The following is a 71,364-nucleotide window of genomic DNA, read 5'->3' as shown; positions in this document are numbered from 1 at the left end:
TTCCCGCAGGCCGCGACCGGGCGGAAACGCGACCTTCAACTGATAGGGGAGACCTCTCGTTTACTTTGGGAAAAAAAGAACACGGAAACGAGCTTCTAGTGAAGCAGCGAACGCCGTCCAGGCTAACGACCACGATGCTGTCGCCGCGCAGCTCGTAGAGCGGCTTTTTCAGTCGTTATTACGGCGCCGGTTAAAATGGAAAGAGGCGATTGAATGGCGCCTACCTTACAAGCGCCTTGTGGGTTGCCGTCATTACGTCATGCCCGGGAACTCTAGGACTATAGTCTATAGTCGGATACAACTTAAGTCTGCAGTGAAGCTCCGCCCACACTGAGCCTCCGCGCGCAGAATTCTTCCACGACAAAAAAGTAGTCTGTGGCTGAAACGTTTCTTGTTACGTAAACAAGAAGCTTAGCACAAGAAAAAAGTTACGAGCTCTACAGTTTTGATACGTGGATTGTTTGATATAGTCAAGCATCAAAAAATTGATTTCGTTTACAGTTGCGATTCGCCAGCGGAGTAATACAAGACGCCGCGGACCGCGGCCCAGTGTTAGCAACTGCTGTTTTTATAAGTTGTATCCTACTATAGAACGCTGTACTATAGAACAAAAGCCCCTTGCCGCAATTTATCAGCACGGCCAGTAGCCAGCCGTAATTCGTTGTTTTGTAGCGATAGCTACACTACGCCAGCTCTTCGAGCCTTCAGCGTGGCACCCCATGAGCTCCGTGGCGGCGCCGTTAGTCACGTGGGTTGGTCACGTGGTGCGGAGCAGCTGCTGCTCCCGGTGGTGCGGTGCGCCGGCGAAACCGAGCTGCAACAGTTGTGCCCATGCGCCGTGTCGAGTGGGGGGGGAGTGGAGAGCGGGAGAGGGGACCACTCCAGCTCTCGCGTCACTTGCGGTTCAACCAGAGCTAAACCACGGCCAATATTTTCCGACGTGGTTATCGCCGGAGGTGGGGATGGCGTCGTCCTGCCGCGGCGATGATGGTGATGATATATACTTTATTTTCCACCAGATAAGGAGGTCCTCTACTCCCCGTTCCCGGCACGCAGACCTTGGTGACGGGGGCCGGGACCTCTGCGATTAGAAGCAGGCGAAGAGGTCTTGATTCCTCGCGGCTTCTTCAGCTAGGCGGATGGCTTGTTGCTGTGGAGCAGGGGCCTCGCTCCGCAGCAGTGCTTCCCAGGTTTCTCTACAATTTATGTTTTCCTTAGCTCCTGGGAAGCTAGCGCATTCCCAGATTATGTGGTCGAGGGTCCCTCTCGCCCCACAGTGCTTGCACTTATCGTTTTCTTTGTTATCTCTATGAACATGATATACCCAGACCGGGTTCACGAAGTTCCCAGCTTGGAGGCGGTGCCATGCAATTGCCTTCCTATTGGTTAGACTTTTATCCGGTGGTGGCACCAGTCTCCTCTGTAACCTATAATTTTGCAGACGCTCGTCCATGTTCCGGCAGTCGGGCGCCTTCACAGCTACCCCGAAGTAGAGAGCTCGGGCTAACTCGTGGGCCGCGTCGTTGCCAGGAATGGACGCGTGTGCGGGAGTCCAAATTAGGCCAATTTTTCTGTTTAGCCGTCTACTGGCAAGAATCCTGCCGCGGCGAATGTCCCAGTGATCTGTGCAGCACTGTGCTGGCGCCATCCCCCCTTCTTCGGCACGTGGCGAGCGCTGGTATTGCGGGGAAAGCGAACAGAAACGGCGAAGAATACCAGGTGCGGTGTAGCTGGTGAATGAAAGCTAAAGGAAAGAAAAGTGGCTGATGAGCGACGCTCCCCAAGACTAGCGTGCGGCTATCAACGTGTGTGATCCAGCCTTGTTTATGGTTCGAGTTTCCTGCACTGAATTCCATGCTTAAATTGCTCTAGCGACCGCATGCAAAGCTGAAGGTCAAATGGCGCTCGGATTTGACATCTAACTGGAGGCTCGCCGCAGACGTGGCTGTGACGTTATACCACTTGACTCGTCGCAGATGTCGCCGCTAGGTCCGCCGCTGCACCGACAGCTCGCCCTTGCCGGTTGTGTCACGTGACTAACCACGTGATTCCCTTTTGCGGAATAAAGGCCAGCGCCCACCGCCTAGACACCGCAGAGACATGGAGCCAGAAACGGTCACCTGGACGAGTTCTTCGACTGAGCATAGGAGGCTGCTTCTAGCGATCCCTACGACAGACAGCATCACGAAGCCCGTTGGCAAGAGATAAGTCGCGAAAGCGGGCTCGTACAGTTGATGAAACTGATGAAGAACGGGGGACAAAAGTCTCCGGACCACGTGTTACTCAAACGAACCTTATAGCTCTACTATGAGACAGCGGCTGGAGACCGCACTTGTGGAGATGAAAGAACAAAAATTTAACTCTTACCTCCACAAGTGTGGTCTCCAGCCGCCGACTAATAGCAGAGCTATCGGCTTCGTTAGAGGAACACGTGGTCCGGAGACTTTTGACCCCGACTGTACGTCTGGAGAAGCAGCGGGAAAGGGCAGCAGATGCTGCCAACGTCTCCGCGTGGACATCGGCCACTGGTTCGGTTACGTTTCGCTCCGTATAACCAGCCGTGCTGAGCCACAACCATTTGTTTTTTCGTCGTAATTGTTTCGGTAAGCACCTTGAAATGACGGCAGCAGAGATATGAGCCAACTAGGCTTCCGTTGCTATTTCAAGGAGTTGTCAGCTAGTTGAAGACATTCATTTTACGCCACTTGTTTGTCATATGTTTGTTTTTCACTGTACCTCGTCCCTTGCATCCTGGCAAGCTTTCGTAGACTGCTAAAAGGAACTTCGCTGAAAATGTTCATAGAATATGAATTGCACAAGAAAAAATTGCCTACAGTTACTTCACTTCCTAATGCCAAATTTGAGCGCAGCTCATCAGCTGTTCCACCTTTTCGATAGACTGAGGCAAAGAATTCGAGCAAGACTTGTATGTACAATTACAGACAACTTGTTATTTTTCACACATACTCCTTCTTCAGAAAACACTCCGCTAACAGAAACACTCCACTAACACGCAGTGGCGAGTGGCGGCGGCTAGGCATTTTGGTTTGGGCGTGCGGGAGAGGGCGCCAGGAGCGCGCGCAGCTAGAGGAGCGCGCTACCCCGGGTGCGGAGCTGGTTACGAGGGACAACGGCGATACCGCGAAACTCAGGAACGGCCACCAGAGAGCTGCACTCTAAAAAAAAAACGCATGAGCTAGCTCGCTTAACTCTTGTGCTTGCGGTGACTTCTTCCAAAGCAACATACTTTCGTTCACTACTACCCCAGCGAAAACTTCGCAATGCACCTACTAAGGTTTGAGAGGTGCGGTGGAGAACAAAGAGCCTCGTAATGAACAGCACTTGACAGCGCATCCTCTAGTAGCCATGAAGTACTCTAAACTAGTTGTCTTCATGCTATAGATTGTGACAATATGACTTGGCTGGTTAACTCGGAAGAAAATAAAAATGGCATCGCTCAAGACCCATGCATTGCGGCTGATTTTCTCCGAAGAAAACAATTGCATATGAAGCGGTGGAATCTAAACCGGTGTCTAAGTTCCTGCAACCGCCATTGAGGTCTCTGCTCACGGGGCGGTGAAGCTAGTTCTAGCAACGCTATGGCCATCTATACTCCGTTTCATACATAGCAGGCAACACCGTCAAAGCTAGCGCGCCTGTGCGCGCAGGCTAAGTCCGCACGCAAAAAGTAGTTCGCCACACAACCAAAGCGAACGCAAACATATTTCGTAGCGACAAATCTTAAGTGCCGTGACTGGCACCTCCTAGACTTCGTTTCACCTCTTGACACATTTTCGTCTTGCGACTCGTCGAGATTTCGAGAAGCAAAAAGTGCACGTGGCGGTATGATACGCGGCTGGTAGGTCGAATCGGCCCTACTCAATCCGCGCCCAAAAAGTAGTTCACACTACGTGAAAACTATGGCCACAGAGTCCGAACACTGAGCGCCTCACAGCTTCGGCCGTGATTTTCAATGCCACTACATCGTTTTGGTTTATGGTTTATGGGGGTTTAACGTCCCAAAGCGACTCAGGCTATGAGGGACGCCATAATGAAGGGCTCCTGAAATTTCTACCACCTGGGATTCTTTAACGTGCACAGACATCGCACAGCACACGGGCCTCTAGAATTTCGCCTTCATCGAAATTCAGCCTCTTCGGCCGGGATAGAACCCGCGTCTTTCGGGTCAGCAGCCGAGCGCCGTAACCACTGAGCCACCGCGGTGGGGCACTACATCGACTTATACCACTCTTTGTATTCGTCCAAACAATGACCGGAGTTTCGTGAAGAACGAATGATGCGTGGCGGAGTAATATGGTTTCGCGGACCCACTACTTCAGCAACCTCCGCAGCGTTGACTGCTATGTATGAAACGGAGTTTAGTGACGCATATGAGAGATATCCTCGCACTGCACGTACTGAGTGCATGTGCCTCTATCCTTATCCGTTCCGCGTTTCAGTGAAGTTGGAAAGTTGCTCAGTTTGTTTGGCGTGGAAAACAACACCTCGCCACCGAGCGTGTTCGCTATCAAAACGCACTCTGCGGTCTTTTTGCTCTACGTCACGCATACGCGCCTAGCAACAACTGCTGCTCTTCGAAAGGCAAAGGGACGTCCAGCTCCAACATGCTCCACTATATCACTAGCCGATAGCGTGCTCCGGGGGGCTGGCGGTGAACAAAGGTCCGTGAATGAGTTTCATAATCCTAGTGCTAGCCTGTCGCATGGCGTTCCTGTGATAACAATCTTCAGCACTTTGTACTTCACATCAGTTTGCACATGCCGATAGCGTATGCGTATGATATGAAGACGATCCCTAGATAGTGCAAGTAATGGGGCCCAATATCGGAAATGGATGGTTTCACTGTGGTCCTTGCTAGGATCGACCTCTGCCAATACATTTCCAGTGTTGGGCCAATATTCTGATATTCCAGTATTGGGCCAATTTCCAATATTGGATGTTTCACTATGGTAATTAGTAGGACCGGCTTTTGCGAATGCATTTACAGTATTGGGCCAATATTCTCATATCCCAATATTGAGCCAATTTCTAATATTGGAGGAGGGATTGCTCGCACGTAACTTCTCGAACGAACTCCTTAAGTTGTGAGGAAACGTACCGGCGGGCGTTAGGCCGAAAAATGGCTCTACCTGCGCTGTGTATTTTGTAGCGAAAGCTACATTGGCCACGGACTTCCGATTTTGCTGTGGCGGTGCTCCGAGGAGGCACAGCGACCGACCTTGAGCCGTTGCCTAGCAACCGCCGCAGCTGGCGGACGCCACGCGCTCGCCGCGCCATCTGGCATGACGTCACACCGCGCGCCTCGCCGCGGAGCCGCCGCCGCTGGTTGGTATGACGTCACACTGCTCGCCTCGTCGCTGAGCTCGCTTTCGCTACGTATATCCTGCCATAGCCGAGCTAAGACACTGCCAATTTTTTTTAGTCAGGACCCTCTTCTTGCTGAAATGTCCGTAGCTCTGAGAACGGGCGACAAATTGGGCAAATGTAACTTTATGCTGGTCGTGCACCAACTGAATCTGAAATCAGTTATCATCGATAGCTTTCAAAATATGTCAGATTCTGTCGGCTTCCGACATCTGCTCATTCACCCTCTTGGTCGACCACGTCCTCAATGCAACGGATGAAACTCTCTGTGACCCACGGCGACGTCGGGCGTAGGCGTTGCTGAACGCTTAAGGCCCATCTCCATGGACACATCCGAGGCGCACCAGCGCAGCGCTTACGCGCCCAGCGCCGCACCGCGACAAGCGTCAGAATACATATGCAACTCGATGGCCTGTCGCTGCTACCGCGCTCAGCTCGGCTCGGCGAAGCAAACGGCGCGAAGGGCCGTACCGGATGCCGAGAGAACTGCGTTCTCTGATTGGTTACACCGACTGCAAACCAGCGAGCCACTTCCGGCGCCGGCGCGAGCGAGGCGCGCGCGAGGCGCGAATATCTGACATGGACAGAAATTTGACAAGCGTCAGCGCCAGCTCGCGTCTGCGCGTCGCGCATGCGCAGACCGGCTTCGGCGTACGCTGGTACGCGTAGACGCTGCGCTGGTGCGCCTTGGATGTGTCCATGGAGATGGGCCTTTAACTTCCAGACGGCGTGACTACCGGAGCCATCGGCGAATATTGTCTTAAAGGGTCCCTAAAAAGGATGTTTGAGGTTGGCTATAATACGCTTGAATTATGTATACTGTATAGGCCACCGAGCATAATTCACGCTGATGCCCCGCCGCGGTGGCTCAGTGATTACTGCGCTCGGCTGCTGGCCCGAAAGACGTGGGTTCGATCCTGGCTGCGGCGGCTGAATTTCGATGAAGGCGAAATTCTAGAGGCCCGTGTACTGTGCGATGTCAGTGCACGTTAAAGAACCCCAGGTGGTCGAAATTTCCGGAGCCCTTCACTACGGCGTCCCTCATAGCCTGAGCTGCTTCAAGACGTTAAACCCCAATAAACCAAACCATAATTCATGCTGCGTACAAGGCCTCAAAAGCGAGTCGATCATTTACAATATATTTTAAAAAATTCGCGCTCCTACGCCTCGGAGCGACCAGCGGTGCCGGGCATTCTCCCGAATGCCCTGTGTGGTTGCTGTAACACAACTTTCCCTCGCCGCTTAGGTAAAATATGACGTTATCCAACTTCATCTCGTCTTCCCATTTATCAAAGGGGTGGACAGGCTCGAAAGACCAAGCGACCGCACTGCTGAAGTGGGCGGGGCACTGCTGTAGGCAACCGGCACAGGTAACCCCGGGTCGCCTCGACGGCTTGATGGCTAGTGCTCGCGGGCACTGCTGGCAACTATGGAGTGATGCGATGAGTAGATAGTGATCGGTAATGCTGCATTGTAATACTGGGCATTTCGGCAAACACGTTCGAAAATTTTCAAAAATGGGCTTTTTGGGGTCAACATATTATGGCTTTTACGGCATAGTGTAAGGAGTGTTGGCGGACAACGGAAAAACGGTGAAGCGTCTTAAGCAGTAAGCTGGTTAACTTGTTTCTAATAATCAACTTTTTAACTACTAGTTAGGCGCCGAGTTGCAATTACAGATATGTAGCTGGCCATTAGTAACAACCGTATTAGTTTTTAGAATTTCGATAACGCGATTACACTTGGCGCTGTGGATCGACAAAATTGAGCTTTTTCGGCTAGTTACGCGAACTGCAGGGGTTGCTTTGCCTGCATGCTTTCGACAGCCCATGTATTTTCGCTTGATGGAGCCAAATTTCGTCGAGCCACAGCGGCGAGGGTAATCGCGTTTTCGAAATTTTAAAAATTGATTTGGCTATTAGCAACGACCGGCTACAAATCTATTTGCAACCAATTTGCTATCTGTGATAAATAGAAAGTTAGTTATCAGAAATTAGTTAACCTACTAACTAAGATAATTCACTGGCCATCCGTTGTAGGCCAACGCTGGGAATAATATTCCGCAAAAAACCCTACATTACCCCAAATAAGCCTACTCTTGAAAATTTTTGAAAGCCTTGCCTAAAACACCTGGTATGTGTGACGGCTGTGTGTATGCATAACAATGCTGATCACAGTATTGCGAATGTGACAAAAATGAGAAAGAAAATTAATAAAAAGAGAAAAATAAAAGAAGGCGCTAGCACGTCCACTCTTTAGGCGAAGCTTAAGCGTCCTAATAATTTCGTTGTTTTTCCTAACTAGTGCATATGTATTTTCTCTCAGTGTATAAGCCCAGTTGATACTGCGCACAGTGATGAGTCTTCTTGTACTTTGTCTAAGCTTCAGCTTTTACTTTTACATTAGCTTTGAGCACTGAGATGTTGAACAATATTTGCATGGTATCAGGATTTTCGGTGGTATGAAGGTGTCTGTCGTGTGGTAGTAGCGTATGTTGTCTCTTACTCATTGCACTGGTCACATAAACTGCTGCACATCTACAGCAGGTCGTGTAATACAGGATCCTTCCGACTTCGGGTGCACATTTAAGATATACTTGAAGGAGATTCGACGCAGTTTGATGCAGAAAGAGTATCTCTTCGATGCTACATCTCAAAATACACGTAAACTGTGCAGCTCTGACACTGTTTCCCTCTGTAAGTCGCTAGCCTCGGAGTCAGAATTACTTCCAAGGATTTAACTGCAGCGCAGCTGGATATCGGCCCAGGGAAAAGCTTACACGCTTTTCATCACAGATGGGTACCCAGCGCACTGTGGATCGAACCCCGGGCCTTCTCCATTAAAGGCCACTAGGCCACCGCTGTGATAAAGACGCGCGATGTTAGTGTGTATGTTAAAATACTCCGAGTAGGCCAAGGTGTTCAGTGTTACAAACTTTTTATAAAGGCAGTAAAAAAGTAGGAGCGGAACAAACATTCTGGTGTCGACAGGAACTCACACATTCAGAGGTCAAAGAGAAATCAAACATTTATACTCATCAGACTCATGGTGACAAAGGGCAATGAAACACATCAGAGACTCTTCAAGGACAACATTAAGATAACAATTGAAAGCTTTATGACCGTAATGAGAAAACCACCACATTTAATTGCAAACCCATATAATTTTTGCAGTGCATGCAGGTTTCTTCACCTCACAGTGGCCACGGCGCCGCCACGCTGCAGGCTCGAAATGCTAGGGTAATGTAGGCGCGCGGCGAGCACCCCCGCTGCGTGCTCTTACATCCCTCCGCGCATGCGCACAACTGACGAGGCGGGCGGCATCTGCTCGGCCGTCGGCGCAGCAGCGAGGCGCAGCCACGCTGACCTCGCGAAGCGGCTGGCGTAGTGTAGCTATCGCTACGAAATTGGCGACGCTCAGTTTACGTATCACTGAAATCCAATATTTACGCGACAAACATAAGTATGACATTTCATTTCGATGCAAGCGGCCAGACTGGAATCACCCGGCCATACTAGAAAAGCGCGCCTCAGGCAATTCCAAAGTTTGGAATCAAACAAGAAGGACTTGGGTACAGTTCATGACACGCTGGAGGAGTTGAAGGAAACGAAAACATTGACAGAGTAGTTGCTGTGTCACGACTGAATTATGCGCCTTCGCACTCTGTGACGCACTCTCGGTTGTCCATTGAACCGGCGAGTCTTCAAGAGGTCCCGAGGCGCTTGTGTAGTATTTCCGCGATGAGGACGAAGACCGACGCGCTGCAACTGATAGCGTACAGCTCGATATATTCGAAGAAATGAATCTCCATGGAAACCTTGGAAGGCGGCGTCAGCGGGAACCGGAGGTACGTGTAGTTACGGAAGCCGACCTTGGTCTCCAGAATCCTTCGCGTAAGCCTTTTGTGGGCGAACCTGCAGATGAGGCACAACTCCATGTAAACCCTACGCTGTAAACACGAATACGCCTGCATGGGAAGAAAAAGGGGGTAAACTGTCACGCACTCCCTTTCACGAAAAGGACCTTTTATCGAAAGGAGTACGCTAGAGGGAAGCTTACTTCGTCTTTACTCCTTTCTGTTTATGTGTATCATCAGCTATTTTGTTCGCTGATATGAGAGCCCACTTCTAGAATACTCTGAATGCAATTTTGAATTTTGTTTTATTTATTTACATACTGAGAATAAAATTTCGGATGGTGGCAGAGGGCATAGTTAAAGTCAACAAGATAGCGGGCTAGTATTAAGCACAGCATTCAAATGGTAAGAATGATAAGAAAAACAAGAACTGGTAACAAGCAAATACAACAAAGTTGTCACGTAAACAATGAAATAGTACATGAAATAAAGCTATTGCCGGTAGCAATATGCAAAGAATAACAAAATGTGGAAAATAATGCTATTTAGAAGAACGTCAATTTGGGCTAGATGGTGCATTATTTGAGACAGAAATGGTAATAGCGCTGCAAAAAGACGTACACAAGAAAGACTGACACAGGACACAGGAATAGCGCGTGTCCTGTGTCAGTCTTTCTTGTGTACGTCTTTTTGCAGCGCTATTACCATTTCTGTCTAAAAAAAAATAATGCTAATTTTCAGAATATACAGACAATATAGTAAACAATAAATGTTCTGATCGTACACTGCAAAGGCATTAACATAGTACAGAGGGCAAAACGCTCGTTTAGAACGCGTTCTGGGCGTGTTTCGGGCTGGACACGCTATATCTAGCGATAACATTTGGTTAAAAATGGTCTGGATGTAAGCATGTGCAGTTAAAGACATCGGATTTCATCGTCATTTCTTGCCTTCCTGATCGCAGCGCCTTTGGGAGCTGCGGAACACACATTTCGGTCGTTCCAGACATGTGTTTTGCTTTCTGTACGTGTAGTTGTTTTTGGTAACACTGCATAAGTGCAATAAAAAGTTGAAAAAAAAACTACATAAGCATGGCCGGGTACAATAACAACAGAGCAGAATCATTTAGGAAGTGACTAGTAAATGCGGTTGCATTTTGTCAACAGCAGTAACAAATTTTGTCGGTGATGAGCTATCAGTAATGGACAGACTAAGGCTTTTCCATTCTGTAATTGCTAGTGGGAAAAAGGAGTATTTGTAGCAGTTGGCATGAAATGATACTCACTTAACGTATGAAATGTTTCTGACGCGTTGAACTTAGGAAGTATGTTTAGTGGTATGCTTAGTAGTGTCCCATTTTAGATGTGTATTAATTAGTTGAAGCATAAGTTTCAGCCGCGCCAGTTTAGCACGAGTCTGCAATGATTTGATTCCTTCTGCTCTCATTAATTCAGTACGCTTATCAGTTATTTTGTATTTGTTAAATATAAATGTGACTGCTTTTCTCTGAACTGCTTCAAGACTTGTTACATCTTGATTGATATAAGAAAGCCAAACAACGTTCACATATTCGAGAAGAGATCTAACCAAAACCTTGTAGGTTAGTCGCTTAGTTTGAAAAGGGGCTAAACTGAGGCGCCGTCTAACAAAAAGAGGTGTTGAGGTGATTCCATCCACTGAGCATTCCACCTGAGGTCATGGGTTATTAGCACGCCAAGATACTTGTGTTCAGCTACGGCGGTATGTGGTACCTCTTTCATAGTGCAGTGAAAGTCTCTGTTGTGCTTCTTCCTAGAAGCTGCTATGATAGCACATTTAGTAGCGTTAAGTGTTATCGGCCAGTCGGTGCGACATTTAGTTTCTAGTGTATTGTTAAGGGCTTCATGATCCTCTATTGCGTCAATTTCCCCAAAATTTGTGCAGAAACCTGCGAACAGTCGTATACTATGTTAAGATTAGTCGCTAGATAATTTATGAAGATATTAGGCAGAGAACAGGCACCGAGACGCAACTTTGAGGTGCACCAAGCACAGCATTACTATATGGGACGCTTGATGATTCATTTCGCAAATTGTGTTCTGTCTCATAAGTCGAAGCTAATCCAACCTAATTCAAGTGAATCCAATAGTTTAATCCCCATGATTATAGACGCGATTTTTTTTTCTGAGAGGTAATCATGCTGATGAGTACAGTTTTGTGCACTAATTTTTGGCTGCGAGGCTGACTGCAGCGATTCCTGGCCGCAGGAAGTGTACTTAAGGGGCAGTTGTGCTACGTGAAAGCACTTTCAATGTCGTAGAAAGTGTCCTGTATTGGCCTCAGTTAGTGTACGCTATTTAGGCCCGAGGTGTGCATGTCGAAGCGGTCTGTAGAAAGTCGCATTGGGGCCGATTAGTCCTGGTGGTGCCAGGTGCACCACCATGCACTGGGGTGCAGACCTGTTTGCGTCCGATACGTCTCAGATATACCTGCATTAAAGCATACTTGTCATTGAATTATAGCACGGCCACGAATATTGCACTGCAATTTGTTTTAGAAAATTGCTATGAAAAATGAAGAATTGGGATGTTGTCTAAACTAAGTTATCTACTTGGCTGTGATTCATGAATTACAAGAACTTTCGCGATATCACATAAAAAAGCCCATAAACGCAGTTCGCACAGATAAAATGTCTCACATTTGAGGTCTAACGAAAAGGTACACCAAAAAGAGCTGGTGGAGAGTTTTTTTGATTGATTGCCATGCTCAATAATATTTTAAAAAATGATTCGCAAATAACTGAGCTCCGGCAGGGGTGTTAAGCTTGTGAACAATTTCCACTATTCCTCCAAAGGTGTTGCATATCCTTGCCGTACATATTGCACAACGGTCCTCCTCCCTTCAAAGCAGTTTTTCTGAAAATGACTTCATGAATTATGTATTTTAAACAATACAAATTCATGTAGACTGTTATAAGAAAGAATATTTGGCCACGCTCCCATTTACTATCGTAACATTGAAGCGATGTTTCCTGTTCTTTAATTAAGGAAGAATGCATTTCTATAAAAAATTTATTAACCATCTTCAGCAAGGAAATTCGTCCAGGAATTCCTTAGACGGTATCTGTTCATTTGTGAAGTATTTCACAGCTACGGCTAAAGCTGCTTCAGTACTCCACAACGTAAAAAAGAGTCTCAACGAAGGCCTTGTAGTCATGTTCCTTTTGCTGTAAAGAGCTAGAGGATGATTGGTAGAAAACATGCTCAGCTGTATTTGGCATTATTGGTCAGCATGATCATGCGGCTTCAACCGTAACCCGTTGCCTCGATCAAAGTTATCAACATGTACATCCATAACGGCAAGGCCATCACACGTATAACAATGACCATGGATAACAATGACCATGCAAAGATTCACGTGTAGAAGAAAAATCACTGCATGAAAAAAAAAATGAATGACGCGACTTAGGTGGCACCACTACCTCTAATAAGCGACAGTTCATGGTTTTAAAAATGTGATGGCATCCACATCCAGCAGACCCGCGAGGCGACGGCGAGGCAACGCCTCGCCGCCTCCACGTGGGACACGTAAGGCCCCGTCGGCGAAAGCTCTGCAGGACTATAAATAAAGTTGGTACCAACCAACCAAATCCACAAGCAGTCGCGAATGCAACACTGATAACACTTTAATGAAATGCCTCACCTGAGGGGCCAGTTAATGTGGGTAAGGCAGGGCTGAAAGGCAAGTCCAAGAGATTCCTCCCCAGGTACAAGGCCGTAGGAAAAGGCCTGCGTAAATTCATTAGAGCAGCACACTCCAATATATACATGTGTACCTCTAGCAACTCTTTCGAAGCAGAGCTTCTCCCCGTGCCCTTGAGAACATCTGCGGCCACACCGCTTGAGGGTCTCGCCAAATAATTTGAAGTAATCAGTTACGGTATGATTCATGGTTTGCCTCATGGATCGCTGGGCGCAGGGTAGATACTTCCCGCTCCGTATTGCGCTGACGAGTTCCTTTACCGTCCCCAAGTTGGGCACTGACGCCGGTACATTCTTGGACGCAGTGATACTGCTCTGCAAGAATACGGCCAAAACCCGCCCTCCAGCCATCCAGAAGAAAATGGCAATGCGAACGGAGACGGAATCACCCAAGCGCACGGCACCGGATGACTTTCCGAAAAGCGTTGACACCAGATTCACCGCAAGTCCAGGAGGAAGAAGACCGTGACTAGATCGATAGACAAGACTATGACTGGCCACCACGGCCAACACTGAGGCTCCGGAAAGGGCTAGGCCAAAGAGGAGAACCCAGAGCGTGAGCCATGAGTCCACAAAATATGGTTGCGCGAGACCTTGCGGTCGGCTCATGAAACACACAGGACAGGGAGAGAATTGCGCGTCTCTGTAAAATAAAGTGAAACGAAGACTAATGTCCGGAGGCGGCGGAAGCAAGACGGTATCGTATTCTTTATCGTAAAGCATGTCGATGATGTCTTCGTGATCTGTGCGAAATGGAAGCAGCGTGTTGTTCAGGCATTCGTAAGCCTCCAGCAAACCTCTGATCTCGGGGTACGACATATTCATCACGAATTCGTCGTGGTTGAAAGACTCAGCGAAAACAACGGTGCTGTTTTTTGGGTATAAACTGTCCACCACCTCGTCTTTCAAGAAATCATCCAGAGTAGTGATTTTGCGAGAGTTGCACGAATAATATTTGTCGTGCGGAGCGTTGATCTCTGAATCCCTCATCGTAGCCACGTAGCACAAACCTTTAGAAGAAACTCTGGACAGTACGTCGTCATGTTCCTTTACGGGAAAAAGCCAAAGTACGCTACGACGATGCACCCAATACTCACTTAAGAATGACATAACAGGATCGAGGTTCACTTCCGGGGAAGGCAGAGTGACGATAGCCTTCTGTCCAGTCATTCTGTAAACGGTGGCAGCGCAGAATCTTTCTTTGTTAAAAGATGTCCACAACGCTATGGGAACTGGTAGGTTAGGCAAATGTTGCCTAATTTCATCAATTTGGTTTCGAGTGACGTACAAGGCGGTGAATATTTTCGTTTCATTCAGGAGTCTCATTGCGTCTACAATTAACGGCGCCTCTTGGCCACAGCACCGTTTAAACAGGACGAAAACAAGTGTTAATACGAAGACAAAACACCGTGTCATAGTAGTTTCCTCCGGGTATAAATCACGCCCGGCATAAACGAAAGAACTGGCGTTAAAGATTTCAACGGCAAAGGACAGAAATGCCACCGAGCTGCGCAGGGCCGTGTGTGTGAATCCGACTTGAGGGGCGATTTCTTTGAGATATAATGGATTTATTCTGAAATTATGGTTAAGACCTGGTTAGTGTGAGTGCATTAGCGCTCACGCTAATATTATGGTGTAAGTACCTTAACGCTTCAGAGTCTATAAGGTGGGATCTTCTCTCACTGTATTGATTTCCGAAAAGTGGCGGTTTCTGCTTTTTGTGGTGGCTCAGAATGCTAAGAGGCAATATGGGAGCCACAGCATATAAAAGAGGTTGTGGTCCGAAAAATGCATGCCTACACTTTGTTCGCTCAGTAAACACGATTTTTCTTCGTGGCCGTGCCGTGCTCGAGGATAACGATCCATGAATCGCGTGAACACTTGCGCAGCATGTGCGGATTTAATTTGGCCTGAGCGACAGAGATGGTTCGGCTAACAAAACCACCGCTCAGAGTTGGTTTCGGCAAGTGCGCACCAAGAAAAAATGTCCATGTTGGAGTACACATCAACGCAAGAAGTTATCGACGCGTCCTACGCTCCGACGCGTGACGCGGGGAGCGACTGTGCAAAGTTGCGCAAGGAACGCTATGTCATCTCGAGCATGAGCGATGATCTTGCCTCCATCGAGCGCTCCTGGGTGATCAGAGAGCGTACGCATGGACTGAAAGCAGAGGCTGTATGGACGCTCTTGTCGCGATTGTTTCTTGCTGTTAACAAAGCTTAAAAGAGAACACGGCGTCGCATTTGCGTCAAATCATGGCGAGAGACGCGTTGTCGCTAGGGGCGGTAAAATTTCGTCCGCCTGTAGCGCTGTGCAAGCTAAACAAGATGACAGATAAAAATTCTGTCACAAATACTTTGTTCATGTGCTTTGTGAGAGGTGCACTGAATTACACATGGCCATAATTGGCTATAGCGCTTGTTTCTGTCACTCGTTCGCTCTTCGTCTTTCCCGTTCTTGCTGCGCTGTGAACAAAATCATGAATACTTACTAACTCGCCCAAATTCCCTCCTTGCTGTTCATACAAAATGTTGTGCATTTATGCTCTGAGCGTTCTCAAGGATCGTTGGACAGGATACTGGGAAGCTATCTCAGGAGACTAAAGATCTGATTAAGAAACCGTAAGCATGAGGACATCTAACTCCATAGACAGAATAGAACTAGTAGAGCTGTCGCAGTTAATAAATAAGCACAAGGTAGCCGACATCAGGAAGTTTAACATGGAGAAAATCGAGCATGCTCTAAAGAGCGGAGGTAGCCTAAAAGCAGTGAAAAGAAAACTAGGCATAGGTAAAAACCAGATGTATGCGATAAGAGGGCAATGCCGTTAGCAATATGGATAAGATAGTTAAAGTAGCCGAAGAGTTTTACATAAATCTATACTGTAGCGATTGTAATCAGAATGTTACTGAGAGAGGCAGCAGAGCACAGCAATGAGACATCCCGCCGCTAACGAAGGAGGAAGTAAACAAAGATTTAGGAGCAATGCAAAGGGGGAAAGCAGCTGGTGAGGATAAGATAACAACAGATTTGTTGAAGGATGGAGGAGAGATTGTTCTCTAAAAACTAGCCACCCTGTATACGCAATGCCTTGTGACCTCATGCGCACCAAGAGCTTGAAAAAACGCTAACATTATCTTAATTAATAAGAAAGGAGACGCCAAGGACTTCAAGAATTACAGACCGATCAGCTTATTGTCTATTATCTACAAGGTATTTACCAAGGTAATCGCTAATGGGGTCAGGACAACCTTAGCCTTCAATCAACCAAATCATCAGGCAGGCTCTGGTAAAGGATACTCGACAATAGACCATATTCACGGTATCAATCAGGTGACAGAGAAATGCGCAGAATAAAGCGAGCCCCTATGTATAGCGTTCATTTATTATGATAGAGCATTAGGTTCAGTAGAAACTTCAGCAGTCATGCAGACAATGCGGAATCAGGGTGTAGAAGAGTGTTATGTGAAAATACTGGAAGATATTTATAACGATTGCACAGCTACCATACTTCTCCATAAAGCCAGCAATAAAATTCCAATAAAGAAAGGTGCTAGGCAGGGAGACACAATCTCGCCTATGCTGCGATTCGCTTATGACATTGCCTTGCTAAGTCACTCAAGACATGAACTGCAAAGCATGATCAATGAGCTAGACAGGCAGATCAGAACGGTGGGGCTAAAAGTTAACATGCAGAAAACCAAAGTAATATTCAACAGTGTAGCAAGAGAACAGCAGTTCGCAATTGGTGTCGAGATGCTGTAAGTAGTAAGAGAATAATCTCTATTTAGGGCAGGTGGTGGCAGCTGTTCCGAATCATTAGAGTGAAATGACTATAAAAATAAGAATGGGGTGGAGCGTATATGGCAGGTTCTCTCAGATCATGAATGGCAGTTTACCAATATCCCTAAAGAGAAGAGTATACAACAGCTGTATCTTACCAGTACTCACCTATGGGACAGAAACGTGGAGGCTAACGAAGAGGGTTCAGCTTAAGTTAAAGGTGCACTGCAGAGGAATCGGAACTCGTATTTTTACCGCTGAAACTCGATCTACACATTCCGAGCGTTCCAGGGAACTTCGAATTATTGCCCTGTGCGGCCGATTTCCCAATTAAGATTAACGTCGGGCTCCCGCCTTTTTTTTTTTTTTTTGAATTCCCCGCAAACGGTGGGAAGAGTCGATTAACCTTTCACCCAGTCTGTGGCGGTTTGCCGCTTTGCCATCGGCGGAGTGATACGTAGGCATCGGCAAAAACATAGAGTCCACGCGTATTTTTATTTCCATGGGCCTAATTTACAGCGATGTAGTCTCTGACTAGGCCTATTTATTCACGTAAACCTAAAAGAAACAAAATAAAATCGAAAGCAAAGTCGGCACGCGACTGCCTGAAATGCACTCCATGCATTGGTCGATTCCTCCCACCGTACGCGGGGAATTAAAAAAAAAGGCGGGAGCCGGACATTAATCCGATTTAATTAGGAAAATTAGTAGCACAGGGTAATAAATCGAAATTTCTAAGAATGCTGGGAACGTGTAGATCGAGTTCCCGCGGCAAAAAGACGGGTTCAGGTTCCTCTTCAGTGTACCATTAAGGAGAGCACAGTGAGTTATGGAAAGAAAAATGGCAGGTGTAACGTTAAGAGATAGGAAGCGGACGGAGTGGGTGAGGGAACAAACGCGGGTTAATGACGTCCTAGTCGAAATCAAGAGGAAGAAGTGGGCTTCGGCAGGGCATGTAATGCAAAGGCAAGATAACAGCTGGTCCTTAAGGGTAACGGAGCGGATTCCAAGAGAAGGCAAGCGTAGCAGGGGGCGGCAGAAAGTTAGGTGGGCGGATGAGATTAAGAAGTTCGCGGGGATACGGTGGCTGCAACTGGCGAAGGACTTTGTTAATTGCCTTTGCCCAGCAGTGGGTGTAGTCAGGCTGATGATGATGATGATGATGATGATAATGAAGCGTTTTCAAGGTTAAAATACCTCTATACTTGTCTACAAAGCACGCCATGTTGAAGATTACACACCTTCGAAACAATTTTTCAGCCTGTCTTCCCTGCGGTACAGCCACAAAACTGTCGGCAAACGTAAACAAAAATAATTCAGTATGCTTGCGTTGAAGTGAATCGCGACTATCAGCGAGAGCAAGCTTAAACATTGCCTCTTGTTTTATGTCTCTTCTCCTTTCATCTCTTCTTCAATCGCTTCATTCAGTGGCATTGTCCAGCTGACCACCTTCTATAGAAGCCTCTGCTATTGCGCCTTTGTTAGATACATTTAACTCTTTCGCTACCGCGGAAAAATGGACGATTTGGAGTGTACTGAAAGAAAAATTTTTTTCACAAGAACTAATACACCCAGCACATATTGCAATGCATGAAATTGTAGCTTATTAGTTACACTTCTGAATGAAACAGACAGAAGAGTTGTGTGTGCGAAAGTAAATGAACATTTATTTGTCAAATTTGCTAAAAACACAAAAAAAGTATATGGCAAAAACAAAAATTACCAGCTGCACTAAGCCAGAACTTGATTAGAGGAAAACTGGAATATACAAACTGTTGTTTATGTTTATAGCTGTCATTATTCACAGTTTCAGCTATGAGAAAAATTTACTGCACTTTCCATGGCCTGTCAAGTCAGGGGTCATGACTGTGGTGCCACTGTGAAGAGCAATCAGGGGTGAAGGTGTGAAGCAGAGGTAGACTAACAGGTGCTTCACATAAGGTTTTATCTTTGTTCCTCCCTTTTTCTCTGATAGCCGAGCTTGTAGTTTCTCCTTTTTTTCATTTTTTTCGGTTGGTGTTGAATGGATTCTGTGGGAGGATTGGGGGCGTGGACTTCTTTTCCCTCATCATACACGAAGATTTCTCGAATGAGCTGCTCCCTGAAAGCCAGCTGATAAAATTTGGCATTTTAAGCAAGCTCTAAAACATCAGGATCGATGAAATAAGTTTTAGCGATGTGGTTCAAAAGCCAGGACACTTTACAAGTCTTGCCAATACATGCTGCCGCCACTGAATCATCCGGGTCCGTTACGTGCAAAAAAACAAACAAAAAAGCGAAAAACCAATTTTGAGAAATTATTTTTGATGGCAGAGGGCCAGAATAGATTATTCTGGTATTTCAGTAGCGATACAGTCGTGGCAGGTCAACAATTCCAATGTATATGATGATTCCAATGAACATCAGCATCTGCAACAGATTCACATCTTCCCATGAGCCGTCACGCCAAACTTGCTGAAAATCTTCATCAATGCATACTTATCAGCGTTTCCGCACACGGTCTTCATCATTTCCGCCGTGAAGAGCATAAAAAAAAAAGTCGAGAAGTCGAGCGAACCTCCGAGCGCCGCTCCGCAGCGATGTGCCGATATGGACACCTAGCTGTCGTCTTGGTTGAAAAACGCGGCGCGACCTTGAGCATTTGGCAAACTGCCTTTGCCTTACGTTGTCAAGACCTTGAAGCATAAAAATAAACCACTGTCATCAATTACAAACCGTATGCACTGCAGAAAACTCACAGCAAACGAAAACGGAACTTACATGCAAGTACGCACTGACGTTCCAGGCTCCCGAGGCGAAGTCTCGTTGTCGAAACCGAAATCCGACGTTTGTACATTGTTGCCCGACTAATAACCACTGCTTTCGTCGCAAAAAACGAAACCGAAACCGGCCGACGTGCTCGGCGTCAGCTTTCGCTTGCGAGGAGCGCGCGGCGACGCGGACGCCATTTTCTTCGGCTGACGCTGCTGCGGCCGTTCAAAGTTTTATTTTTCACGGCGCCCCCTCATGTCAAAACACTGAAACCAAGGCTGCAATCGAAAGATCAGTTGTTGAGCTCGCTAGCTAGATGGCGGAGCACGTCCACGACTCTCCAAAATAAGCTTTTTTGCACGGGCGATTTGAATCGATCATATGCAAACGATGGCCTATGGCGCGGTAGCGAAAGAGTTAACCCCTTTACAGACCAGCACAGTGCGTTCAAGAGGCATGCGAGACTGATGCGAACAACCCAAAAACCAACAACCACCTTTAACCTAGCAGAGCAGCGCAGCACCGAAACACGTAATGCTAGAGCATATATCCGCATTTGACCTAATTACGCTTCGGATCCGTGGCATTTGAAGCGTCACAGTCATCCAGCAAGACCTGTTCGGAAGCACACATATTGACCAGCGAAATTCACACACAGGACAGAGAAGGCGACAGAACACACGCTAGACTTGCAACTGAGAATTTTACTGGACGAGTAACGTATTTATTATTTATTTATTTCGGAATACTGTCAATCCCATCTTGGGATTTTTAATAAGGGAGTAATTACTCATTGACATCCACCCAATAGCAGCCATACGGCTACAAAGGAAAGCTATACAGCTTTCTCAGAAACATCGCAGTTAAAGAAAAATTCGTCCTGGTCCGAGGATCGAACCCGGGACCACCGCTTCACCGGAGCAGTCGCTCTACCAACTGAGCTAACCGGGACGGCAAGCTTATGGTAGGGTGAGAGCGAATTGATCAATAACTCGAAGTGATCAATAACTCGCCCTACCATAAGCTTGCCGTCCCGGTTAGCTCAATTGGTAGAGCGACTGCTCCGGTGAAGCGGTGGTCCCGGGTTCGATCCCCGGACCAGGACGAATTTTTCTTTAACTGCGAAGTTTCTGAGAAAGCAGTATAGCTTTCCTTTGGAGCCGTATGGCTGCTATTGGGTGGATGTCAATGAGTAATTACTCCCTTATTACAAATCTACTACACCTTGGGGGATTCCCCTAAACATTTGACCAACGCTGTTCCCACTTCGATTTATTGATCAATTCGCTCTCGCCCTACCATAAGCTTGCCGTCCCGGTTAGCTCAATTGGTAGAGCGACTGCTCTGGTGAAGCGGTGGTCCCGGGTTCGATCCTCGGACCAGGACGAATTTTTCTTTAACTGCGAAGTTTCTGAGAAAGCTGTATAGCTTTCCTTTGTAGCCGTATGGCTGCTGTTGGGTGGATGTCAATGAGTAATTACTCCCTTATTACAAATTTACTCCACCTTGGGGGATTCCCCTAAACATTTGACCCTTGGGATTTTTACAGGAGAGGGCAAAATATACAAATACAGGTTCAGTGCTATTTTTTGTAAGAGTAGAAAATAAAGGCAAAACATGCAATAAAAATGGCAATAATAAATAAAGCAATCGTGTCATCAAACTGGTGGTGGCACTTGATTACAATAAATACACTGAGAAGAGTGCTGTAATACAAGAAAACGAGCAAGGTTATGATGACAGGAATGAAAGTACAGAGCTCTCAGCGAGGGTAATAAATTTGTCTATGGTGCGCTGGGCTGTGACTGATGGATTCAAGTGATTCCAATCTCGATCAACTTGTGGAAAAAAAGAATATTGGAAAGTATTACTGCGACAGAAATATTCTTCAAGGGTGAGTGCATGCTTGTGACGTGTTCCTCGTGTAGTGTTTATACGAACAAAGTCTGTGGGACACATCTTAAATGCGTTATTAAGCAGTAGATACAAAAACTTTAAACGGTGTAATTTGGCACGGCTGGTCAGCGTGTGAAGCCCTGCCGTGTGTAAAAGATCTGTGGCTGAATGCATGCGGCCATAGCAGTTGAAGATAAAGCGCACGGCTTTCCTTTGTTTTTTGCTAACTTGGACCAAGATTTATAAAAAAAACTAAGCGTTCTTCAGAACTGAAATCGCATGGTTGTTGTCAGGGTTTATCTAAAGTTACACTACTATTTTTTCGGTCCTCCTATTTGAATGATTAGTCGAGATAAAAAGTTAACTGTTTGAATATAGCTTGAAACGTTCAGTCGTCAATAGAAAAGTTGTGTAGCTCCACAAATATTGTCCAACCCAGGCACTTCAAACGAAATAGACTTAGCGTGGCCGTTTTTATTCGGGAAAAACTAAAGCCCGCGGAGTTTAAAAAATACCACGTGACAGCGCGCTCCATGAGCTCGGATGCTCCGCGATTACAGAGCTCTCAAACGTGCTTTGCAAAAAACAACACTCGCAGACGGTTTGGGGTTACAGCCCCATCAAGTGGCCATGAGCCCGTGGCGTTCGGCGACTTCTAGGGCTCTTGTCACAACCCGGATCTGTGTGTCCGAGTCGGAACTGAGCAATGCGGCCTCCCACTGGTCTGGATTCGAGAGCTGCAAGCCTCGCGGAGAAGATTCCTGGGGGCAAGGCCAGAGTATGTGGGATGGAGTGGCATGTTGGCCAGATAGCTGACAGGATGGGGAGTAGGCCACAGGGTATATGCGGGCATATATCGCGGGGTTGGGGAAGGTGTTCGTTTGGAGTTGCATCCACTAAACCTCTTGGGGTTTGGTGAGAGAACTATGTTCGGGGGGATATAGAAGTCTACCTAAGCGGTACTGCATGGTTATGTCATGAAATGTAACCATGCGATCTCTCGCCGTCCGCAGGACGGGCGACACTACATCCCGGTCGACGAATCCTCGGGGACAACTGTGGGCAGCCTCGTTTCCTGGATGGAATGAGTGCGCAGGGACCCAGATCAATTGGATCGGGCAGAGTTGGAGGTTGGTGGAGTGGAGGAGAGATAGCGCGACAGGGGAGACCCGGCCTTTGGCGAAATTACAAATCCCAGATTTAGGGTCGCTGAAGATGGTTTCTGCAGTGGTGGAACCATCGCCAAGGCTATGGCCGCCTCCTCGGCTTCTTCAGGCATTCTGACGGGAATGGAGCACGCAACCAGCGGCCGTCCACAGTAATTTACAACCGCGAGCGAAAAAGCTTCGCGGTCGGGGTGTTCGGCGGCGTCGACGTAGACCGCTGTCCGATCTGTGAAATACTTTTTGTGCAGATACTTAACCCTGTCCTAGCGGCGAGTGACATAATACTCTGGGTGCATGTTTTTAGGAAGAGGGGTAACGATAAGGTTACTGTGGATATGGTGCTTATGGTGCGGAAGCTGGGCCTTGTCGGCGACGGTCGTTTCGAAGCGTATTCCAAGCTTGTCGAGTATGTGACGTCCCGTGGAGGTGTGGGTGAGACGCTTGTACTGAGAAGTGAGATGAGCTTCCAAGAGCTCTGTCACAGTGTTGTAGACCCCCAATGCCAGTAATTTCTTCGTGGGGGTCCGCTGGGGGAGATGAAGAGCCGCCTTGATTGCCTGTCTATAATAAGGCAGTCAATGCGGTCCCGCCCCTGGCAGCTAAGGTAGAGATAAGGGAGGGTATATGTGAGGCGACTGATAACAAACGTGTGAACAAGACGTTGGAGGTCAGCCTCTCGCATGCCTCTATGTTTATTAGCAATGCGACGAATTAGACGAATGGTGTGCGAGACAGAGACTAAGTTTAGCCATAGTGGCGGTGTTTCTCTGATTGCTCTGGATAAGGAGCCCCAATGCCCCAATGGCGGATACTTCGCGTATGGGCTGGCCACTAGCAGTAATGCAGATGGGAGGATGGCCGTGGAGGCCGGGTTGACCTCGGTTGAGCAGCAGCTCGGACTTCTGAGGGGAGAACGAGAGGTCGGCTCCGGCTTCATGGCGCTCAATGACATCGACCCCTTGTTGAAGTGCGGATTCAACCTCAGCATCGTTGCCTGTTGAAACCCAGAGGGTAATGCCATCTGCGTATAAGGTATGGGATAGCCGGGGGATAGCGTCTAATTTAGAAGGTAGCGTGAGCAAGGCGACATTGAAAAGAAATGAGGAGGGAACGGATCCCTGGGGGTGCCATTGCTACAGAGGTTTATAGGGTCTGAGAGGAGAGAGCCAAAGCTAAGTTCAGCTGTACGACCAGAGAGGAAAGTGCGTATATACTCGTAGGTACGGTGACCAGGATTCAGTAGGGAGAGGGTAGCGAGAATAGCTCCGTGCGAGACGCTGTCAAATTCTTGAGTTAAATCAAGCTCTAGAATAGCCTTTGTGCCCGCTCTGGTAGAGGGGCACAGTACCTCCCGTGAGAGCTGGAGCATAATGTCTTGCTTAGAGAGATTTGAGCGGAAGCCAATCATGGTGCGAGGTAGGAGATGGTTGTCTTCAACGTAATGATTGAGACGATTAAGAATGACGAGCTCCGTCAGTTTCCCAGCACAGGAAGTGAGGGAGTTCGAGAGCTAGTCGTTTGCCTGGCTTCGGTATGAGTCAAGGTATGAAAGCAATCATTCGGTATGAAAGCCGTAATTCATAAAGGCCCCCACTGCCTTTTTGAACGATAGCTGGAGAAAGGGTGAAATCCCCGCCGAGATGAAGAGAATTACTGCGCCATTTCCTTTCAAAAAGCGTTCCGTTGAAAGGGCAAGGCATCGCGCCGAACGGGTGGTGGTGTTCCGTGGACTCCCTGGCAGCGGCACAACACGCTGTCGTATTCCACTCTTAAAGGCGAAGCTTAAGCGGCAATAATTAGCAGTTAATTAATATTTATTCATTAATAAGTAATTAGCCATTAATTAGTAATCTGTCGTTACTTAGTAATAAATAATGTATGACGTCATACAGTGCTGACGTCACCAGTGCCACAGAGGCAGTAAAGGTGGTGCGAAAACCGCTTTCACCTTTACGCACTTTTAGACAGTGAAAGTGCCCCCTGAGATGCCGCCGACGCTGCGATTGCCGCGCCGTTGCTTCCGCAATTCTACTCGGGATGGCCATTGGCCAAACCACAGCCAATTTTTTATTGGACAAACTTTATTAGACTTTATTCGACAAAAAAAAAAAGAGAAATCTTCCAGGGTGGTCCCCTACTGGCCCAGGAGTCCACGGGCTTCAGCTCCACATAAAGCCCCATCCACCAGCCATTTCTGGCCGGCGGTCTGAACGGTCCGTAAAGCAGCCTCCCAGGAAGAATGAGTGGGATTGGGGATGGGGGCAGTACTGCCTGTGGGAAAGGTCATTCCCACAGGTAGGGGATTCGAACACGTCACAGGTGTTACAATGAGGGGGGAAGCTGGGGTGACAGCGTGAGAGACCATAGGGGGAAATGAAGCAGCCTGTCCGCAATTTTCGCCATGTGGCGCTGGATAAGGGCGACAAAGTATCGTGGGGTGGTGGTAGTCTCATGCGACTGTGTTCTTAGAATGTGGTGACTTGATTAGATGTAGCAAGGGCTTATTGTGCAGGGTTGGGTGCCTTATCGTTTGGGGTCCGGAAAAAGAGTTCTCGGGCGAGCGCATAAACGCGCTCATTACCAGAGATCGATGGAAGCCCAGGGATCCAGGCCAGAGTAGCCGTTCTGTGGAGAGACGTGGCTGTGGCAAGAACATGATGCGTGGCCAGCGTCACCACGCCCCTTAGGTAGTGGCGGTATGCGACTTGGGAATCTGTGCAAATGTCGGTTATGCTTTTGTCAATAATGGAGTGGGCCGGCGCAAGTGCCATGGCGGCTGCCTCCGCCTCTGTTGGCGAATTGGTTTGGATGGTGACGGCGGCTACCACTGTGTCGTCTTCACAGGCTGCGACTGCCATGAAAAATCCCAGTTTAGAATTTTCTGCCGTGTCGACATAAAGACTATCGGGGTGGTTGCTGTATGTTTTGGTGTAATATTTCAGAGCAGAAAAAACTGGCTGTCGCTTAACTCTGTTATGCCTGGATGTGCGCAGCGAGAAGTGCGGTTAATCTCATTGTTTAGCTTGGTTATCTCTGCGGTTACATCTGTACCGTTTAGCTTGCTACGTCTCAGTGTTCACATTTTTTGTTACCTATCGTTAAGTCTCTGTTGAATACGCCGAACACGTTCTTCTTCTGTCTCCGCAGCTCGTTGCCTCCTCCTGGTTTCATTCCATCGCTGATCCGCCGCCCTGGCAAGAGATGCCGAACTAGACGACGAACCATCCTCACCTGAATCTACTCGCCTTGCCGCTTCGTACTCAGGACGCTTCTCGAGGCGTGCGGCTCGTTCTTCCTCCGTCTCCTCGGCTCGCTGCCTCCTCTTGGTTCCGTTACGACGACGAAGCCTGGCTTCTTTGAGTCTCTCCGACTTTTCATATCTGCCGACGAATCCCACCGAGCCGCCCCTTCTATATATTCGATGCAACGCCGGGTCCTCCTCTGTTGTTGCAACGCGGTTTCACCTGCTCTTCCTCTGACGTCATGCCAGATGGCGCGGCGAGCGGCATTGCCAGCTGCGGCGATTGGTAGGCAACGGCTCAGCTCGCGGTGTGGTCACCGGCCACAGCGAAACGGTAAGAATACGGAGAATGTAGCTCTCGCTATAAAAAAGAGAATGGAGTCAATGTGAAAGCGACATAAAGCGTATGATCACGCATGGTTAAAACCTTTCGAAAGTGGAGGAATAAAACAATAATTACGATCAGTTGGTTGCCGCAATAAAAACAGGTACCCTAAATATCCTCTGCCATGGTGGCTCAGTGGTTATGGTGCTCGGCTGCTAACCCGAAAGACGCGGGTTCGATCCCGGCCGCGGCAGTCGGATTTCGATACAGGCGAAATTCTACAGGCCCGTGTACTGTGCGATGTCAGTGCACGTTAAAGAACCCCAGGTGGTCGAAATTTCCGGAGCCCTTCACTACGGCGTCTCTCATACCCTGAGTCACTTTGGGGCGTTAAACTCCATGAACCAAACCAAACCTACGAATTAATCTTCATCCCTCATTTATTCTTTCTCCTACAGCGCGGTTCAGGTGTCCAGCGAGGTGTGAGAGAGATACTGCGCCATTTCCTTATTTCCTTTCCTCAAAACCAGTTTTCAGTTTTTATTTTCAGTGCACGACATCAAGATCGAGCACGTTTGTTTTGCCAATATTCGCCCATCTTCAGGAACTATCGATATAATTTTAAGCACAAAAAAATTGTGGAGGAAATACAAACGCAAGTGGCACTGCATTTTATTCTCCTCCGAAAAATCATATTGTAGATGTTTGAAAATAGTATTTCAGAAACGTGCCAGTCCTGAAAACGAAGCAAACCGAAAGGACAGAACGGAAGTCATTGCTGCCCAAGCATCACAGGTAATAGGCCCAGTATTGGAAACGTATCGGGCAAGGCGGTCCTGCTAGGGACCAGAGTGAAGCCTATTAAGGCCGATTCACACGACGGTCCGTTCGCCTGCGGCTCGAGCATTACGTGTTCATGCGTCATCACATTGAGAGACGCGCTGTCGGCCCGCAGCCTGGTCAGCGCGCCTCTCAATGTTATGACGTATGAACAGGTAGTGCGCGGACCGTGGGCGAACGGACCGTCGCGTGAATCGGCCTTTATCTATGCTTCTTAGGACCGGCCGGCGCAACACTTGCTGCACCGTGTCATCGCCAAGAGATAGCCGGGGCCACAGTCTACGATTGCACCAAGAGACACGGTTGGAAACCGAGATAAGAGCGTACTTTGGCGAGGCGCATGAGGCAGTTCTTTCCCAGTTGAGCCAACGGACGTGTTGAACGGTATGCCTCCTGGAAGCGTGCAATACAAGCTGGTCGGGTTTTCCCCTGAACTTGACTGGCGGCCGCTGCTCTTCGTGAAGCCTATTCCTCAGCACAGGGTATGCGGCGCCTGTGGTCTGGTGGGCAGGAGTACGGCAATCCTTCCATGCATGCACGTGCTATGCAAGTCTTGCTACGAGCAGTGCGCCCAGGACGGCTCACACATCTGCCCGCTCGACGGCTGCGAGTTCCTGGACGAGGACGTTGAGCGCAGGAAGTGCCCCGCAGAGGAGGTGCTTCGACGAGAGGTACGTGATTAGGAAAAGAAACTATAGACGACTGAAGGTTTAGGTTTAGAAGCGAAAGCTTCACTATGGAACCTCGGGCTTCAATCGCGGACCGAACAAATTTGTCCTCCAGCTGAGTTAGAAGTCAAACAATGAGAGAAAAAAAACTGAATCAGTATCTATGATTGGGAGTCGAGTCCGCGGCTGCGGAGACAGATCTCGTTTAAGGGACGCCGAGCAAGACCACTAGGCTATCGTCACATTTTTTTTATTGCATAGAAATAGTGCCTAAACTAAAATCTAAGCATCCTTACGCCACAAAACACCAGGCCAACATACCCCTGCATGACCCATCTTCCAAAACATCAAAAGTCTGGGCGGCACACACATGCATCCAGATAGGTGAACCAGCTAGACGGCTCTTGCAGGGCAGCATATACTGCCCACGCAAAACCGCATTGTTTACGAAATACAGATTTCGACGACCGTGGTGATTCGGCGTGGCGGTCCATCATGTGGCTTTTCCATAGACTAAAGTGTCCGAGCAACATAAATAGATCATATGGCACAACACAGGTTTTCTCCACAGGCAAAAAAAGGATACTGTACGGTGTGATCTCAGTGACCTTCTTAATTTTTCGTTGTAATATGTCCCAGAAGAACAAACCATGCATAGATCAAAACAATGGTCAGTTGTCTTTGGTATACTGCACAGACGGCTATTCACCATCCATGGCGCAAACATCTCCTTATCATGAAGCAATGCCTTCACAAGCAGCGTAAATGTTTAAAGAATGTTTTCTCGGCGGAAGAAGTGCACATTCGCCTAACACGTTTTAAAACACTGGTGTTAAGGAACTCCAGAAAAGGTTTCTGATACAACGGTAATGGAAACAAATACTCTGTAAGTGTCTGCGTCATCTGCCTTCTGGAGAAGCTATACAGGCAGCTCAAAGAAAAGCACACAGTGAGGAAATTGGAAGTGTCAGCAACTTCCTTAAGGAATCCCCATAAAGGCCCCTCACGAGTGTGCCCAGTCGGTGCGAATAGGAAAGGCAAATGAGCACTGAGACGCCTAATAAGCACAGCTACTAAAAAAGGGTGGTTTGCTGATTTGAAATAGAAAAAAAAAAACGCGACACAAGCTGATGCACAAATAAGTGAACAAGGCCTATTCCACCAGACTCTAGAGCAATAAATAGGTTATCGCCACGCATGGGTTCCCGGTGGGAACGCCATACAGAGGCAGCAGATATTTTGTGCATCACCTGCACTTTCTTCCTCGCACAGTGGAGAACCTGCAGCACATAGGCAAGTTTTTCTAATAAAAAAAATTGCAGACTTGAGCCCGAGCAAACACTGACAGTTTCTTACCCAACCAAGCCCCGGTTCGTCGCCTCATGGAGATTATCTGTGAATCCGAGTAGGCTCCACTGTTGCGAATTTGGTGACGAGCGAAGTGCCCCGCAGTCACAGCTTATGCCACCGTAATAATTTGGCGCTGTACCCCGAATGGCCCAACCAAAACCCCTTCGATTTATCTAAATTAAGAGCTGCACCTGTTTCCTCGGAAACCTGTTCAGTAAAAAGTGATGCCTCCAGCACACTCGTTTTGCCAAAAAAAGGAGAGCGACATCACCTGCAGAGGCTGATATCTTAATTTCACATTGCGCCAGGGAGAAACCACGGATAGTTGCGCTGTTAATAATACTGAGGCAAAGGGGTTCAAGATATAGGGCAACCAAGAAAGGCGATAATGGGGAGCTTTGGGGAACAGATAATTTCAATGGAATAGGTTTGGTTAGTTTGCGTTATCAGAGGCCACAGCATCCAAACCAATATTCATATTGCACGTTCAGTGTTGAAGTCAGTATCAGATGAGACCGGATAAGTAGCTCTAATTCAGATTGACCTTGCCAAGGCCTTTGATAATGTTCGTCACGATTTCTTGTTTCCGGTCTTAGAACATGCAAATATTGGAGACGTATTGCTTAGGGGCATAAGACTGTGTTGTAAGGAGTCCTATACAAGGCTAATTGTTAAGCAAGAGGTAACCAAACTAGGCTATCGTCACAGCCAATGAGCCTCGTGTTAAACCGCAACACACCCTCGCGCTGTGCATTAGAGAGCGTCGTCTTCATCAACTTCCATCTGTTCCGTCCCGCGGCACTGCCTGCCCACCGTCGTCTTCTAGGTAGCACAGATTCGTACTTTGGCTCCAATCAGAACGTGGTTTCTCTGTAGTTTTTTTATTTGATTATGCGTTGGGTGTTTGAAGCTCGCTCACGTGCATTGAAGATGATGATGATGGATTTTAATGGCTCAAGGGCATCTGTCGCGAAGAAACGCCATGGCGCGAGGTATTTTCTTCTGCTCAAGGCGGGGTCAAAGGCCCATTACCCAGGCATTTCACCCTAAGTAAGCCCAGCACCAGATCAGGGGCAAGCTTGTACCCATTGTATCACTGGTGGGCACGCGGCGGAACTGGGGACCGAACCCCACACCTCCCACATGCGAGGCGGATGCTCAGACAACTAGGCCACTGCAGTGGTACCTCACTTGCATTGTAGCGTTATGTTGAGCGGAGTACACTAGTAACTGCGCTCACCAGGTGCTATATTGAAACGAATGCTTCACTACGGGAGCTCGTGCTTCGATCGCCGGGTGCCTAGTTTTCACCTTCAAATGACCCTGAGCTTCGAAAGCAAAGGAAAGGCGCGTAACTGGCCCCCTGGGACAGTGGACACCTCAGTCGGGCTTTAAGCTTCATGGCGTAGTGACAGACGTGCGCTGCATGCGTTGGCATTGACAACGTTGCTGCAGAAACGCGGCACTGACCGCCGTAATAGCTTGTGTGCAATCCGAGAGAGCCTCCGCTTTTCGTAGAGCAAAAGCTACCAAGAGCGCATGCGCGACGCAGCGTTAAAGTTTGTACTTTGACCATTTGGTCTTCAGAGGAGCTCAATAGCAACAATTAACATGAAGAAGAAAGGATGGAAACAACTTTTATTCGACAAAAAAAAAAAATTCTTCCAGGGTGGTCCTCTACTGATCCAGGAGTCCACGGGCTTGTGCTTCACGTGAAACCCAATCCACCAGCCATTGCTGGCCGGCGGGCTGGGCGGTCGGTATACATATGAGTGAAGCCAACAGCCACAGAAACCAAAGAACAGTGGGTATTTTTTCTATTTATTTTTTGGTGTGTTGATCAACGGAGAATATTGTTGAATGTATGCTATCGCTTAAATACAATTGATTATAAAATCAGAAGAAAAGAGAGATTTCTTCTGCTTTTTTAATCAGTTATCATTAAGCGACGAAATATTCAGTAATATTCTCCATTGATCAAAGCCACAAAATAAATATAAAAATATCCCCTGTGTTCCTTGGTTTCAGTGCCGATTGGCTTCTCTCACATGTATATACTTATATACATAATATGGGTTGCGAGAGCATGAAGTGCATCAATGCTTAAAAGAGTATTATACGCTTCGTTAAAGGAAACATTTATTTGATTCGACGTTCCGATCGGAGGACCGATCTTTTTAACATTTATTAGGTCGGCGTTTCGGCCAGAAGCTGGCCTTCGTCAGGACTGAGTATGAAGGTATTGCACATTGGTTTAAAAGGGGGGAAGCAAGAAAAAGGGGGCAGAGAAGGAAAAAAGGGGAGGGGGTTGAAGGCAGGGGAGAAAAATATGCACGAAAAAAGCCGTGGTGGCCAGGTTCAGCTGAAAAGCAGGGGGAAAAAAAGACGAAAGCCGGCATGTGCAGGCACGTATTTCGGCGTCACCTGAGGCGACGCAGGGTGGTTGTTGCTTCGAGGAAATAATGTTAATGGTATTTGGTGGGGGAGGTGTTGGCGCCGCGATGTGGGGGCGGAATTTCATCAGATCTCTGGTCTCTGAAGGGCGGACAGGATGCCTGGGTTTTCCCGGCCTGCAGTGTAATAAATTTAAAAATAAAGTATGAATTCCGTTGTTCCCGCTCACGGAAGCTGTGAAAACCGCTCTGTTGTAGCGTAACCCTCAGCTTGTCGAACTCGCAATTTATTTTGGCTAAGGTGCTTCGACAGAGCGAGGTCAGGAAGGGATTTCGCGTGAGCACGATGGTTATTAAATTTAATTCGGAATGAATTTTCGGTTTGATCAATGTATTGCATTTGACACCTGCCACACTCGAGCATGTACACAACGTTGCTGGTGTCACAATTCAAATTTCCACGAATGGAGTGTTTGAAGTCGGAATGTGTGCTTTGAGCTAGCGTTGTTGTCTGCATGTGCTTGCAAACTTGACACCGATTCTTTTGACACCGGAACTTGACACCGGAAGTCGTTCGTACCTGGGGGCCACACAAGGCCCACCTGCCCTAAATCCCGTCAATCTATGGCAATAAAGTTGTTTCTCTCTCTCTGAACCAAATTCAGATCCAACTACACTCACCCTACCACTATAGCGGATCAAGGTTACACTACCAGGTCACAACACCTCATCTGCCAACTCAAAGATACCGAACAGCACGTTCAGCTCTCAGAGGCGAACCCGGCGGTGGACAACCACCTCCTTCACCTCTGGGACGCCCGGCACAACCTCGTCCGCCGATGGCGCCGGCAGAAACACAATCGGAAACTCAAAATCCGCATCGCGAAACTCACCCAACAAGCGGCCGAGTATGCGGCCCATCTCGCCGACTCGAACTGGGTAGGCCGATGCACCACAGCTGCTCGACAAATGCTGAACCGGAGAACATGGCGCCTTTTCCGCGCCCTCATTGATCCGACCCAAACCCACATCGAAACCAAAAAACATCCTCAAAGGGCAATTCACACCTTCAACGGAGATACAGCCAAGCTGGCTGACGCGCTCCGAGATTAATATCTGTACAGAGACCAGGATTCCCGCTGTCCCGCGTGCTCGTATGCAGGTTCTCAGAACGCACAGCGGGATCGAACGTTCCAGCTTCACGACCTCAAAGCGGTTTCAGGACAAAATGAAACGAGGGACGGCAGGGACAACGTGACGGTGAAATTCTCGCTACCCCCCCCCCCCCCCCCCCCCTCCACCGAACCAGCCTACAAGCGGCTGCTCGAATACTTCAATGCCACCTGGGCGAGAGGTAGCAACCAGGCAAAGTTCTTAATACCGGCAACATCCGGCTCTCAGTTCTTGTGTGGGGAAGTTGATGGAGACCACAGTCCGTGACAGACTGTCCACCTACCTAGAAACGCAACACGCCTTTGCAGACACCATGTACGGGCTCCGCCTACTCCGGTCCGCACGAGATGTGCTGCAGCTTCTAAAGAGATCCTTGATCCTGTCGGACACCGTAGCGACTACAAGGTGGTACTCGCACTGGACTTGCGGAGTGCGTTCGTCAGTGTGACGCACGATATCACTCTCTCCCACCTGTCCCAAGTGGACAGTGGGTACAACACATTCCAATACATTAAGCAATCCCTCACAGATCGGCAATCATATATCCGACTCCAAGACACTGAACATGGCCCGTACCAACTTGACACGCGAGGGACTCCACAAGGAGCAGTCCTTTCGCCTCTTCTCTTCAATCGGCTATGATGAAGCTTCTTCTGCTGGGGGAGGTCCCCAGTGTGCAGCATGCTCTGTACGCGGATGATATCACCCTCTGGGCAACACGCGAATCGGTTGGAGAAATAGAGGCCAACCTGCAGCAAGCGGTGGCCATTGTGGACGATTATGCACGCCGGTGCGGCCTTGAGTGCTCCCCGAGCAAATCGGAATTCGTGCACATACGCGCCAATCCAAAGTACAAAAGTACAAAGTACAAAAAATAAAAAAAGTAAAAAAAACACGAGGAAATCGAAGTGGACTTTACATACATAGGAGCCGCAAGATTGACACCACGCTGAAAAAAGCTCCGCAAGGGGGGGGGGGGGACTAGGTAATAGGTGGGCCGTATGGTCCGCCGGGTATCAGACAAACAGGGGGGCGGTTGTGATGAAAAGACACCCTGCGGCTGGCCAATGCATTCGTAACCTGCCGAACCCTGTATTCGGCACCGTACCTCCACCTGCGCAAATGCGTTGAGAACGCTCTCGAAGTGATTCTCCGCAAAATCTACAAGAGAGCCCTCGACCTCCCCATTGCTATATCCAACCAACGCCTCGGTCTGGGTATGACGAATGCTTTTGGGGAGCTGCGCGAGGCTCATCTCAAAAACCAATAATTGCGGTTAAGCAAAATACCTGTGGGTATCCGCCTTCTGACCCGCCTTCTCATCACAACCCAACAGGAGAAGTGGGTATCCCTCTCCGAGGCCTGGCACTTCGCCCTGTAGGTTCGTCCCCTCTCGAATAACATGACAAAGGATGACCATGATGGCCGCGACCTCGCGCGAACGGATGCCATTTCCGAGCAGTACGGTGCTCGATCAGGGGTATTTTACACGGACGCGGCCGGTCCACACCATGGGGGTTGGTACACGGTGGCGGTCGTCCACCAAAACACCTCAGTTCTGGGCCTCACCTTCCGTGCCCCTAACATTACATTCGCGGAGGAAGTTGTTATCGCACTTGCAGCCGCGGATCCAGCGTCCCGAGTCATCATCACCGACTCAAGGGGAGCTGCCGCAATTTTGAACAGAGACAAATTCAGATCGTGCCTTGCAAATTTTACATAGACGAGAGTACCGGGGTTTCTCAGCCCAGCGCACTATCATCTGGGCCCCAGCACATGTGGGGATAGAGAGAAATAAAGTAGCGGACGACATCGCCCGCGCGCTTAACCGCCGGGCATTGTCTCTTCCGCTGCCTGATTCGGCTCCTGATTGGAATCCGGCTAATACTTTTCGGGAGATCTCTCCCCTGTATCAAACCTCTCACGGCCGATACTCACCCCCCTGTAAAGGCCTCAAGAAGGCGGAGGAGAGCTGGCTTCTCCGCCTCTACACCAAAGCGATGCTGTGCCCGGCAGTGCTTAAACATTTTAGTTCGGCCTTTTCGGGCGAGTGTCCACACTGTGGGGAGGTGTTTGCGGAGACGTATCACATGGTGTGGGCATGATCTGCCACTCCTGCTCCCCCCCCCCCCCCCCCCCAGCCGAGAGGACTGGGAGGCTGCCCTGATCAGCTCCTCAACTCTCCAGTACCAACGAGCCCTGATGAAAAGAGTCCAGGCCGCCACTGAGGCCACAGGGGTACCGGACTAGGAATCCCTCCCAGTGACTGTGAGGGCCGGTCCCTTCAGGCCCGGTTCAAGCAATACATCTTTTGTAAATAGTAGAAATAAGTGTTTTACACCACCACCTTAACCACTTAACCACCGCGGCGGAATGTGATCAACAGCCGCATGCAAAAGCCATTGAACCACCACGGCGGGTGCAACTAATAAATGATATTTTCCTCTATTTAGAATTAGATCGAATCCATGGACTACTAAAGATGGTTCCGTATTACACCAAGAAAGGACTGTTCTTACGCTTCTGCGTGACGCTGTAAGCGTGCAGTTTGTACAGTCTCATTTAAAATAATGACGAGCTTAAAGTTCTGGGTATGAAGGAAGCACAGAAGTCATTAAAATGGTTGTTATGTTTACTTTTGGAAGCTTTGCGTGCCGGGTTCCAAGGAAGCGGTGATAGGGCGGTGCGAAGGCAGCCAGCCACCAATCAAGAATCTTCTGCACTTCCAGAAGAACGACGATATTAACTTCATCATCATCATCATCAGCAGCAGCATGAATACGCTCACTGCAAGGCATAGGCCTCTCCCATGTCTCTCCAATTAACCGAGCGTGCTGATGCCGAGGCTCGGCTAGCACATGATGATGGTGCTTTCATTGAAATGGCCTTTTCCAGATCTCTTGCTGGCGCATTTAATGCAAGCCGCGATGCAGTTGCACTGGAACGATTCAAGCCATCAACAGGACCGCATATCTAAGCTTGACGCCGGCTCACGATTTCATCTGCCATTAGGGTAATGCGACGTCAAGGGAGTTTACTCCACCGGTTACGGCTTGGCGTTGCCTACACCAAACACTACTTTCACAAGATCGGAATAGAAACCAACCCAAACTGCGTACAGTGCCACACTCAGAGACTATAGGACGCCTTCTTTGCGAGTGCCCGAACGACACTGGTGAGAGGTGAACATTGTAAGCGACTGTGAGACAACTGGACTCTCGCCCTATCTCTGAAGAAACTCTCATAGGCGCCAAGGCGAAACGTGCTGATTGGTGGCGTGTGACGAAGGCCGTGCTCAAATTTTTGTGTGAAATAGCCCTGGATAGCCGTCTGTGACCGCCTGTGCACTGTATACTTGCTTGATACACAGTTTACATGGTTAACATTTGTGTTTTCATGGAGCCCCTACTCCAATATGTGTTAATGACGTGTCGGTGTGTGCGTTCAAGACATGAGTTTCACGTGCATCTACTCATCACGATGACAGTGCCAGCCAGTGTGTGTGTGTGTGTGTGTGTGTGTGTGTGTGCGTGCGTGCGTGCGTGTGCGTGTGCGTGTGCGTGCGTGCTTGCGTGTGCGTGTGTGTGTGTGCGCGCCTGTGTGTGCGCGTGCGTGTGAGTGTGTGTGTGTGCGCGCCTGTGTGTGCGCGTGCGTGTGAGTGTGTGTTTGTAATACAGTAATACAGTAGTATACATGGATGATCACGTCGTATGCGCACGCAACCGGTAACAAATTTAAATCAAGTTATTTTCTCCTGCTGTGTAAGTCTCAACAGCCAAACAAGCTGGGAAGCGCACTTTACCCCCTAGTTGTTTTCGCTGTCGCTTGGGGAGCGGCCACCATCACCAACTTCTTTCCTTCAAGCTGGACTACGTGCTATATATAGACTGCTATATATACGTGCTATATATATAGACGAGAATATATACACTGTCCAGACTTTTGTATATAAAACTTATAAGCTTTCTATAGACAAATCATATAGACTACTCTATGCACAACACAAAAAATTCAGGGGGGCACTTTGTTGACCTAAAGTGCGGTGAGGCGAAAGCCTTAGGCGCGGTGTTGCTGCTTGGGTCACTGATGTGTGGTTAAGATGTTAAGCTTCGCCTCTAAGATTAGAACGCGACAGCGCCCTGCAACGCTGCCAGGGATTCCATAGAACGCCATCGCCCGTTCAGTTCTACGCCTTGCTCGTCGGTAAATTGGTTTTTGAGGAAAGGAAATGTATCTGTCCCGCATACCTCGGTGGACACCTGAACCTCGCGGTAACGGGAAGGGAGGAATATGGGAGTGAACGAAGACAGTGTATTCACTAGACGCGCCTTTGTTCATTCCAAACCATCGAGCAGGCATGGCGGAGTGCGAAGAAAAATATCGTTCTGGTCGCGAAGCAAGTTCGTTTATGTCGATTGCTACCAGGAGTTGTAGTATACTCGGTTGAAAACTTGCGTGGTACCCTGAGAGGTTATCTGAGTGAAGTTGTGCTTGCGTACAGAATGTTACAAGTGCGATTTTCAATGCACTACCTCTCCAATGTCACTAGAAAAAATCTGTATAAAAATTTAATTGAATCAATGCTTCCTGTACCCATTTACCGATTGTCAAACTGCGGAGGCCCAGGAGCAGATGTGCTCAAAAGGGTTAAAAGAATGCCAGTTTACCCGTATTTGAAAACTTTCTTCTTCAAACTTCACACCGGAACACTGTCGGTCAAAACATGGATGCATGATAAAGGACTCTTTGTCCCTTGGTCAACAGATTTGTTTCTATGTAAAAAACCTGAAACAATAGATCACGTGTTTTTAGATTGTTGGGATGCGTTTTTTTTCTGGGATGTGCTTCAAAGAGCATTAAAGAAAGATTTACCGCTACACCCACATGGCATCAGGTTCTTACCGGTAGGAAAACAGGACATCCCTTATGACACTATTATGCTCCTTGGCCTCCATAGTTTATGGAAAACAAGGACACAATTCAACAATGCAGAAGTAGTTGTGAGATCTCCACGCGAGCATTTCATTGAAGGTGTCATACGTCTGAGGGAAGTGTATCAGGCACTGCCTGATCAGCCAACTTGGTTAAATGTGTTGGATGACTTGATTGAACTGAAAAAATTTTAACCTGCCGTGTCAGTGCAAGTGTTGTTGACATGTTTTACTTCTTTGTACCCGTTGTGAAAATGCAATAAAGAAAAAAAGCTGGCTTGGCGGAGTGGTTAGCATGCTCGTCTCGCACTCTGGAGACCGGGGTTCGATTCCCGAAGTCGACCAATTTCCTACTCGGTTTTGTTTATTTATATGGCCTGAGTAGAAAGGTTAATTAGGCTATTTCGGTAATTAAGCAATTAACTGAACTCATTCCCACTTACCTGGAGCATCAGTATACGATCCCTTTAATTCTTTGCATGGTTACTAGCCACAGTACAATTGGCCCCGTTTGAAATTCGCGCACTTTGACGTCATGAGCGTTTGGACCAATTGAAAAGCGTGACATTTCTGTCGACAACTACTGCTTACAACGATGAGGCAATAAAGGCTTCCGCCTTAATACATATTATATAGAGAGTCTATAGACAATCTATAGAATATGTCCATGCACTTTTATTTGGTTTTCGTCCAAAGACAGTCTATAAACTACGAATAGACAAAAAGAAATATGAATAGGAAAGCAATATAGAGTGTATAAGAAGTATATAGACAGTCTATAGACCACTCTTAACATTGGTTTCGATGTTTGATGCGCCGTGCTGCTCGCATGCTTATCTTAGGCCCTAGCGACAGGTCACCATGTCACCTTCGGTCACCATGGAAACCATGTCACCCTCGAGTGAAGACACATAAAGTAGCCTATCATGGTCGAGCCATTTTCTTCTCGGGCGTGGAAGCCGGGTAGTGGTATCTATCTAGAAGCCGCATCTTATCTCGTGACTTACCCGGCTACAATGCACTACTAGAACTCCTAAAATACTGTCACTGCTCATTTTGAAGCAAAAAAACAACCAAAGTTCCCACTAAAGTTAAATCGCCGTTATAATATATTTTTAACCATACCCAAACGGTTTGCGCAGCAACCACTACAGTTAGTAAACAAAGTATTTTTTCACTGCAGAAACGTGCATTACGGTCTTTTTGCAATCTTGATTTTTGGGCCCACACAGCTCATTTTTTTTAAAAAATACGACATGGTCAGAATTTCTGAATTATACAATGTTAAACTGAGGTAAAGAGTCGCCCTTTGCACTGGATGACAATTACGACACACAGCGCAAATGGTTCGACGATTGCCGTAAATTAGAGGCGTCGGAAAACGAGTCCTCCATATTTTCTCCGGCCTTAGACCGAATCCTGTTCACATCACTGGTGGAGTATTCGCTGCACGATTTCATTTATATTGAAAACTGAGCCTTCCAGGGCGTTGGTTCGAGTTCCTGTTTCGGAACTTCCTTTGGGCGTCAACTTCTTCGCTGGTTGACGACGATGTTCGCTTGTGTTACCCGAGGATGGATGCTAAAAACATTGTGTGCTTATTAAACCTACAGGTGTCGAATGAATCGTTGTGAACGAAACATCCCAACCGGCAGACACCGCAGAACCGATTATTTGAGCCCTGCGCGCCGCTCCGTGCGATAACCGAGAGGTAGCAGATAACACGCGATTGTCTCTTTGGCAACCACGGAAGAGAAGGACAGATAAGAGCGCACCTAGACGGGGTGTAAGGTGCAGTTCCTTCAGGCCTAACAGCAGAAGACACTTCGATATGCCTCCTGGAAGTCAGCAGTATACGCTGGTCGGATTCTCCGACGAACTGGACTGGAGGCCCCTGAGGTTCGTTAAGCCTCTTCCCCCCAACAGGGTATGCAGCGCCTGCGGACTTGTCCGGCCGAAGACTGCTTTGCTTCCGTGTGCCCACACACTATGCGCACGCTGCTCCGAGCAATGCTCGCAGGAAGGCTTGCACATCTGCCCGCTCGACGGTTACGAGTGCCAAGACGAACTTGTCGACTGGAGGGAGTCGGCTTCCGAGGAACTGCTTCGAAGACAGGTAAACGGAAACAAAAAGACGCTGCTGATCTTCAGTTGTACCAAGGATGTTTTTCGGGTCTAACGACCTCGGCTACGGGGTAATCGGGACCTAAAGCCTTATCTACATAGCCGTTCAAAGAGAGTATTGATAACGAGAGCGTGAGACATCCGGCTAACAACTGCGGCTGTGTGGGCGCTCCCCTTACTGCGCTGGGTGGGTTGGATAAACAACTATCTCTTGCACTATCCGCAATTAGATTGTCATCTGCGAAGCCGGCAGTTACGGCACCGCTATGCTTCTGAGGCTCTTTGTAAATGAAACTCCGCTGTCCTGATCGTTTTGTTACATTGCCAGTCTTGCTTCCCTTTTAGTGTTCTGTTTCCTCGATGTGTTTAGGTTTTCGAAATACCTTTGCTACTGCTTGTTTGACGTTTTCCTAAAACTTCACCTGTAGTCAACAGGAAAAGTAAATGAAAAATGAAAAGTTGAATTCTATGTGGTTATTTGGCGTTTTCTGCCGAAAGCATGTCGCTGCAGTGTAATAAATACCAGGCACAGAAAAGAAGCCCTGTGGGAGAAATGTACCCGCTTTCGTACGATTAATTATTAAGTTGCATTTATATATTTCTTCAGTTTGGTTTTTAATTTTTATAAATACGATACATGCCATCTCTCTTTCTGCGTTAAAAGCGAAATCTACGTGTTTGAACTTTTCTCCGCAATTTTCAGCGGAAAGCGACAAGATTCATTTCCAACAAGCATGCCGTCGTTACTATTTTTTTCCCACCGCGGCGGCCCTGTTTCGAAATGCGCATGGTTTAGTAATGAAACTGGCCCTAGCAAAACCACCAGAACTGCAATCAAGGTCTCCATAATCAGCGACCTGTTTGGCGGTCAATGCACAGCTGCAGGTGCTCCAGGATCAAGGGAACATGTGAGCGGTGCGCTAATTGCATCTTGGCGCACTCTAGCGTCGAATTAGTTTACTGGTTTACTGGGGTTTAACCTCCCAGAGCGACTCAGGCTATGAGGGACGCCGTAGTGAAAGGCTCCGGAAATTTCAACCACCCGGAGTTCTTTAACGAGCACTGACATCGCACAGTACACGGGCCTCTAGAATTTCGCCTGCATCGAAATTCGACCGCCGATTCCGGGATCGAAACCGCGTTTTCCAGATCATCAGCCGAGCGCCATAACCGCTTCCTTATAAAAATTACCTGTCTGTAGACCTTATAAAAATGGTCTACAGACAGTCTATATACTTCTTATAGACTCTATTGCCTTCCTATAGATATTTCTTTTTTTCTATTCATAGTCTATAGACTATCTATAGACAAAAGTCTCTGAAAGTGTATGGCCATAAACTTATAGATGATCTATAGACTATCTATAACATTTGTTTTGCCTGTAGACAGTTCTTTAGGATTTGTCTATAGAGAGGCTATAGACTTTATAGACAGAAGTCTATGGACAGTTTATATACTGTGTAAAAAAAATTGGTAACGGCTGAGCCACAGCGGCGGTCCTCTAGCGTCAGAGCAAGCAGCTAATCAATGCATTACTGTTTACGTTCGCCTCATCGCTGACACGGATTTATTAGCACTGTTTCTTTGGTCTGATCCAAATCAACGAAGAAGCATAGATTCCCCACCAAGGACACACTACAACGAACGGAATCTGTCTACTGCCAGAACGTCGCGCTAAGTCACCCTGCATCCGCAGAACATCAGCGATGCCAGGTTAGGGGCTTCACGACATCATGAAAGCAGTCCGACGCCCTTTTACTCGACTGCTTCCTTTTAAGGGAATTTGTCGTTTCCTCTTGAGTTTCTATCCGGAAATAACAGGGCGAGTCATGTGCGCGATGAGATCACCTCCAGGCGGAGCGGTAAAGACGCCCCTTATGCGTGCAGTTGTTCTCAAGGTTATCGCACTCTTGTCGCAGCAGATAACGCGAGCCGTGTGCTTAGCAGACAAACTCTTTCGCCAAGATAAAGGCGAACAATCTATTCCTGCAGGAAGCGTCAAAAGGGCTCCTGGAGCGCACAGCTATAGAAAGCAGCACTGCTTCGCCGGGGCCAGTGATAAGGCGAACGTGAAAGATAACGCCCGGGCCTGTAGGATGTAGTGCTTGAGTCTTCGCTGTGTGCAGCCAACTGCATACGCTGCTATAGAAAGTGCGGCGATGCAATTTTAAGGTTAAAGCCTTTAATGACTCATACTGTCGTCCGTTAACAAAGCGTGTCACACGCGTTGAACTAGGAAACTAAAAAAAAGATAGAAGAAAACCAATGGCTGCTTCGGATAGAGGTGGAAAAAACGAACCTAGAAGCCAAGTTTGATGTCTGTAGATTAATTAGTTAATTGTAGAAAAAAAATGTCGAAATGGCGTCGAAATAGCGCGGACGTCGATATAGCCGCGGGAACAGTGTGATGTCACATCCATCGGAAGTTGTCACGGCATAGCTAAAATTGTCACAGAATGGTCGAAAAAACGTCGGATTTGTGTGAAATGAGATTTAAAAAATGTGCAATTAAGCGTAATTAACACTTAATGTCCCCCAAAAGATGTATAATTTGGGTATCGATATAGCCAGGGGAAAGGTGTGACGTCACATCCACCGGAAGTCGCCACAGCATAGTGTCCTCGGCTTCCGCCTCTTAACACTTTAGTTGCCAAAGTGTCCTCGCAATTTTTACACCACTAGCGCGCTTCGTTTACTTATAAAACGGGTGCAATGTGCTACCCAATGCCCCCCTCTTTAAATAACAAACATCTCTGTGTCTGACCAAAGGAGGAAGGTGGGAGTGAAAGAGAGAAAGAGGTACCTTAATGGAGGTCTCCGGAATAATTTCGACCACCTGGGGATCTTTAAGGTGCACTGACATCGCACAGTACACAGGCCTCTAGAATTTCGCCTCCACCGAAATTCGGCCGCCGCGGCCGGGATCGACCCCTGGCCGAGCGCGCTAACCACTAAACAATTTCGACATTTTGTGTCCGTGACGCTAAGTGCCAGTTAATGCAGCGAATAACAAATTGACTAAGCGCTTTGTTAAGCGAATTTTTTTAGGTATATTAGATGTCACCCAAGTGAGTGTGCAGATTACCTCCCCCCCCCCCCCCCCTTCCCAAGCGCGCGGGCTCAAGTAGAAGCTGGCCAGTGCATACCTTGCAGTGGACTTCAAGTGGTCCCAAATATGGCTGTTAAAAATACCACGTGTGCTCCAACATCGTTTCTCGTTGTTCGATTTAAACTATTTCACATGACAGAGAAAAACGAATACCTGTCTCGCCCCGCATATTTTTCCCACTATCAGACTCGCAAGGTGTTCCCTTCTTTTCCGGGACAAGATCCCTTATTAATCGTGTTGCACATAAATCTTGTCTTCTTGCGGGGACAAAGCATCACTTGAACATCGTATTCCAGCATTCCTTTTTATCCCGTGCTAAAAACAACGCCGCTTACTGCAGGTTACATTTTGTCTCTGATTTGGTAGCCCCTGAAGATGGACAAAATAAGCCAACGACATTTGCATTTCGAGACATTAATACGGTGACTATTTTGCGTTTTGCAGGTCAAGTGCTGGAACGAAGAAAGCGGGTGCCAGTACGTTGCGACGGCTTCAGGGATCGTCCAGCATTTCCAGCGCGATTGCAGACACCATCCCGTCTGCTGTCCCAAGTGCTCTGCCACCGTCGCCTGCTCCAATGTGATCGCTCACCTCACCTCGGGCCTGTGCAATCCGGCGCAGCTTCTCAGATCTCAAGTCGCAGGTCGATCGGGCCACAACGACGTGGCTACGTTGGCTGCGTCCTTCAGGGGCGCGCTGGAAGAACACGCGGGCGAAATCAGAGAATTCCTGGGCCGAGTAGTTGACGATATCAGCGCGCACGGCGACCGCCTCAACGAAATCTCCCACGCCATAAACTCTTTGAGAGAAGCTCAAGTGACCGTGGGTGAAAGTCAACATCAGGACAGCTTGACACAAATCCAGGGTGAAATCCACGCGTCTAAGGAGGAACTCAAACAATTCTTGACTGAAACGATCGGTACGCCTAATATTTCGGGAAGCATTGGCAGACTGGAGAAAACACTCAAGGATGAATTGACAAGCTTAAACAGTCAAACCAAAGGCTGCTTTTCACAGATTGTAACTGCCGTAGAAACACTCAGGGCTGCGTCGAATGAAAACAGTCAGGCGGCAGTGGACCACATCAAAACCTTTCTGCGACACACAAAACTAGGCTTTTCCCACTGCAGGTTTCTTGTAAAAGATGTGAAATCCCTTCAAGCGACCGCAATGGAGGAAGGCTCGGATCTCTATAAGAGCGAGATGGTGTACTTGCGGGGTTACTTTATGTCTCCTGGCATTTATCTGAAAAAGAATGGCAAATCTGTGCTACTGCATGCATGGATGCGCTTGCACAAGAGTGATATGGACGACTTTGTTCACTGGCCATTCGAGCACATGGTCAGACTGAGCGTCCTACATCCCGGAGGAGGTGCAGATCGGGTGGTTGAAGAGTTACCTGCTCCTTCTTACGAAAGATTTCAAAGGCCAACAACAGCAAGCAACTTACCTGTTCACTTCCAGGCATCGCTTAATCTGAACAGCCTTATAAGCGATGGTTACGTAGAAGACGACCAGCTTCATGTAAAATACGAGCTGGTTCCATGATCCGCCCCGACTGAAGACATTTTGTAAGAGCCTAAAATCATTTTCTTTAGGTTAATGAATGTTGGTTTTAGGGCTGGTGGTGCCTATTTCAAGATCTGCGTGGCTTTGATCAAAGTTAAGTAGCATGAACAAGGCTCGTCATACAATTTAGTTATGACAGAGTTTTCTCGGTTCTCGGTAGTATATTCCCGGATTTTTGCGGCAAATGTCTAAATACCTGGAATGAAAGCGTTTTTTTAAAACTGAAATGTATTCTTCACCGCCGAGAACCGTCCAAGGTTCCCGGGCAACCATTAGCAGACAGCTAGAGCAAAGCAAGACGATAAGAAGCTTTAACTAAAAGTCTTAGATTTCTTCACAAAGCATTCTGAGCAAATTAAGCCGGATGTCTTCGAAAAGTAAATGACAGCGAAGCAAATTCGCGAACTTTACCTCCATCGGAATGTTTACCTTTCATGTGTTTGCCTTTTCCTTTGCAAGTGCTGTTTTTCATGAACATGTATGTATTCTATTTTCTTAATATTGTCTGCTTAACTTCTTTTGTTGGTATTGTGATGTGTTCGCAACTATAGGTAGAGTTATTGTAGACACATTTTGAAATCATATGCTGTTTATTTAATAATTAATGGCCCTTCTACTACTGTATAACTCATTGTTCTTCGCATTTCTTGATGTCAATTATTATGGACACTACCTGTTGCTGTAACCCTACTATTGCCTCGTAGAAGGGGTAATGTGCCTAGTCAAGCTATCGAGACAACTTTTAGCTCTTGACCCTTTCCCGGATCCATTAATTCTGGAAAAGTGAAGAATTGAATTGAATTGGAATGGTAGCAAGCCGAGAAATACTTTCCACGCTATTGCCCCTGGTGTGATTCGAACGCGCGTAAGGACAGAAAAAGGGACTTCCTTTTCCGATGCCTGATAACTCGGCCACCACCACCTTTCTTTCTTTTTAGCGCGAAAGCTGTACTGGCGTAGAAGGAGGCAAGGTCTCTGGGAGGCCACATTTGACCTCCAAGCGGAGGAGCGGTTGGGGGTGTGTCTGTCACGTGACTACCCACGTGTTTCGCCGCGGCTGCAACTACGACACCGCCGCTGCGCCGACCGTCGTCTTGGCAGCTGTGGTCACGTGACTAGCCACGTGACTCCGTTCGCTTGAAAAGGCGAAGGCGTCGCTCTCGCACGCGCGCCTGCCAGTTACTCGCTACGGACGAAGCGAATCGGTTGGAGCCGACTTCGCGCAGGCGTCGCGCCGAGTCTGATCATCCGGCTGGCATTGGCAACCGTGCGAAGAATTTCGCGAATAGAAGGGAGCTGAAACGTGTGAAGCTGGCGGCAGAGACCAACGAAGAGTGGGAGCATCGCGGCATAAAGAGTTTTCGCTTGTATATCCAGCACAGCTGAGTTAAGCATCAGCCAATTTTTTATTGCGAAAGCAATACTACTCGCACTTTCAAGCCTTCGCGTGACCCGGCCGCAGTTACGTTTGACCTTTAGCGGAGTGAATATTGGCGACCAACTAGCTCCTTCAGATAGCCCGGCTGCAGTTATGCCGCGCACCTGTGGCGCTACTGCCGCTGTGACGTCATACCAGCTGTAGATTATGGGCGACCAACTCGCTCCTTCAGAGAGCCCGGCTGCAGTTAGGGTGTGTGTTTGCCGCGCTGCGCACCTGTGGCGCTACTGCCGCTGTGACATCATACCAGCTGTAGATTATGTTTTCTTTCTCTCAGTCGCAACAACATAAAAACAAAACATAAAAAAATGACCGAAGACGCATTGAGTCGTCGTGCAGCGGCGGCCGGTAGCCACGCGTGACCAGTAGACGCGGAGCACTGCGCTCCTTCAGTTGGAGGCGCTGTGCTTTTACTTTCGCAACCTACCAGGCTTAACCAAAGCTAAGCCCCCGGCAATTTTTAGCAAGTTATATATTAGCATGAAATAAATGTGTTCAACAAATGCGCTAGTACTAACTGGTAGAATTTCGTGCTGCGCGTTCACTCTTCGTTTTCCTCATTTTAGCTTCATTTGTTCAGGGCTTCATGATTCCCCCGGCGCCATTGTCTTTGCCGCCGAGGCCTTTCCCTCGAGCAGGTTTAATCAAGAGATTAAATGTCTTAACTCCGTCGCCAATGGCAGCTTCATGAAGCTGCACCACGGACGTTCCCTGACAATGGATTTCAATGAACCGTATCCTACATTTTTTTCGAAAAAAAAGAACATCACTAGCGGGGAAGGCATTGAATTCTTTTTCAATCGCCCCCAGCGTAAATTGGAAAACGAGAAGAAATCCAGTTACTCATTAAAAACCTCCCGATCAAGATGAAGATCGAAGGCAATATCAAAGAGTGGTCGCCCAGGCCAAGCATGTCCATGTACGAGCAAGCGGACAAAAAAAAATAACTGGGGGAAAGTGCCCAGTCGGGGTTGCAATTGCACACGGAGCCCCTTCCCCTAATATAAATGGTCTATATACAGTCTATAGGCTTCTTGTAGACTCTATTGCCTTCCTATAGATATTTATTTTTGTCTATTGATAGTCTATAGACTGTCTATAGACAGAAGTCTACTGAAAGTGTGTAGCCCTATATCTGTAGATTGTCTGTAGACTGTCTGTAGCATTTGTATTGCCTATAGACTGTTCTCTAGGATTTGTCTATAAAGAATCTACAGACTTTGTAAGGACCGAGGCGTTGTTGGGTCGCTTCGGGTTCACTGTCGTCACTTCCGGTTTGGCGACACCACAGGGTATGTGCCGTCAAATGACTTGACACGTTTGTCATGACCACGCATCACGTTTCGTGCTTAGTCACACACCTTATCACATACACCGACCATGTGTCACAGGAGGCAACACTGACGCCGCAAAAGCAGCTTAACGGTTTTATTATGCTTCGCATAGCTCTTGGAATCGGGCAAGGTTTGACATACACCGCCAGACGGCTCCATGAACTCTTTATGTTGCCGCATAAAAAGAAACGGTATGCTATGGTATGAGGGGTTTAACATTGGTTGGTTTAAGCGATTTAACGTCTCAAATCGACTCAGGCTATGATGGACGCCGTAGTGGAGGGCTCTGGATAATTTCAACCGCCCGGGGTTTTTTAACGGGCACTGACATCGCACAGCACACGAGCCTCTAGCATTTCGCTTCCATCGAAATGCGACCGCCGCGGCCAGGATCGAACCCGCGTCTTTCGGGTCAGCAGCCCAGCACCATAACCACTGAGCCACCGTGGCGGCGTCTTTAACATTCGAAAGCTGCACATTTGCTCCGAGAGAGCCGTAGTGGAGGGCTCCTGATTAAATTAGGGCAACTGGGGCTTTGTAGGGGCACTGAAATCGCATAGTACGCGACCGTATACATTTAAACTCCATCGAAATGGCCAAAAACGTCATTCATTTCAAGCAGCCGAACGACATCACGGCAGGTGTCAAAAACTGGGAATGGCTTAGCTTGGCTATGCCAGGATATACGTAGCGAAAGACACAGCTGGCGAAGCCAGCGGAGGCCAGCACAACGACGAGGCAAGCGGTGTGACGTCATAGCAAACGGCGGCGGCTCCACGGCGAGGCGCGCGGTGTGACGTCATGCCAGATGGTGCGGCGAACGCGCGGCGTCTGCCAGCTGCGGCGGTTGCTAGGCAACAGCTCAAGGTTGGTCTCTGTGCCTCCTCGGAGCACCGCCACAGCGAAATCGCAAGTTCGTGGCCAATGTAGCTTTCGCTACAAAAATTTGAGGAAGAACTTTAACTCCACGTTAAGTCTATGACGCGATAGCGTAATGAGTTAATGCCAATATATCCAGAATTTCATTCTCTTCTTTACATTCATACATCCGTGGGTGTCGACTATCCTGCGATCGCACGTACTCCCAGCGGTGGGCCTTGTGCGGCGCAGGTTGCTCTTCCCGAGCGAAAAATCACTAACAGCCACCTGCCATCGTGTGCAGGTTGTGGTGACGCCGCTGTGTCACGTGACCTCGATGGCCCACCTGCCAGAGTCTTGCTCACGATTTTTCTCACAACGCCGAAGGCGGATTTGCAGTATAACGGGGCCTTGAACCTGTCGGGTTATAGCGAAGTTTTAACCACGCAATTTAAGCAGTTCAAGTGAAGTGAAAGTGTTTTATGGAGGCAAGTACAGATGCCTAGGAGGCAGACATAAAGGCTACCTTTATGCTATGTTCAATAGTTTAGTTTAGTGCGAATTATTACGTGACACTTTAGGTTGTAACGATTCGCCAATAATATGAATTGCGAAAGTTTGCGCGAATAAGGTAGAGATGGCCGCCAACTCCAATGCACCGCATCCTTCTAAATCGCGGAAATATTTAAAACTGGGAATCCTTTGAGTATATGCGATTGTGTTCAGGAAAGTAAAAACAGCGCTAAATTCTACACAAACCACACAGAAAGACGGACAGGACAGCGCCCGTCCTGTCCGTCTTTCTGTGTGGTTTGTGTAGAATTTAGCGCTGTTTTTACTTTCCTGAACACAATGTCACACCAACTAGCCCAGCAAAATGTACTGTTTTTGTGATTACCGATGCACACGATGAAAAAAAAAACTCAATGCCGTGTTCACTGAACTTCCTTTAATGGGTACAAGTACACAGCTACTAGCGTTGCCATTAAATACCTCTCGGCGCAAATACCGACAGAAGCAGAGAGACTGTCAACATTTTACTGTGGCTGGCTTCATACTGTACCTACAATCTAGAATTGCGCTTTGAAAACGGGCATGAAGTATTACGAAAGGAAACAGGATACAAAGCGGTATAGCACCGGCCGAACTGGTAATTCACAGATCAATTTGTAACGCCGCGTCACGCGCAGACCGAGATGGAGGAGATACGTCCGCGACTGTCGCCTTGACAACAAGCGGCGGGTTGCAAAGATAAGAGCGAGCCTTGCGAGGGGCCCGCTTGTCGTGGGATTCTTTCAGTTGCAGGTTGCCGCGAACGGTGCTTGGAAGCATGCAGTACACGCTGGTAGGATTTTCAGCGGAGCTCGACTGGAGGCCCCTGCGCTTTGTGAAGCCTCTTCCGCCGAACAGGGTGTGCGGTGGGTGCGGTTTGGTGCGCCCGAAATCCGCGTTACTCCTGTGCGGGCACACACTTTGCAACTGCTGCTACGAACAGTGTGCCAAAGAAAGCCTACACATCTGTCCTTTCGACGGCTACGAGTGCGAGGACGAGGACATCGAATGGAGGGAATTCTCAGTCGAGGAGCTGCTCAAAAGACAGGTAAGCAAGGGCGGAAGTGGGCGTTTTTGTATTGATATTACACCGTTACATGGATACCCTTACTACGTGCGGAGTAGACATCGTTGGTATCGTAGCATATCGAAAATGAAGTGCCTATGCCGTGGGGGCCTTACTTCTCACATTTAGATTACATGCAAGGGTATCGAGGTGTCTCTCAGCGGCACGGGCAACTCGTTTTCTCATAGAGGAAAAGATTGCTCAAAACTGACTGCATGGTAGAGAACGCTTGCAATGCACAATAAAAATATCACAGAAACAAGGAATTAGTAATGTGAATAGGACGTTAACAGAATGGAAGCGGGCGGAGTGGGTGAGGGAACAAACGCGAGTTACTGACATCCTAGTTGAAACCAAGAGGAAGAAATGGGCTTGGGCAGAGCATGTAATGCAAAGGCAAAATAACCGATGGTCCTTAAGGGTCACGGAGTGGATTCCAAGAGAAGGCAAGCGTAGCAGGGGGCGGCAGAGAGTTAGGTGGGCGGATGAGATTAAGAAGTTTGCGGGGATACGGTGGCCGCAACTGGCGAAGGACAGGGTTAATTGGGGAGACATGGCCTGCAGTGGGCGTAGTCAGGCTGACGATGATGATGATGAATGTGAGCAGCCAGTGCCGGGAAAGAGGGCAGGCTATTTCAGTTTAAAACAAGTCAACCACTGCTATGCAAAGGCAACTCCGTAGAGGTTTTACCGAGAAAATATTCTGTCATTGATCGCGTAATGTACTGTCGCGATCATAATATTGCGGGACGTGGGAAAGCGTTCTGCGCCACCTAACTGCGTTCTGCGCCACCTAACGGCTCATCGGCGCTATTTCGCCCCTTGCAGGCATCTCTGTGCCGTCACTCCTACCTTACGCGCGCCGTACGTAGCTAACAACCGGCGCCAGGCGCCGCATCGGTATCTGGCAAGCATCTCCCTAAGCCGCTGATAGGTGAAGCAGATCGCGGGTTGCCTTTCGCGGCGCAGCGACTCTTGGTAAAGAAGAGGGAGCGTACACTTATGTTTTCTGTTTATTATCGGCCTCCTCGCAGGCGTGACCACCAATTTTCAACGGTCAAGCGCTGAACGAACGGGCCACACGCCTCCGAATGCCGGGATGACCAACTGCTTATGAATGCGAGCAGCGTTGGTATACCAAGCCTTCCGCGAAAAATGCGATTACGTGAAACAGAAAGAGGAAAAATATAACAATATTCGGCAACAATTCCCTCAGGTGTGTCACGCGTGTCCTGCACTCTGCGAAGCTAATGCCCCGTGAACTTGGCCTCGGCGTTGCTTACTGGTTGTAGTTGATAAAGGGGGGGGGGGGGGGGGGGATGGAAGCTTCAGAAGTCACCGTTTTGGGGAAGTGTCACTCATAGTGTGAACGCAGCAAAACAAAGAACACGCCACTGCGGGCCCCTTCCCCTTTACGCAAGTGGCTGCTTCGCGAAAAGCGGCAACTATCTGTTTCGCCCTTCTCAGCGTCTGGAGCCAACGCTAGCCGGATATTTAAGCGGCACCTGGCGCCGGTTCCGATCTACGTCCGCCGTGCGAACCGTAGGAGTAAGGGTAAAGAGATGCTTGCGAGGAAAGAACGAGCGGGAGTGCGACGTTAGGTGGCGCGGAATGCAGTTTCGCCACGCTCATGGAGGAAGGAAAACTTCCTCCATGGCCACGCTTTCCCGCGTCCCGCAATATTGTGATCGCGACAGTACCTTGGCATGACAACAAAATCCCTGGTGAGGACGGGGGCTGGGAAGTCGTAACAACTATTGTCGTTTCACGTCTTTAAGAGCCGGAAATGGGTTCCCAGAGAGCAGTGATGTTTTGGCCTCAATACATTCTGTGTTGAGTGCCTGCTGCTTCGTGCTGACGTTTAATACGCTCTCGCACCAGCGCGGCCCTCCTAGCCCGAAACTCGCCCGAGACGGGACTTCTCGAAGTCGAAGGTTCGCCCTTTGCGCGCAGTCGCCGCTGTTGCCGCTGCGAGCACTTCGTCGTCCGCCGTTCCTCGGTCTGCTTGCGCCCCCTATCGGCGTCTCGCTCGGCGGCGGCGGTGAAAAACTTTTATCGATACGGAGGCCTAAAGTAAAGACAAAGTACAACTGGATCCTCCGCAAGTGCCCTCCGCAAGTACAAGTGTCCTCCGCATGGCTCATATATATGACAGCGGCATGCCATCTGCTGCGCCATGTTCGGTTTATTTTGTTTCTCAGGCCACGCGCCTTGGGAATATTAGTTGCACTCCCTGTTACTGAGCCCTACGTTTCCGAGGTGCAGCCCCTCGGGGGGTAGCGAAATCATAGAACCGATTGTATCGGCTAACGGTGTCGATGACCCTCGCGGCTGCGATAGCGAGCGCGAGGTGCGGAATCGCTGCGCGCATGAAGGTTTTCACGGCTAGTCCGCAGCTCGAGATTGAAAATTGATTGAAAATTAGTTTCCGAGGAAAGGAAATGGCGCAGTATCTGTCTCGCATATCTCGGTGGACACCTGAACCACGCCGTAAGGGAAGGGAGGAAGTTGGGAGTGAAAGAAAGAGAGAAAGAGATGCCGTAGTGGAGGTCTGCGGTATAATTTCGACCACCTGGGGATCTTTAACGTGGGATGGCAGCTCACGCGGCGTTATGGCCTTGCTCAGCTTGTGCCACCACGCAGGTCTGTGCGTGCTCCTCTTTGGGGCTTCTTTCGCGCCCTGTGCTGGCTTCGCGCACTACGAGACTACGAAAGTTACCTTCGCGATCAGCTCCGGCAGCGCTTGATCGCGGAGGCCACGCACCGAAGACTGTTATTGACGCATGCACCACTCTAGTGGCGGTGCATCTGCTAGGACCTTTGCTCAAATCGTTTCGATACCATCCTAAAGACAGGATTGCGCGCATATACCTGGTTTAACTAAGTTAATTTAATTTTATTTTTTGCGGTTACACTACCGCTTACCTTGCCCATTGTTTTTCGCTCATGCGCGCCTGTAAAAGTATTACATAGTACCCGAGTGCTTTTTATTTTTCATATGTCCCGCGCGCACAGTCGGCTGTCGCGTTACATTTTGCTCAATACGGCTCGTTCGATGTACTGAGCAGAGTCATGAAAAAAAAAAGCATTAACAGAAACATTAAAGTAACTCTTTCAAGTATGAATGAAAAATGGCAGTGCTTTTCAATTTCCATAAGACCGAAGCGAACGTTACTAGAACCTAGTCTAGTAACGTTGGCCGAAGCACTCTTTAGTAATGGCGATCAACCGCACACTGTTTTCTTTTTGAAAATGTTTGCGTTAAGCCAACATTTTCTATGCACTTAGCACATCGCGATAGCGGTTTGACATAGCATCCACTGCACCGGCACGTACCCGTTTCTTGTGAATGACGTGAAATTATCAGTGTGAGGTAAGGCGCCGGGGTACAGAAAACTGGTTATCTTCGCCAGGGTTTCCGAATATGAACGCTTTTTTTTTCGTTTCTGCATTAATGTTTGTTTACAAAGGAAACTGTCCAGGAGTAGTTCCATAAATGAAAGGTGTAATGATTTTTTGAGAATTCGAGGCTACTCTAGAATTCTAATCTATGAAGCTTTAGGTAAAGCATGCAAAATAGTTTTGCGCTAGCGTTCAAAATGGTGACGTAATCACCGATTAAAACTGCGACGATGTTGAGGTTTCCCCTCACTACGCTGGAGGAGTGCGGGAAAACTCGTGGTGACGTCATTGTTGCCGAAATTTCAGATGTCCGCTGCCTTCGTCTGCATGCGGCCGTGCGTCTTTCGGTGTCGCCAAACAACGCTTCGTAAGCTTCCCCTTCGACGCCATTCGTTTTCTTATTAAATAACCACTTCTTAACTGGAAGCTTATCCCCACCGTAAGTGACGTCATCATTGCGGCGTTCTTCCTGTCGCTTTGCACTGCACAAAAGCCCGAAAGCCGACCCCGCTTTAGTCGGCAATTACGTCAGCATTTGAAATGCTAGTGAAAAGATTTCGCATGCTTTACCTGCAAGTGCACACACTCGGCTCGTTTAAACTCGTAGGATTCTAAAACCTGTTCAGTTGCCTTTTAAAGCATAACTATGACTCTGCATATAAAGTGCTTTATGTTTTCAGGTGAAGTGTTGGAACCAAGAGAGTGGGTGCAAGCACGTGACGGCTGCTTCAGGGATCGCCCAGCATTTCCAGCGTGAATGCGGACACCACACCGTTCGATGTCCCAAGTGCTGTGCCACAATTCTGTGTAGCGGTGTAATCGCGCACCTGAGATCAGGATTCTGCGACTCGGTGACGGCTCTGGTACCAGATTCCGAACAAGAGACCAGATCGAAGAACGAACAGGCATTTCTAACAGTTTTCCGGGCAGGACTAGAAAAACAGGCGAGCGAGATGAAGGAATTCCTGGGTGAAATCGTCGGTGGCATCAGGGCACACGGCGATCGACTCAACGAAATCTCTCATGGCATAAACAGTTCAAAAGAAACCCTGAGACAAGAACTAGCGGATGGAACCAAGCAAAGCAATGAAAGTTTGGCCCAGGTCATGTGTGAAATCAACGCGTCCAACAAGCAAATCGAGTTCTTGTCCGCAAGCGTCGATGCAGCAAACCTTTCTGGAAGCGTTAGGAGACTGGAGAAGGCAATGAAAGATGAACTGGCTCTTTTGGCGAATGAAATGCGAGACCAATTTTTGAAGGTTGCAACCGCTGTCGAAACAGGCAACACTAGAGGGAACGAAAACGCTGAGGTGGCTATTGGTCACATCAAACTCATTTTGAGACATTCAGAATTGAGCATTTCACAGTGCGTGTTTTTTGTAAAAGATGTGACAACCCTTCAAAAGAAAGCTCTCGAGGATGGATACGCTGTGTACGAGCACGAGAAGGTGTATTTGCTTGGCTACTGCATAACACCTGGAGTCCAGCTGAGAAAAAACAGTGAAGAGGTGACACTTTCTCCGTGGACCCGCCTAAACAAGGGCGACATGGACGACATTGTTCAGTGGCCATTCGAGCACAAGATCAGGATGAGCGTGATGCATCCCAAACAAGGCGAAGAACGCATGTGCGAGGTGAAAACTACTCGCTGTCGTGCCAACTACAAAAGACCAACATCGTCAAGCAACCCACCCACTGGTTTCTCTCCGTCGCTTAATCTCAATGACCTCATTAACGACGGTTACGTGGAAGACGAGCAGCTTTGTGTAAAATGGAAGTTACTTCCATAAATGGTGCTTGACAGAAGAGAGGTTTGATGGGGCTAGAGCACAATTTGATCTGCATCAGTTGAATCAATGTTGGTGTGCATAGCGCTGCTATCCAAAAAGGCTTTCTTAGCAAAATCTGCATGAAAATTTATATTTTTGACAACTGTGTGCCGGTAATCTGAAGTTAAACAAGAGCTATTTCTACCCTTCTTGGCAACAATACACTATGTGGTAAAGAATAAAGGTGGTAAAGAACATGAGAGTATCCCTGTTTCATGCGGAGTAAAAGAATGCGCCATTCCTAAGCTCGCGTTGATTTCTCTACTGCGGAGGATTTTCTTCCCTTGCGGTGCAGATTATCTTCAAAACGCAATTCCAACCGTTTATTAAGTATGAAATACTTTTAGCTCCCGACGTTGGCTCGCCGCGCGTGCCCTTTGCGCCAGAACAGAGAACATGGCGGCTGATCTAAACGAACCTTGGCGAAGCTTTCGCCACCTGGTGCTGCGTGTTGCGCTTTCGTCGGAGCGGCACATGCGTCAATACCAGCATCTTTGGGGTCCCGTGGCAGGCGAAGCAATCGCTCGGCGCGGAGTAGCCAAAGTTTCGCCTTGCAACCCGCAAGGCGCAAGCGTAGCGTCGTTTGATAAGCTAGGCAACAGCGCCGCGTGAGTTGCCGGCATTACGTAATGCCCGCGAACTCTAGAACTGTAGTTTGGAACGCTATACCAGAACAAAAGTCCCGTGCCGCCATTTATCGGCACGGCTAGTAGCCAGCTGCAATTTGTTGTTTCGTAGCGAGAGCTACACTACGCCAGCTCTTCGAGCCTTCAGCGTGGCTCCCCTTGAGCTCCGTGGCGACGCCGTTGGTCACGTGGGTTGGTCACGTGGTGCGGAGCAGCTGCTGGTGGCGAGAAACCGAGCTCCAACAGCTGTGTGCATGCGCCATGTCGAGTGGAGGGGGGGGGGAGAGGGAATCACTCCAGTTCTCGCGTCGCCCCTGGTTTAACCAGAGCTAAACCAGCCAGTTTTTCTCGACGTGGTGGTCGCCGGAGGTGGTGACGGCGTCGTCCTGCGAATGTCCCACTGATCTGTGCAGCACGTGCTGGCACCTTGCCCTCTTCGGCACGTGGCAACCCTATTGAAAAAACTCTGCGTGAGTTTGCACGAGAACAGTGATTTTTGTACGATCACGTTCATTTTGCACACGAATGCGCAGAAATTGTGCGTTACCTGTACGCATTCTGTGCGTCCTGTGTGTACATATGCGCGTACTGTGAGCTGATAGACGTTCACGCACACTCTTTGCATGTAAAAAATCGTGGACTCTCGAGGAGAACTCTCTGTACGTGGACATCTGCGTGCTGAGAGGGGCTTGCGAAGCTGTGCGTGCTTATGTGCATACTGAGCAAGCTCAGTGAGGCTGCGTGTGGCCATGTGTGCGTTTGCTTGCTTAGTAGCAACTTGTCGAGACTGTAAAGGCCCATTTAGGGTGAAAGCAAACAAAGTTCGAGCATTCAGTTAATGATTACTTCTCAATAATGAGCAATAAGCTCACGTTTTGCTGTTTTATAATTTTCGTCTTGGCGTAAGTACCCATTAATCATTTTCAACTTCAGCAAACAAATAACCAAAAAATTATCTTTTAGTGCAAAATGGTTCCCTTCGATACTGCAGGGACCTGTACATGACAACATGCACACTGAGCAAGAACTTGTCAACATTGCAAGTTCATTGTAAAATAATGTAAAAAACAAGCAGCTAATGACTCTTACAGCATCCTTCAGTTCTTCCTTTAACCAATTCTGAAAGTTACAGATATCTTATAGATGCATGATGAAAGCCATCCAGAGCACTTATGTTGTTGCCCGTCATGCAGACAGCCATATTTCGAAATCAGAAGCAACACAACCATTTGTTGCTTGCACTCGAAAGGAGTCAATCAATGGAATAACTCTGAAAGGGCAACACTGTTTGTTAGGTGCAACAAACAAGCTTGGGGATATAATCAGGTTCAATCAAACATGACGTGCAGAAAGCGAATTGTGAGCTGTAACAGGAATGTTACGAGGCAATTTCCAAAACCATTTCCAAAGCAATTTCCAAAGTCATTAGCATAAATTTACATACACGTAAAAAGGCCATGTAAGCCTACACGAAAAGACAGTTTTGAATTCACAGTTGGTGTCAAAAGTTCAGAAATTAGTGCCCTCTTTCAATTTCAGTGACAAATCACAGATCGATTAATTAATTCCCAGTATGGCTCCAGAACAAATCCAATGAATCTCAAATGTGCGAAGTATATATACCACACATGTTGCCTGATTAGCACCAGCATTGCATGATGCATGAGGAAGTATCACACTCTTCATTCTTCTTCAATCTGTTTTGAAATTTGCACTACCACAAAGACCATCTGGATGGACTATGATTCCATCATATTGCTGAGAGCACATTCGGAGACCAAGAGCAACACAACAGTGTGCTGCACATGAGTGGATATAATGCACTGGGACAACTGTGCACAGTAAGGAACGCTTGTAAGGCGTCAGGTATTTGCTTGGGGAATGTAATCAAGTTCAGTCATGTTTCATGTGTAGAAAGGAAGATAAAAGTTGTAGCAGAACTATGAAATCCAACATCCAATACTGAACTTCCCCAGGTGATCTACACACACATAAAAAGCACGAAAGGATAAGCTCAGCGGTACTGTTAAGTTTGATGCCCTTTGAGGTTTGACTTGCGCGTCTGTATGCAACCATCAGATACCATCTTGAAGTTACCAGAATGCCCAAAACAACTTTGTTGAACTGTTCTACTCTAAACTGAAATACTTTTCCTTAAAACATTTTTTTTTTGCGACATGCTGTGTAGCTAATTATAAAATAAAGGAAAGAAGCTGATAAAATTTTCTCATCTCAAACGTACTGATAAGTACACAAATCTGAGTGCTTTCAAGAGAGGTGATGCACCCGGTATTCAGTGTCCAGAAGCATACATAATGCTGCAGAATCCTATAGCAAGAACATTTCTTTTAGTTGACAGATGGCTATGTCTGGTTACAAAGTCAATACCATGTAAGGCGCATATCCTAACCTGCAATTACATGAAGCTGCACGTGCTTCATAGGCTGTAACTCCGCCAATAACTGCTACATATTTCCCACCTCTAGCACGAGTGCGGAATCAATATACAGCATGGAAACAGCAGTTTTGTTGCTTTAGCTTCTTTACTATGCTGTTTAGGAAAGAGACGAGTTGAAATATTTGCATGGGCAGTTCTCGATTGAAGTAACGTAAAAAACATCCGCACTCCTTTCTGCTGAAGCGACTGGTGGACCACTTTTGCATGTCGCATCTCGTATGACTTGCTAAGGGTCTAGCTGACACACGCACTTCGTCAAACCTTCACACAAAACACTCTTCGCTTTTGCTATAAGCTCCGGCCACAGGCAGTAAGTGTCCCGTCACCGTTCACATCGCAAAAGAGGGCGGCGCTCGCAGGCGGTCAGTTTGAGCTGACAGCGATAGGCGTTGCAGGCACACCGCCGAATAAGTTTCCAAGGAAGCCACACTGTAGAAGGGCGCCGTCTTGTAATCGAAACACACCACAGAAACAATGGCCACTGTCGCTGCTTATGAGCCAGGCATTTTTGCAACGAAGTTAGCAGTGCAATAGGCCGAAAGGTGCGACTCATCAAACGACGGCACCGCACTGCTGACCTCATTATCGTTGTCGACCAGACATCCATAACACATATGCCCCGACGGATCGCTTAATTGGGAGCTGCTACCACTCTTGGATGAGAGCGCGCCCACCGGCAGCACACACCGGTAATCCTTCTTCTTTTGCGATTCCAGCACAGTAACAGCGGCGCGCAAGAACGCCCAGCAGCAGCACAAGAAAACAAGCGAAGCTCACGGCGGTGATCTCAGAAACCATGCAGCATGTCGGATAGGCTTTGGATTTGACGCGCTAGACCATGCCCACTCACGCACGCACGCACGCACGAATGTACCGACACGCATATTAATGCGTCCATGCGTCACAAATTTCTCAAGTTTTTAATGCTAATATGTGCACAAGAACTTAATTATTTTTGTAACGAAAGTTTCATTTGGTTTTAGTCCTTTGCTATCGCACTGCCCAAAAGCATAGAGCCCGAAAGAGACGACCTGGAGGAATGCCTGGAGGCGATGCCTTTCTAAACGGGCCGAAGGAAGCCGGAACTGGCCGAAGCGCTAGCCAACGAACGCAGCGTCTGGGGAGCAGGGTTGCCAGGTTTGGCTACTTTGCGCCAAATTGGCTACATTTGAGAGCTCTTGGCGACAAAAATTTGAGCTTGGCTACTTGGCTACTTTTTGGCTACTTCTGAAGTGCTATTTACGAACACCATTATCCTGTTGTACCTGCCTTGTTATCGACAAATGGGAAACAATTTAGCGGGGTTAGGCCAAATGCGAATTAGTTGTGCAGGCACTTCGGTTTTCACTTCGGTTTCGGTTCGAGGCTCGGTTTTACACGTCAAGCAGGCTTCAGACAAAGATCGGCGACTTAATCAGACTTGAGCTCCGTCTTAAGGGCATGACAAGATAGCATTAATGGGTTAATGCCCAGATATGTGGAATTGGTCATTATCTACATTTACTGATCGCTGAGAGTCCTACCACTCCTGGCGCCGTGGTGCAGTGGTTAAACAATACGCTACTGCCCTGCGATGGCAGGTGCTGCCATTGGTGGGGCTTGTGCCCAGGTTGCTCTTCCCAAGCAACCAGTCTCAACCAACCAGTAATTTAACTTCCACAAGCCATGGTGGGGAGAGTACTCATAATCTGGTAGGCAGTGCTTCACTCCTAGAGTTCCATGTACGCCTTCACGTAGGACTCACAAGGGCTTCACGTAGGGCTTCACTTTGTTTACCCATCACGAAATCGCGACATGTCCCCTCTAATGCTCATGCATTAATAACTATGACTGCGTCAAAAGAACACAAAGTATTTGCTCTGCCGAAGAGAAAATGATTTATTCTGGTCACTTTTCAAGTCATGTCATGAATACCTCTTATGCTTCCAAGTTATTTACAAGCCCTGTTGCCCCATAGGTTGCCCTCTGTCTTTAAACTGTAAATTTCCTGCCTCTGGTGACGTTTTTTGGTGTCTTGGCGCCAATTCTGGCTACTTTTGAGACCGTGGCCGTAGATTGGCTACTTTTTGGCTACTTTTATCATTTTCTTGGCTATTTTTTGAGATTAGGACCTGGCAACCCTGCTGGGGAGGGACAGCATGGCGGTCAGCGTTACTACGTTTGTCGTGGTCCTTTGTGGTGCCGAGGGCATGAACCATCGCTGGAATGAGCATTTGTCACTCTTCCGATATGTGATGTGCCGACAGCAGTGAAATTCGCTGGTGCGATGTACGAAAACGTGGTAAGGTGCTGAGTAAACCTGTGTTTATAGCGGGCTCAGCGGGCTCGACGGATAGCGCGTCGTCCTTTGCGCGCCTTCACTGGAAACGCTATGCTGACGGTGGGGCTCATTTCCTCCATGGCGCAGCAGCTGGTGGGAGACCACTACCCGGGTGACATCTCGCATCTTGGGGGTAAGTTAATTTTCTTCGAACCTGTTCATTATTTCAAAGCCTTTGCGCACAACTGGCCACGTCAACACAGCTAGTACAGAGACGCGAAGACGCAGTGCCTATCGCGGCAGCACGCAGCGCTGAAAGGTTGTTTGCTGGCGGCACACGGGCATGAATGCGCGTGTAGTGTCAGTGGTCACACGGTCATGGTCAGTATGCCATGCAAATATGCACAGCTGATCCGATCGCGGGGTGCACGATATCGGCGCCGTACTGCCGCCGTACTGCCATTCATCTCTCGCCGAGAATGGAATATGTGCCCACCAATAGTTCTTCGGCCCGGGCTTTACATTCTCGCCGCATGTTACGCTGTAATTGAAGTAACAGCGCTCGAGCAGTTTAACTACGTAGACTGCGATTCAGCTGTATGCGTTAGGATTGAGCTTCCTCCTCTTTCACTTGTATTTCACTTGTACTTTTATAAATTGTGTATTTAAGGTACGAAGCTGCATATGATCCAGCTGCGTTCGTACTTATAGTCGAGCCTTGAATAGCAGAACGGTGAGATAAAAACAAATTGCTCTGAAGTTTTCCGCTTCTATTTTGGCATTCGCTTTTTCATACTTTGGCTCGGAGCTGAAATGGTACAAACAACTGCAAAATGCACACAGGTGCCCTAGCTCCATTTGCCCTAAATCCCGAAGTTGCAGTGAAATTTAAGGGTAATTGAGCCTTTAATAGGTACGAAGAATAAACTTGATTGTTTCATGATTATAACCAATGGCGCAAATAAATCTGACTTTGACTTAAATATGCTGAGGTACCTCTCCAATACCTTATTTGATGTTAAAGGAAAAAGTGTGGTTTTTCTGCAATTGGCACTATTAATTCATCATACCTGTGAGAATGTGAAATCAGTGCTAATCATGCCAGATTTCAAATTGAGGGACGCATGCAGAATTTGAAGCAAACCAGCCTTCTACTGAAAATATCGTTCTGCTGTGGTCTGTTCTTTTGAATGGTGGCATGTATTGTAGAAACGATGCTGGATATCGATATGCAAGTGATGTCTCGTCTGAGGCTAGCTTGTGAATGACTGCCGTGGTTATGAATTTCTTGTTGCCTGGCCCACTTCGAAATGTGGTTAAACAGTTGTGTTCCATTCTGCGACCGGCTCCTTTTTGTGCCTTGCACTTTGCCTTACATGCTTGATTCTAGTCCATTTTTTGCACTGTGCTGCTCTTAAATGTGTCTTTTTACCTTGCAGCAATCTCCACATAGCTTTACCAGCAATGCCTCTTCCAAGCTCTCCAGTATGGCTGTGCCAGCCTTTCACTTGGTGCTAGGATGCCCAGCAAGCAAGCAGGCTTTTGAGGTAAGCACTGAAGACATCTTCCGACACAAGTAGCTTTTATTTTCCTAGTCCACTGCTACTTGTGTGACCCCTCGTTATGTTGATTTTCGCAAGTTAGGTTGCCTATTAAGGGCTCTCTTTTGTTTTTCACCTGCTGCTGTGGCCTACTGCATTGGTGTTCGGCTACTGAGCCCAAAGACGCGGGATTGAATTGTGGTGGCTTCGTTTCGACAAGGCGAAATGCATATTTGCTCGTGTGTTATGCAATGTCAGTGCATGTTAAAGAATCTTTGGTGGTCGAAATTTATGCACAGCCCTCCTCTATGAATGGAGCTATTGTTCAACTTTGAGGCATTAAAGGGACACTGATGGCAAGCTGAAGTTGACCTGTGATGATGAAGTTCTGCATCCTAACCACAAAGACGACACTTTTTCTGAAAGTGGAGCTTTATAAGCCAGAGAAAGCAAAACATACAATTTTCATCAGCACCGGCTGATTTCGGAAGTAAATTGCGATGCGCTGACTCCGGTTTTTTTTTGGCACAGATTCCAGAGGCTAGGCTGAACTGCCATTCACCTCAGAACGGTTATCATGGAGTCCTTTGTGTAGACTTCATGAGTTCAAATCGAGTGGCGGGAAAATTTTTAAATGTAATTTTTGCGCCAATCATTGTGTTGATGGCCTTTGCGCTGCTGTTAAAACCGGGATAGCAGTATGGTATCCCATAAAACTAGGTTCAGGACTTGCAGGAAGTGGTTTATCACATTCCGCTAGCTTGTGCAAGAAACTACTTCAGGGATATGTGCAGGTGTCTTTAATGTGTTCCTGAGTGAGCACTAACTTGTTAGGGGGAAGGCAGCTTCTAATCTGGCACTACAGTGCCAATGTCGTGAGTGTAAATCATAAGATGACCCATCAGTGTGTACGCCTGATTTCTGTGACACTTCAGTGGTGTATAGAAGTGGTAAACAAATCTGTAAGGCATTTTATGCATATCTCCAAGGCAACGGTTGTATGAGTAGCGAAGCCATTAGTCAATCTTCAACGGAAAGAATTTTCTCTTTTAGATGACGTGCTTGTATATCAGTGACAGTTATTTGTTGTCCTGCCTTTCGCTGGTGTGGGTCATGTGTGGCGCATCTTCATGCGAGCCTTCTTTTCCTTCACAAAAAATTCAATTGATAGTCCAACCTGTTTTCTTCTCTTTTCCTGTGTTGCATCTTTTGGCTGGTTTTAAATCTGTAACTGAGCTCAGACCGTGATAATTACAGCCGGTAAACAGAGCTACTGAATGTGAGCTTGGCATACATGCGTACTGTATGTGTGAAAGTGCAGTTTACAATATTCAGAAATGCTTGATAGCCTTACAAGAATCTAAAATTTTGTTGGAATTCCTATTTGTTCTCTGTTCAAGTGTCAAGAGTTTTTCCGCTTCATCGTGTAATTAGAGCCACTTTGGTACTTAAGCTGAAATCTTTTCTTTAGCCTGCATGTTTCTCACTTTTGGGACAGAAACTTGGAGGCTAATGAAGAGAGTTCAGCTTAAAAGAGTATAGACACCTAATCTTGGTGGCATGTTTTCTTCTCTATAATGGTGCGGAAGACACTACTATGCATGAATCACCATCTGGTATTCGCGTGAGACCGCTAAATAATTTATAATCAACTTTTTCTGCCATCCTGTTTCGGTGAACAATTTGACTATGGCTATGACATCAAAGAGAGGTTATAGGTCATGTGAGGCGTGGGAAAACTGCACTTATAATCGCTGCTTCGTCATTTTAATTTGCTACAGCGCTGACGCCAGCATTCCTTAAGAGCCAGAAGCATGGGCGTCCGGAGGGGGGGGCAAGGGGGGGCGGCTGCACCCCCCTGGAAAATCACTCACTCGAACCGTGAGTGATGGCCGCACGCCAGGGGCGGTGGTGCGCTCAGCCAAAAGGGTAAAAGCAGCCCCGCCTCGACGCTTGGTCACATCTGCGAAATGGCGCGTCCGGGCGCGCGTCGTTCCGCCGTTTTCAAACCACGCCACCGCCAGCTCTGCTGAAGGACGACCTGTTGCAGACATGCAGCGGCACCGGCGAGCATGTGTTTCGAGCCGTCTTGAGATGGGTGTCTGTTTCTTTGATCTCTAGAGAGATAGCGACACGGAGGCAGACAGTGCACAGGGCACAGGTGGTGGTAGTGGTTTATTTAAAAAAAAATAAAAAGTGAAGCAAAAGAGTGTTGCCGGCTGCGGCAATTGCTATCTAATATCTTAAGCACCCGAGCTGCAGCCGGCGGAAACGAAAGGGAAAGGGAGAGGATAGTGAGGAGAAGTATAGAGGGGAGCGACAGCGAGAAAGGACAGGGGAGAGCTTTGTACACTATTTACAAAATACAAAAGTAATCAAGTTCGCGCCGCTCGCGCGCTAAGAGGGCACAGGTCGCTCGCTAGAATCAGGATACGTTCGTACGCCGGCCACCGATGAATTCTTGAGGGGGGAAGGACAAATCAGCCGTGTCCACCCCCGCTTTGTCGGGCTGCTCAGGGGCAAGCGGGCGACGAGTTGGCGCCGCCGCCGCTCGCTGTCTCCTCCGATCCACGGGAGAGCTCAGTGCGGTAGAAGCGCCGCTTTCAGAACCTTCGGCAAAGGGGATTAGCTGCTTTTGTTCACGGCGACGCAGTCTCCAGAGGCGCCCCCACACCAGCGTTCCTTGCGTCTTCTCCGAAAACCAGCGCCTTTGGTCAACGCAGCCCGATGGCGCCTGCCTGGCTCGCCTGTCACCTCTGGCTGGGCCTCAAATCACAACAGCGCCCATGTACTGTGCGTGTCAGTGCATGGTAAAGAGACCCAGGTGGTCGACATTATCCGAAACTCTGTACTACTCCGTCCCTTATAGCCTGAGTCGTTTTGGGGCTCTGAACCCCATAAAAGCACAAAAACAAATTTTCCGACCGAATTAGTTGCGGGTGTCCCTTCCCCTCGGAAGTCGCGCGGCGTTCCTTACACCCCAAAAGTGCGCATTCGTGGATATTGTGGCAAGTAAGCCCTTGCACATGTGCGCGCCTCTGTGTTTGTGCTTCGGTGTTTTTAGTGGCGGGTTGTCAACGAAGGTGAGAACAACCAAGACAGCGGACGAGAAAACGACGAGCGGCGAGCAGTGTGTGTGCGGTTGCTCGACTGTGCGGATGCGCGAGCAAGATGGAGCGAGGTGTATGAAGCTGCGAGCGTGCATTTATCTTGTAAATAAGTTTGCGTTGTATATAGTCATCTTTTGTTTTCAACGTACTCGTTCAACCATTTTTCCAATCAATATATATGATGACTGCACTGAGAGCGTATAATGAAGCACAGAAATGAATTTATCACTCGTGTAACTACGCAATTCGCCCAGAATAATCCGAGGCGCCTACAGTTGCTGTTCAAGGAAGACTGACTGAGTGACTGTAGTTGCGTGTTTGTGAACATATTGCGCTGTGTGCTGGTCATCAATTCGGGTGAGTCGAGAACCCGTATGCAGTAAGACTGAGCACTTCGAGTATTGATAGTATCTTTTTGCATTTTTATTAATTTTAATTGTTTCTTTGTTGATAAACTCCAATGTATCTCTACAATCCGCGCTTTAATTTGCTGCTTGTAATTTTCTTTCATGTGTGTATTTTACTTATTTTTTATTTATATATAAATAAATAAATTTACTCCGCAAATAGTGCCTTTTCGCTACGAATATACCCCCCCCCCCCCTCCGGCGCCAACAAACAATGGGCCCCCCCCTGAAAAAAATTCTGCGGACGCCCTTGGCCAGAAGTACCAATTGTATTGCAGTTTTTCATGCCTCACGTGACCAATAACCTCGCTTTGACGTCACAGCCATCATTCAGCTGTTGAAACCGAAACAAATACAGCAGGAGAAAGAAATTTGATTATAAATTATTTAGCGGTCATAGGAGGATGCCATGTGGTAATCCGTGTATAATACTTTATGCCTTATTACAAAGAAAAAAACACGTGCCAAACGATAAGGACAGCAAAGTGAGCTATGGAAAGAAAAATGATAAGTCTAACATTAAGAGACCAAAAGGGGGCGGAGTGGGTGAGGGAACAAACGCGGGTTAATAACATGCTACTTGAAATTAAGAGGAAGAAACGGGCCTGTGCGGGGCTTGTAATGGGAAGACAACATAACCGCTGGTCCTTAAGGGTAATGGAGTGGATTCCAAGAGAAGTCAAGCGTAGCAGGGGGCGGCAGGAAGTTAGATGGGCGGATGAGATTAAGAAGTTTGCGGGGATATGGTGGCCACACCTAGCAAAGGACAGGGTTAATGTGGAGACATGGGTGAGTCCTTTGCCCTGCAGTGGGCCTAGTCAGGCTGATGATGATGGTATGTGTCGCACCTGCTGCTTCGTGCTATCAGCTGGCCCATGCTTGGCCGACCAGACTAGCCAAATTTGTGATGTGGGTTTTCTATTGCACCTGCATTTGTGTACACAGAGGACTTGAATGGTAGCAGGCGATGCTGTGCATGTGTTCACGCCACAGCACACATGACCCACACTGAAAGCTTCTCTGCCTTTAGTAAGACAGCTGCATCAGTCTGGGGCATAACGTATCCCAGTGCTAGAGTATGAGTAAATTGCTCTGGAATTTTAATCTGGTATCAGGTAGCATAGCGCAAAAGAAGGCTAGCGCGGCTGCCTATATTCTCTTGGGCAGCTGTGTTGGATTTTCAGTGCCTGTTAGTGTAATCCGTGAAAGTTCACTGTAACCCATTCGTTTCGATGTAAATTAGGAAGTCCTTAGAGCCCTGTACTTTTTAATTATAATAACAAGGTAATGCAGTAATTCAATTGTACCTGTTCTCTTTCAACACAGTAAAGTGCTGCTGGGTCGAGATCACAGTTTTACTTTGTAGGTGTGCTCAGGCTGTGATCATCATCATCAGCAGCAGCAGCAGCAGCCTGACTACACCCACTGCAGGGCAAAGGCCTCTCCCATGTCTCTCCAATTAACCCTGTCCTTTGCCACTTGCGGCCACTGTATCCCCACAAACTTCTTAATCTCATCCACCCACCATTTTTTCCTGTGTGTGTGTCTTTTTCGCCATTCTGAAATTCAATCATACAAATGGATTGATGCATGTAGTGTCAGGTGCGTAATGTGATACCACCAGCTCACCCCAAGCTGTGCTCAGATTTGCCTCATTGCTGCAGGAGCAAGAAGGCAGGCTTGAGGCTGAGTGGTGCAAAAACATGATTTTTCAAGAATGTCTCTGTGGAAATTGCAATTAATCATGTGAATTTGCTTTCATTTTAGGAGCTGCACACAAGCTGGGCGCCTTTCCATGCTGATCATGCTGGCCAGGTACGCTTATGGTTACATTCCTAGGTTGTTTTCATAATGGCAGTTGTGGATTTCTGTGTGGTTTTAAAACATAAATTGTATAAGTATTTGGCCTGCCACAAAAGTATAGTGGTGCATTCAAGGCCAGTGTTACAAAGGGATGTTTTGATTGCTGCAAGAACTTGAAGGCCCCTGTGTGGTCACTGTGGAAGGCCCCCTCCCTACTTAGGAATTGCTATTTGGGTTACTCAGTCATTTGGCAGAGGAATAGTGTATAGAGATAAGGGATGGAAGAATGCTTCGAACTAAAGAAAAAAATCCAGCAAGCAGTCATAGAAGCAGAAGTACAAAAATGGCAAGGCTTTCTCTAATTTACATCGAATCTTTTTCACTTAGACTTCTTATTGCATACAACGGCTGATGCTTGGCTTACACACATATTTTCTTTAGGTATGCAGTAGGTCTCACATTCTTGTATGATATGGTCACGGTGCCAAAAAATGATGGTGGTGTTAGAAAACTCGGAATATAGAGGAATTTTATTGCTGACCTTATGGAGAACTATGGTGGCTGTGCAGTCGTTATAAATATCTTCCAATATTTTCACATAACACTCTTCTACACCCTGATTCCACAATGCCTGCATGGCAGCTGTGGTTCCACCGAGTCAATTGCTGTCTGGTAGTCAATGAAGGCTATAATTGGGGTTGGTTATATTCTGCCCATTTCTCTATCACCTGATTGATTGCATGAATGTGGTCTCTTGTTGAGTATCCTTTACGAAAGCCTGCCTGATCATTTGGTTGATTGAATTCGAAGGTTGTCCTGACTCTATTAGTGATTACCTTAGTAAATACCTTGTAGGCAATCGATAGTAAGCTGATCGGTCTGTAAATCTTCAAGTCCTTGACATCTTCTTTCTTATGAATTAAAATAATGTTCGCATTCTTCCAAGCTCCTGATACGCTCGTGGTCACGAGGCAAGCGTGTACAGGGTGGCTAGTTTCTCTAGCACAATCTCTCCTCCGTCCTTCAACAAATCTGCTGTTACCTGATCCTCACCAGCTGCTTTGCCCCTTTGCATTGCTCCTGAGGCTTTCTTTACTTCCTCCCTCGTTACTGGCGGGATGTCCCATTGCTATGCTCTACTGCCTCTCTCCGTAACATTCTGATTACATTCACTACTGTAGAGATTTGTGCAGAACTCTTCGGCTACTTTAACTATCTTATCCATATTGCTTATGACATTGCCCTCTTTGTCTTTTAGCGCATACATCTGGTTTTTACCTGTGATTAGTTTTCTCTTCACTGATTTTAGGCTACCTCCATGCTTTAGAGCATGCTAGGTTTTCTCCATGTTAAACTTTCTTATGTTGGCTACCTTGCACTTATAAATAACTTCGATAGATCTCCTAGTTCTATTCTATCTCTGAAGTTAGACGTCCTCATGCTTTGGCGTTTCTTCATCAGATCTTTCGTCTCCTGAGATAGCTTGCAGGTATCCTCTCGAATGATCTGACCACCTACTTCTGCAGCACGCTCCAATGAATTTAAATATGTATTTAAAGATAACAGTTGAGGTGGGAGATTGAGCTTCGAGATTTGCACTTCAACTCGGGAGTTATGCCACTGTTACACAGAATACTTGATCGCCGTAGAGATATTTCATCATCTGGCACCAAGCTGCTGTGGCGCCACTGTCACAGTTGATAATTTTGCTGGGAAGCTGTTGTAGCGCTCACACAGTTTTGAAAAGGTGGTATTCATTGTTTTTGTGCTATTGGCAACAGTGATAATATGCTTGCTGCAGTGTTTTGTGGCTAGCCTTCTTTTTTTTTTAGTGAAATAAGTTGTACATTTCATGTTGAGTATTCTTTGAGCGATTAAATTGCTTTGATTTTATTCCTTCGTGTATAGTTGCGAGTGCTCCATGTCTGAGTGCAAATTTCTACCACTGAAAAGCCTTCAAAATCTTAATAGATGTCCACACTGTTCTAGGGACTCAGTGGCTATTGGAAATGCCCATTTAGCTGTATTCAAGTGCCACTGAGTTAATAGCCATTTGAAAGCCTTCAAAATGCCTGTGTGACACGGTTATTAGATTTTGTGCAGGTTTGATGCTGAGCAGTCTGCGTGCTTGAGTCGGGTTTTCCAGTGTCTGTATTTCAAACCTGAAACTTTTCGAAATCATCATTAGTTCATTAATGGAAGAAGTACTTGTGCCCTTTTCTGGAATTTCCAGAAAACAGATTAACTGAATTTTTTTGCATATACTCCTACCTTTTTGCAGGTGCTGCATAGTGAGAACCTGTATCAAGACGCCAACCTGCTGGACTTGGAGAAACTGAAGAAATTGTTTAGCCACTGTGTGGCACCCATCATGAGGGATGTGGCATTAATAAAGCCAGTTAAGGTGACCTTATCTATGTCCTTTTGCAAGCATGCTACACACATGAGAACCATCCCACGAAGCACCGTTTCTGCAAAGCTTGTTATCTCACAACATGCATGCTGAATGAGGCAGTGACAGACAGATGAGGAGGCCTTAATGCAGTACATTAGCGTACCGTGTTGAGCAGTGATGTAGGAGCCTTGCAGCCATGCAAGGTATTATCGGCATCATGATGGTAACTCCATTAGACACTGTCTAGTGCTCTGTGAGCCAGACTCGGCTCTTGAACATTCTGGGACTCACCCTTGGCTCTCGGACATTCTGGAAGCCTCACCCGGCTTGCGCATATTACGCGAGGATGTCTCCTGCTGTACGAGCCTTACGTGGCTTGCGCACTTACGTGAGAGATGTCTCGCGTTTGCGAGCTTGCTCAGCTTGCGCAAATTATGTGAAATATGTCTCGCGTTCTGCGACCTCGTTCAATCGTCGCATTTTGCGTGGCAATAAACACGCAAAGATAGGCACGCAGAATTCACGCTCAATATTTTCAATAGGGAAGCGCTGGTCTTGCGGGGAAAGCGAATAAAATTGGCGAAAAACACGGGGCGCGCTGTAGCCGGTGTAGGAAAGCTATAGGAAAGAAAAGTGGCCGATGAGCGACGCGCCCCAAGACACGTACGGCTATCAACGTCTAGGAGCCAGCCTTTTGTTGCGGAAGCAACACTACGCTTGGTGTGAGCGATTTCGCGGAGCCCCGATGAGCCCCAACTGCGCATGCGCGAGGAGCGAGTGTGAGACTGTTACTGCGTAATTTCCTTTCCTAAAATACGTTTCATTTTCATCATTACGGCCCCTCTTTCTCTTTCTTCCTTCACTCTCACTTCCTCCCTTCCTGTACGGTGCGTTTCGGGTGTCCACCGAGAACACAGCGAATTACAGCTCCATTTCCTTTGCGCAAAGAGCGTTGCGTTCAGAGGGCAACGCATCGCGCCGAACGGGTGGTGGCGTTCCGTTTACTCCCTGGCAGCGCTACGACACGCTGTCGTGTTCCACTCCTTAAGGCGAAGCTTAAGCTTCATAATTAGCAGTTAATTAACATTTAATAATTAATAAGTGATTGTCTAATAATTAGTAATTTTTCATTACTTAGGAATTAGTGCTTATTTATGTGTGACGTCATCCAGTGGTGAGGTCACCATGTGCTACAGAGGCAGTCAAAGTGATACGGAAAACGCTTTCGCCTCTACGCACTTTCAGACAAAGTGCCCCCTGAGATGCCGCCGCCGCTGCGATTGCCGCGCCGTTGCTTCCGCAGTTCTACTCGGGAGGACCATTGGTCAAACCACAGCGAATTTTTAATACGACTCGCGTTTCCTGCAGTGCACTCCATGCTTACATGTACTTTAACGATCGCATGCAAAGCTGAAGGTCAAATAACGATCGGATTTGACCTCTAACTGGAGGCTCGCCTCAGGTGTGGCTGTGACGTTATACCACTTGACTCTTCGCAGCTGTCACCGCTCGTTCCCCCGCTGTGGCGACCGCTCGCTCTCGCCAAATGTGTCACATGACTAACCACGTGATTCACTCTTGCTGAATAAAGGCCAGCGCTCGCCGCCTATATAGACACCGCAGAGACATGGAGACAGAAACTGTCACCTGGACGAGTTCTTCGACTAAGCATTGGAGACTGCTTCTAGCGATCCCTACGACAGACAGCGTCACGAAGCCCCGTTGGCTAGAGATAAGTCGCGAAAGCGGGCTCGTACAGTTGATGAAGCCGATGCAGAACGGGAGGTACGTCTGGAGAGGCAGCGGGAAAGGGCAGCGGATGCTGCCAACGTCTCCGCGTGGACATCGGCCACTGGTTCGGTTCCCTTTCGCTCCGTATAACCAGCCGTGCTGAGCCACAGCCATTTGTTTTTTCGTCGGTAAGTGTTTCGGTGAGCACCTTGAAATGACGGCAGCAGAGACAGACATGAGCCAACTAGGTTTC

General features: G+C 47.8%; 3 protein-coding genes across 3 annotated transcripts; all 3 read left to right on the top strand.

Annotated features, from left to right (window-relative positions):
* The first annotated feature begins 27,213 nt into the window (after window positions 1-27,213).
* Window positions 27,214-30,777, top strand: LOC149329559 (uncharacterized). Its single transcript, XM_089560299.1, has 2 exons — window positions 27,214-27,655; window positions 30,671-30,777. Exons 1-2 carry the CDS (start codon window positions 27,371-27,373, stop codon window positions 30,716-30,718), a joined length of 333 nt encoding a protein of 110 aa, XP_089416425.1. The 5' UTR covers window positions 27,214-27,370; the 3' UTR covers window positions 30,719-30,777.
* An 8,496-nt stretch (window positions 30,778-39,273) lies between these two features.
* On the top strand, window positions 39,274-48,665 carry LOC149329558 (TNF receptor-associated factor 6-like). Its single transcript, XM_089560297.1, has 2 exons — window positions 39,274-39,615; window positions 43,177-48,665. The coding sequence occupies exons 1-2, from the start codon at window positions 39,331-39,333 to the stop codon at window positions 44,278-44,280; spliced, it is 1,389 nt and encodes a 462-aa protein (XP_089416423.1). The 5' UTR covers window positions 39,274-39,330; the 3' UTR covers window positions 44,281-48,665.
* A 94-nt stretch (window positions 48,666-48,759) lies between these two features.
* Window positions 48,760-69,393, top strand: LOC149329557 (TNF receptor-associated factor 6-like). The gene is made up of 5 exons (XM_089560298.1): window positions 48,760-49,531; window positions 53,632-60,317; window positions 61,564-61,671; window positions 66,950-66,997; window positions 69,267-69,393. Exons 1-2 carry the CDS (start codon window positions 49,262-49,264, stop codon window positions 54,739-54,741), a joined length of 1,380 nt encoding a protein of 459 aa, XP_089416424.1. The 5' UTR covers window positions 48,760-49,261; the 3' UTR covers window positions 54,742-60,317; window positions 61,564-61,671; window positions 66,950-66,997; window positions 69,267-69,393.
* The last annotated feature ends 1,971 nt before the right edge of the window (window positions 69,394-71,364 follow it).

This window comes from Amblyomma mixtum, chromosome 9, assembly GCF_055824585.1.
Source record: "Amblyomma mixtum isolate Tamu chromosome 9, ASM5582458v1, whole genome shotgun sequence".
Taxonomy (NCBI): Eukaryota; Metazoa; Arthropoda; class Arachnida; order Ixodida; family Ixodidae; genus Amblyomma; species Amblyomma mixtum.
This window is presented reverse-complemented; position numbering and strand designations above follow the sequence as displayed.

Excerpts from the sequence above, each read along its gene's own strand:
- LOC149329559 (XM_089560299.1), top strand. The coding sequence starts at position 27,371 with ATGCCTCCTGGAAGCGTGCAATACAAGCTGGTCGGGTTTTCCCCTGAA. Across the intron at positions 27,656-30,670 it reads AGGAGGTGCTTCGACGAGAG|GGTGGTCCTCTACTGATCCA; the intron begins GTACGTGATTAG and ends AAATTCTTCCAG.
- LOC149329558 (XM_089560297.1), top strand. The coding sequence starts at position 39,331 with ATGCCTCCTGGAAGTCAGCAGTATACGCTGGTCGGATTCTCCGACGAA. Across the intron at positions 39,616-43,176 it reads AGGAACTGCTTCGAAGACAG|GTCAAGTGCTGGAACGAAGA; the intron begins GTAAACGGAAAC and ends TGCGTTTTGCAG.
- LOC149329557 (XM_089560298.1), top strand. The coding sequence starts at position 49,262 with ATGCAGTACACGCTGGTAGGATTTTCAGCGGAGCTCGACTGGAGGCCC. Across the intron at positions 49,532-53,631 it reads AGGAGCTGCTCAAAAGACAG|GTGAAGTGTTGGAACCAAGA; the intron begins GTAAGCAAGGGC and ends TTATGTTTTCAG.